Genomic DNA, 72,089 nt, shown 5'->3' on the forward strand with positions numbered 1-72,089 from the left:
GAGTTTAAATACATACTGTACTAAGAGAAAAGAACCTAGGGTCCCCGTCTACATCAGTATACATATATGATAGATTGGCTACATTATGTTCACCTCAAATCAACCTGAGTGTCATTTCTCTTTAGTTCTGATCTCACTGCTGAGCTGCACAACAAACCAAGGTCAGTAACCTTCTTCTGTCACACATGAAACTCTAGGCTCTTGGCTCTTGACAGATTCATTTGCATCTTTTCTCCCTCCCGCTCATCTTATCTTCCCTGTTTGCGCTACTCATGTCCTTGTCTTGTCTTGCCTACTCTAACCCTCAGAGAGTCTCTCTCTTGTTCTCTAAACCCTAAAAAATACAAATTATATCAACTGGTCTCTGAACGCAATTGACACCTTTTTTATGGACAAGAAGCCTGAGTTCGGGAGAGCCCAATTGTCCTGGTGGGATGTTTTCTGCCGGTTACACGATGGACGGGTGGCAGCACTGGCTCGTTTTGTGCCTGGTGGGACTGTCAGTTTAGGACATAGAAGACGTATACCTATTCTGAACTGTGATAACAGGGTTCTTGCTGATTGGAGCTGGCTCGGCCCTGGCTTACTGATATTAAAGAAAGCTCTTATAGCTGTTCAAAACTCCACAAGGCTAGCTGCTATGATTGAAGTGATGGGAAGGGCCATGAGCACGTAGACGGTGCTTATTGAACATAAAATGTAAAAGATCTTGGAGAAGCTCACGACTGTCATGAGTGTGTGCAGGCAGGCAGGAAAGGGACCCAATATGCAGACTCATGGAGGCAGAACTTAAACTCGAGGTCCACTGCTTTATTGCAGGCATAAGTCAAAAACAGAACAAAACTAGGAGGGCTCGAAACTGAACTAGAACTAAAAGACACAGGCAAGTCTGAGGGCATGGAAGTTAACGACGTGACAATGAACAGAGGCAAGCACAGACAATAAATACAGAAGGTCAACAGGGGAAAGAGGGAACAGCTGGGAGACACGGCTGAGGATAATTACACATGACGAGAAAGGGAGGATGCAAAACTGAGTACACTGACTATTAATACTATCAGAGTAAAACAGGAAGTGCACAGAGGAGCTGGGTGGGGAAACACGGCACAAGAACTCACACAACAATATACACACATGGCAATCACGGAGCCACAGCTTAAGAACTAGGACTCAATAAAAGCTAGGAATACTTAATATTACAGAAACCAAAACCAAGAGACCCACAATGACACATGAAACCAAGGAATGACACGACTCTTCAACTGGAAATTTACAGACCTGGTGACCAGTGACGGACATTAGATCAGCTGTAAAAATGTAATGCAGTTTGTTTGCACTAAACCCAAACAACCATAATTTCTCTCATGTCGCTGCCAGAAGGCTATCTGTGACAACAAATTCTTCTCCTTAATAACGGGACTGTGTTTAGACTCTGCGCCACATGTTTCAAGGCCACCTGCATCAGCTGGAGGACTCTTTACTTTTGCTTAACCAGTTGAAAGGACACTTTCTCAGTTGAACACAGGATACACACACAGACCGATATATACTCACCCGCCCTCCCCCCTCCAAATGCCTCTGACACTTACCCTCTCTCGACGGTGGGTTGACTGGACAAGTGCAGGTCTGCTGCAGGACCGGATGCTGCTGTCTACACCGGCTCACTCTCATCCCATTTACCCACCCCTACTGTTTGTCATGTGATTCTATGGTGTTAAGATGTGAAGATTCATTTGCTTTTCTGTGTCCAGGTGGGTTTTTTTCTGTTCTCAAATAGTTTTCCTCTAGAAGCTCATTATGGGTGGAGTTTTTTATTCTCATTGTCTTCCATCAGGGTGTACTTTCACTGTTTTCTTTTTGGCTCGTCCACGTCTGCAGCCTGACCTCAAATATAAAACTGATTCAATTAAGCATTAATCACAGAATTATAGAAGTTTTAAGAAAAATATTTGATATAAAAAATCAAATATTTTTCATTTTAACCCTCACAGCTCGTCTGACTGTGAGTCCCAGCAACTCTCAGTTCTTTAAGGAGACTTTGTGTCTCTGAGCTGTGAGGAGGACGACAGCTCTGCTGGATGGACTCTGAGGAGAAACACAAGCAAACAACAGAGGACTCAGTGTGGAGATGGGTGGGGGACGTCAGTTAACTCTTCCTGTGACATCGGTTACCTCGTTGAACGAGACAGTGGAGTTTACTGGTGTGAGTCCAATCAGAGTACCATCAGTAACATGGTTAACCTGACAGTCACTGGTAAGCTGAGTGTGTGGAGTTAGTGTTGATGAAGCTGTGTGTAAATGGATGAAATGCTGTAGTTTGTCTCTGTGTTGAGGTGGATCAGTGATCCTGCAGAGTCCTGTCCTCCCTGTGATGGAGGGAGATGACGTCACTCTGCTCTGTAAAACAAAGACCACTCCCTCCAACCTCCCAGCTGCTTTCTATAAAGATGGCTCCCTCATCAGGAAGCAGCCTACAGGTCACATGACCATCCAGCATGTTTCCAGGTCTGATGAAGGCCTCTACAAGTGTGACATCAGCGGTCATGGAGATTCTCCATCCAGCTGGATCACTGTCACAGGTGACACACTCACCTGTCTGTGTTTCTGCAGCTTTCAACATTCACAATGTGACGACAACTTAATGACTGTGTTTGCTTTATTTTAGGGGAACACACCACCACACCTCCACCTACATCCACTCCGCCACCTACATCTACACCACCTACATCCACCTCTCCTCCCGCTTTCACCTCCATCACTCTTCTTCTTCTTCTCTCTGTGTTGTCATGTGTTGGGTCAGTCTGTGTTGTGGTTCTACTGGTGTTACTGGTTCTGCTGGTGAGACAATGTGTTAACAGGAAACCTGAAGGTGAGACTGACTCAGACTTTTTGATTTTAGATTTGAAGTTCATGTTAATCTACATGTTAAAGTGTTTAAATTCATCATCATTTGATGGTTTTGCATTGATGTTTGATCCCCATGGAAGTAACTCAACATGGTACAAATCTACAAATATTTCTTTGTATATCGTGTTTTTAAAATTAAAATCCCAACTACAACTTTAGACAATTTAAGTAAAATATGTTGGTGTTGAATTTGGATCATTTCACCAGATCAAGATGAACCTGTAGATGATGACATCACATATGGTGACATCCAAATATCAATCAAACGAACCAGAGGTAATGCTGGGTGTTTTTGTAACAAGATTCTTTAATGGTTGTACACATGTTGTTGTTGTTTTTAATGAAATGCTTTATCTCATACTTCAGAAAAGTTTGATCTTTTGATTCTGTGCACAGACATTTTATGGCTTATTAAAAATAAAGTTAATTGAGGACACTGTGGAGCATGTAAGGGATGATCAGAAGTGTAAAAATGTAGATGGAATGCTCCCATTTTCTTTCAAGAGTTCTGGAGAAATTGATCTATATACAGTTGCAGGCCCACTTTGATTTTGATCTAAGAGGCTGAGCCCCCTCTTCCCAATTCGAGCTGTTATTTATTTACGCTCCAGAGAGAACCATGCGGTCCAGTTCCAAACTTATGTTATCTATTCCACAGTCTAAACTTAAAACTCACAGCAACAGAGCCTTCTGTGTGGCAGGTCCAACACTCTGTAATAGTCTGCCTCTAAATATTAGATCTGCACATTTGTTGGAACATTTAAAATCTTTACTAAAGACTCATTTTTATGGACTGGCTTTCAGCACAAGGTAACCCACACACTGTCGTTTTAGTTCTTTCTATTGTCTTATTGTTTTATTGTCTTCTTTTTTATATTTAATTGCAACATTGTTGTACATTTTACTTTTTTAGTTGCATTTTAGTTTGCAAAGCACTTTGTGCAGCATGAGCTTTTGGAAATGTGCTATATAAATAAACTTGACCTTGACTTTGATTTAAGGTTATATGCTAATAGTTACGTTAGATACAAAGCCCCAAGTAGAGACAGTAAAAATTCTAAAGCTGTAGCTAAAATGACCACCAATCACATAGCCTCTGATCAGGATTTGATGGTCATCTGTGTAAAATGCAGACCTGAAGTTTAGTCATACAAACTTTGATATACATTAGACTCAATCTATAATATGTACAGGCAGGGATTTACGTCTTTTGACCGTTGATCCTCATCACTGAGTTTGCCTGAACAACAAAGTGTGCATAAACAACTTGCATATTCAAAACTGTGAAACCATTTTCCTTGATAAAACCCCTGTCCTCAAATATAGATTCAATAATATGATTATTGGTTAAAGACTTGCCTTCATAAACTCATTGTTTTAATATGATCATTTAATATAAAACAAATTCCACAAATATTATGACCAAACAACTTCAGAGATCTCATTGATAAGACTGACCACACTTTAAGACTGGGATGGTAGAGCAGGATGCCCACTAATCAGAAGGTTGGTTGGAAGGACTGGATCCCCAGTCTGGATGCCAAATATCCTTGGCCAAGATAATAACCCAGAGTTGCTCTCTGATGGATCCAATGGAGTATGAATGTGCATGAATGTTAGATTGAAGCACACAAATAGAAACATCCTAGAGAAAAAAGTGTTTGTGTGAATGGGTGAAGGAAGTTGTGTCATCATCACAATAACCGTTGCCCCTCCCCTTTTTCTCCAAGCAAGCATCATCAGAGTCCACTGTCCACTTTAATGGGATCCCAACATTTGCGCTTCCTCTTGGAGGGAGTACAAATATGAAACATCTGCAATTTTCTTTGGGCCACGCTGGACCTTAACAAATAACATAGACTCATCCAGAGGTCTGCACCAGTGTATTCATGTTTTTGTGAGTGGCCGCTATATAAACAAATATGAATTCAATTAAATTCAGTTATACTGCTCTCTGGCTTCAGTGCACACAGTTTGTTATCAGGGTGAAAGTGTTGTTAATATGAAGGACATAAAAAGAGTTCTAACACCACAGCAGCTACTTCCTGTAGTTGAGTTTGAAGCTGATGACACTTCTCTGTTCTGGTGTGGGCAATGACACTGTTTATATTTTGAGAACTTGCGCTGTGGTCAAGTCTCAGTCTGCACTGAAAAAGGTGCCAGCTCTCTGGTTGGTCATCATCAGCTAGTCATTTGTTGTTTCTCAGCAGAAGCATTGAGAAATGAAAAAAGAAAGACCATAAAAAGCTACAGCTATTTACAAAAGGTACATACATAGGTCAATCTTCACACAGTCTTTTTAGCTGTGGTCTAACTGGTCTATACTGTGTCTAAAGCTTGGTACCCCAGTTTTGACTGAACTAGGTATTTGGTTCTATGAAAAGTAACTACGAAAAAAGTTCTAATGTTTGCAGAGGTCAAATACCAACATTAATATTAGGCACACTTGCTTACCAGTTAAATTAAAACAGGTCTAAAGAGCTGACCGAACTCTTTAACACAATAACTGAACACTTTCTGAAATTTAAATCATATTAAAATATAGAGGAAATCAGCCTGTTAAATAATATATACAAACAAATAAAAAGTCCTTTAAAATCATTAAATGTATTAATTAATGACACATAAATCAAAGTTATATTTTCACCAGTTTTTCATTAACTCAGACAGCCATGTCCTAAAGAGACTGATTTTACACCAGTGCACAGGCTACAAGGTTAATTAAATCAAATGTGTCATGATATCTATGTGACTTAAGACTTAAAAGCTACTATTTTTAATATGTCACACAAACGTCACACTAAATAAACTCACATGTGAGCCCACTTTCACTCTCACACTTGCTCAAAATGTTGTGGGCCAGTTTGTTGCTCACTCTGACATGGCTGTGAAGCCCCTCGCTTCACACAGGTGCTGCACCACTGCTCACAGTTACTTCTTCACTGTTTCACGTGGGAGCTTGAGCTGTTCATGGTGTGAGGTCGTCTACACCAGTTTATCACAGGACATTTAGAAATCTTTAATCAAAGTCACCAAGAGCTTTAAGGTTTGTAATCATGTTTCCTGTTGTTTGAACTGTGTGTGTTTGTGTTCAGACTTTAAACCACAGCCAGAGACCATCTACTCTTCACTGAAGTAGTCCACCAGTCCAACCACTGACGTCCAGCTGCTGGTCTCTAACTGGTCCCCCCAGCACCTGAGACAAGAGGACATCCACAAGTTAACTTTTCACTGATTTAGATTAAAATGATTCAAAACTTCAAAAACGATATGAGGATATTTTTAACTGAAAATTTAAATGTGTATTTTGCTGAAGTGACAAAGAATATAAATATGTTAATGTGTTTCATGGCCAGAGTAGCTTCACTGTTTATATTTAAGTATGTCTCAAGCACCTTGTTCTTGTTCCTTCAGCTACTACTTAATTTCTGTGCATGGATAATAAATCTTTGCTCTCACTTATTTTCCTCATGTGGTTCAAAAGGAAATTAGTCATATAAAGTCTGCTTCCATCTACTGGTAAAACTGAGCAATACAATAGAGCTCGAGCCAAATATCAAAATTATTGATGATGTTGGTAGAGCGAAAAACACATTTACATTCCAGCTCCAAGAAAATCAGAATATTTGCAGTCTGGCACAGCACTAAGCAAAGGAGCTGCTTTTCACGTGACAATACTTTGACATTGTGACATGTTTCAATTGACTCCTGAAGTCATTTGTGTTTAACTGCTTTTTATCAAAATAATGGTTCCCAGAGTGGCAGCAGGGGCGTCTAACAAAGTCATGAAGGCAGTAAGGGGCTTCCACCAAATTATACAGCATGTTGATAACTATATGTAGATTATCAGAACTCCATTGTAGTTTTAGGTCATGATTCTGTCTTGCGACTCAAAGACTAATTGTTTCTTATATGGTGTACTTTTTCTGAATACATTGAATTTTAGCTCTGCAAATAATAAATCACTCTCCAAATTACTCTCCACTGAAGAAAATAGACAGATGTTCTGTATTTCCTGTTCTTGCTCTGCTAAGAATGACCAGGACCAAGAAAGTCAAGCACATCAAAATAAAGTATTTCATGCATTTCAATTCTTACCTTTCAGTTTATTTGATTTATTTACACATTAAATTGGTATTTTTTTTAATCATTTAATATATAACAATAAGAGGAGTGATAAATAGATATTTCCAAATGATGCCTAGAGCACCTCGTGGTTTTGTTTGAGAGTGGATGCTCTGCTGTGGTGACAACAGAACAGAGCATTAAAAGGTCACTCTCAATTCAATAATCCATCTACCATCAACCAGGAAGGAGCTCCACCTGTCTCTACATGTTTTCTCTGTGTCTGTTTCTGCTGCTTCTTTGTCCCTCACTGTAAACAGATGTACTGAGAGACTCCTGCACTGATGTTTCATAGGAAAGTCCAAACAGCCTCGCTGGGTCTCCATAAAGAACAAAGATTTGCTCTCTGTGGCTCCAACTGTCAGAAAGCCAAAAGGCAGGTACGAGTAATGGGACCAAAAGCACACTAAAGAGAAGGGCGACTTCATAAGAATTCAGTTTTATTTCACGTCTTAACCATCAATGTGTGACAGGAGTGAGAGTGTCATGCGTGAGGTCCATTGCAATCAGAGGGAGAGGAGGGTTATTGCTGGGCAGAAAATGCTGGCAGAAAGTTGTAGGTTGACAAAATGTATGCTTACTTGAAAAGCAGGAAGTCAAGCCCTTCGAGAGGAGCCAACCAAGTGAATGTCCAGGTGAGTGGCGAAGGTAAGTGAGGAAAAATATCTGACTTTTTTGCTCTTTGGTTAGTGATATGGAGGTAGGCGGTGTGCAGGAGGGCAGTAAGGACAGAAGTAAAGTTTTACCTACTGCCGGTGTAATGAAGGGAATCATCGAGCTAAAAAGACTGACAGGTAAGGAGCAGCAGTTACTTAATGGCAAAGCAGAGCAGGTAATGGAGTTTATCACTACTGTGTTGGACTATTGTTGCACCACAAACTTGTAAAGAAACTCCCTGGCTTGTTAAAGAGTCTGGGCCTGAGCCCATTCAGCTTGTGATATTCCAGCTGTTGATCAGCACCATGGACAGCACTCACACACATTGATATTCAAGCTTATGTTTTAAACTCACACCATCTTCTATAACCAGACCAGCAGTGGTTAAAATAGATTCTGATTTGCTAAATTAACATAAAGAGAGCTGCAAGTAACTTTTAAAGATGTGATATGATTGACCAAGAGTATTTTAGAACTCGAATAGTTCCATAAAGGTATTGCATTTGCCATCTACAATATAGCAAAAAATGGATAAGTGGAAAAAAATGGATGAATGGAATTTCTTCCTGGAATCACTTTATGTTTAAAAATGCCTCTAGCATCCAGTGCACTGCTAAGGACTTTGTTCATATGCTATTAGAGCAGATGCATGAAGCACATGTCTAAATATAACCATTTCAATCACAAGTGACTGAAAGTCAGAGATCTGTCTGTCACTTCCAACAGTTTTAGGTGAACTGTGTGTTTCGTCAAACATGGTGTAATTATTCTCTGGTGAAAAGTGCACTACTTTTTTGAAATCACATGGAAACAACACCTGCCTAAACATTTGCCAACACATAGTTTCCATGTTATGACCATAGAAATGGGAGCAGGGAGGAGCACAAAACAGGATTTCCTGAATTTCAGAAGAACACATAAGTTTGAAAATCCAAAAAGTTCTTTAACACTCACACTCTCCACAACTTATTTAATTACCATCTCAAAAATATGTGTAAATGAAGAGAATCTTTATCCACAGTGACACTGAGGTGCGATCGTGGCTCAAGAGTTGGCAGTTCATCTTGTAATTGGAAGGTTGCTGGTTCAAGCCCCGGCTCGGACAGACCCGGTCGTTGTGTCCTTGGGCACGATACTTCACCTTCACCGCCCGGTGGTGCCAGTGTCCGGCAGCCTCGCCTCTGTCAGTAGACCCCAGGGTGGCTGTGGCTGCATTTTCAGTAGATACAGACATATTTATTATGTTAATGTCTTTTAATCAAACTATGACAGCATCATTGATGATCTTTTTGTATCCATGTTAGTATTTAAAGTCCAACATCTCCCTCTAGTGGTCATATATAAACCATGTGTGAGGATGGTGTTAATGTACAATGTGAATCATAGTGTTCCAGTCAGTCATCAGTGTGTCTCTGCACAGCTGTAATTAAAATGTGTTCAGAGGGCCTCAGTGTCTGAATGGTTCCAGTTCAGCTCCATAACAGCAGCGTCCCTGGTTTGATTCCTGTGTTTCAGCTCATATCTGCCTCTCTCACTGAGGGGGACATGTCAGGAATGCAGAGCAAAATTAGGATAGGTCAGGTTAATGACACAATATACACAGAGGGATAACGAGGATATGAGTCACAGGAGGAGGGCACAGCTGGGAGTTTTCAAACATAAGACAAGAGGAAGCAAAACAGACTGCACTGACAAAGGACAGGGACTATCAAAATAAAACAGGAAATATGACAGACTAAACCTACACTAAACATGAGGGGCACATGAACAAAGCCAAAGACCTATAAATCACAGAACAAAGGACTAGGGCTAGACACAAAACAGAAACCACTGCTATTAACTGCTCTTCTATTTTAGCAATCAAACCACAAAGAAATAAAAAAATAAAGATACAAAACTCAAAACGCTGGGTCACCGACCCAGGACCGAAACAGGACGTCGACTACATCGTGGGGCGATCGTGGCTCAAGAGTTGGGAGTTCGTCTTGTAATCGGAAGGTTGCCGGTTCGAGCCCCAACTCCCACAGTCTCGGTCATTGTGTCCTTGGGCAAGACCCTTCACCCGTTGCCTACTGGTGGTGGTCAGAGGGGCCGGTGGCACAAGTGTCCGGCAGTCTCGCCTCTGTCAGTACGCCCGAGGGCAGCTGTGGCTACAATGTAGCTTGGCATTACCAGTGTGTGAATGTGTGTGTGAATGACTGAATGTAGTGTAAAGCACTTTGGGGTCCTTGGGGACTAAGTATAGCGATGTACAAATACAGGCCATTTACATGGAAATAGATTTGTTCATGAACTAAACTACAGCTCAATGAGACCAGAGGAAATTTGAGTTTCAGGGGTGGATAGATATTCAGGTACATAAGATGTAATGAGAATATATTTCCACAATTTTAGGTTTTTACTGGTCTGTTTCTTTGAAATAATTCAAAGTTCAGTAGGCAAAAAAAAAAAAAAAAAAAAAAAGAAATTCAGGACATGCAGTGTGTCGGTAAGTGACAGGCAGCTAACCTTTTCTCCAAGCAAATCGAAAAAGTCAGTCTCCCACTCACTGCCTTTGAACCAATAGAAAAGCTGGTGCTCAGAGGAAGAGGGCGGGCTTTACTTGGTGTCAGTGAGAGAAATGAAAAAAAGCTGAAATGAGTGAGAAGGACGATGAAGGAAACATCTGTGCTGTGTCTGCTCTGTAAGTAGAATCTCTGTGTTTGTTTGAATTCTTGTACTTTGACTGTCTGCTCTCCTGATAACTGATGATGGAGGAGAAGACATGAAAAACAAATCAGGCTGAATTCAAGTTCAAAACACCACGAGGACCAACTGCAGGTCTGAACTGACTCTTTATCTTTGCTCAGGAGTCGAGGAAACACAGCAGGCAGTGAAAAGATCAAATCATTCACTCATTATATCAACACAGCTGCACAGTGGACACATGACTTTACTGTGGTAGTTAAATGTAGTGATCACTGTGTCTATACTCGATCTTTAGTCACTGCACATAATGATTACTTTAAATGATTTTTGGATAAAAACTGAGGTAGAGGATCATGAAAAGTCAAAACTAGGTGAATACCTTTATGGTAGCAACAAATTTCAACAAGGGATTATGAAAATGGATAGATTTTCAGTGTTTTGTAGTCCAAACTTCATTTAAACATGTTGCATCAAACTAGAAAATGTGCAGATGTATCACAGAGAGACAAGTTTGTGTGTTTGTCAGCTGTTTGTGTGGAGTTGTTCTTCATGTTCACCTCAAATCAACCTGAGTGTCATTTCTCTTTAGTTCTGATCTCACTGCTGAGCTGCACAACAAACCAAGGTCAGTAACCTTCTTCTGTCACAGTTTAAACCTGAGAAATGCTCACTGATATGACCTGATTGGGTTCATGTTTCACAATGGATCTCACATATAAAACAGATGTAATGAAATATTAAGATAAGATAAGATAAGATAAGATAAGACAAAACTTTATTAATCCCTCGGGTGGGTTCCTCTGGGAAATTCGGTTTCCAAAAGCACAGCACCGACAGAAATTACAGAGCGTGAGCAGAATATTATGTATACACACATATAAATACAGAGACATATATAAATAAAATATACGAAGGGGATAAATAGAATAAATAGGAATAAAAAATAAAAATACAAGTGAATTGCACATTTCCAGTATTGAAGTGTATTGCACCGTTGACTATTAACAAAGTATTGCACAAAGGTATTGCACAGTGAAGTGAAGAGGCACTACAGCTTAGTTGTTCCCCCCTCCTTTTTCCCCCTGTTTCCCCTCCAGAGAGGAGTTAAACAGTCTGATGGCGTGTGGGACAAAGGACTTTTTAAGTCTGTTGGTTTTTGTCTTTGGGAGAAGCAACCTGTCACTGAACAAAGTATGAAGATATTATGTGAGGATGATCAGAAGTGTATTTATTAAGTCAAGTTTTGTTATAACAGGGACCTGAACAGAATATTAATGTGATGCAAGAGTTTAACTTTTACAGTTCTTTGTTATATGTTAAAGCTTCAATGGCACATTTTTTGTTTTTGTTTTTTTGTTTCCTTTGTCTGAATTTGAATAAGTTGATCATCATAATTCAGTTATTGAAGTCTGTAAAGACTCACTCTGTGCTTACTGAGTGATGTTCTTTGCATGCTGACCTCTGTGTTTGTTTCTGTGGTTAACAGAAGCTAACACCTCTGCAGTTGTACAGTTTCCTTTTCATGGTTTTAAAAAAGTCACCTGCAGCTGTTGGTCGATGAGGTGTTAGAAAAAAAATGAATCCTTACGTAAAGTAAACTTTAAAAACTACTTTTATTCATAGTTTGCTTTAAGTTTTAGTTTTACTTAAGATTTAAATGATTTTACTGCTTTATATTCATGTCACACCAACGTTTTTTTGTGTTTTATTGTGCAGAGAGTGATGCAGCAGTAATCTACTCAGCAGTGAGAACGGAAGACGTCAGCTATAGTCGAACCATCAAAGATAAGAAAACCAGATCACAGATGAGAGGTACATTTTTTTGTCTCCTGTCTGTGGTGATGTGAGTTTGTCTGTCTGATCCAGCAGAAACGATAGGGGAAGCTTTTTGAAAAAACTGACAGATTTACTGAGTAAAGAAAATAAATAGCAGAAGTGGATGAGCATCTAATGCTCAAGTCTCTTAGAGAAGTCTTAGAAAATCTTAGACTTCAATTTACTAATATTTGTCAGGATGCCATAACTAACAAAAACAACCTCAAACAAACTGGATTTAGAGAGATTTTTAACATGCCGAACAACTTAAGAGGCCTTATTAGATATTATATTATCATAATTGATAAGTGTACCTCCCACCTACATCACCCAGGTTTATTTTTGCGTCCATGAATGTTGATCAAACAGAGACTGCCTGTGGTGAGACTACATTTGACACTGTTCAGACTTTTCGTGCCTCCCATGATTTGCAAGCAAACAGTATGAACTCTTACAGATCACAAAAATTCCACTGTTCCTCCAACATGATCCCAAAGTTTGTGCTCCTCTTGGAGGACACACCTAAAGTTTTCTTTGGTTCATACCAGACCTTAATTAATAACATAGACTCAGCCACAATTTTAGCTTATATAGGCAAGAAGTCAGGTTTGTTACAACTTTTGTTAGATATCACACAACCAACAAATGATTACCTTCATAAAAGGTAGATTCAGAGTCTAAACAAAGATACTGAGATTAATGGGATTTAAAATAAGATAAGATAAGAAAGATAAGATAAAACTTTATTAATCCCTCGGGAGGGTTCTTCTGGGAAATTCGGTTTCCAAATAGCACAGCACCAACAGAAGTTACAAAATGTGAGCAGAATACCATATATACACACATATAAATACAGAGACATATATAAATAAGAGAATAAAAAAGGGATAAATAAAATAAATAGGAATCAGAATACAAGGGAATTGCACATTTCCAGTATTGAAGTCTATTGCACCTCTGTTTATTAACAAAAAGTATTGCACAGTGAAAAGGCACTACAGCTACTTGTTCCCCCTCCTCTGTCCCCGTTTCCCCTCCAGAGAGGAGTTAAACAGTTTGATGGCGTGTGGGACAAAGGACTTTTTAAGTCTGCTGGTTCTTGACTTTGGCAGAAGCAACCTGTCACTGAACAGACTCCTCTGGTTGTTTATGGCCGTGTGCAGAGGATGCAGAGGCTGCCCAGCATGGTCCATAATGTCCATATTGCACCTTAATTTGTTTTTATATAAGTGTGTGGAATCAGTCTTCAGTTGAATGTTTTTTTAATAGGCAAAAAATACTTAAATAAGTAAACGGCAAGTCGAATTTTTGTCTTTTTTTTCTATTTTTACTGATCCGAAAATTGATCCGATCCGTGACTTAAAACCGTGACCCGATCCAAACCGTGAGATTTTTGATCCATTGCACCACTACTAAATTGCCATCTTGCTTTGGTGCACACATGTTATTAGCAGGGTGAATGTTAAGATGAAGTGTATAAAGAGACAACTGTTATACGATTAATCTTTGCAACTACTTAAAAATGTTCTGCATGTAAAACCACAGCAGCTCCTTCCTGTAGTCTGAAGCTGATGACACTTCTCTGTTCTGGTTTGGCCAAGCACAGAGTTCATATCGTGAGAACTTGCTCTGTGGTTCCTTGTGTCAGTTTGCACTGAAATAGGTGTCAGATCTGTGGTTGTGCACTTCAACCAGTTACAGTAGTTGTTGTTTCTCAGTAGCAGTGTTGGGAGAAAAGAGTGAAAAGCAAAAACTATTTATAAAAGTTATGAGTTAATCTTTGGAAAACCAACATAATAATGTATTTTTATCTGTGGTCTAACTGCTCTATACTGTCTCCATAACCTGGTACCCCAGTTTTGACCAAACTACGTGGGGTGTTGGATTCAATGTAAAGTAGATCCACAAATGTTCTGTTGTTTGCAGTTATCTTATAACAATTTTGATATGACCACTCTGGCTGAATGTAAATTGTGTTTCGAGGCTTGCTTTTTTAAGGACAAGTGATGTCACTGTTGATGTCACTCATCACAGATGAAGGTGAAGTGTCACTGTTTCAGAAACTGATTCAGACGTTGGTAAGAAGATGTATAACACACAACAGTGTGGAGCCTGCTGAAGGAGACAATAAATAAAGACTATCTTATCAAGTATTCATGGTGTCTCAATCTGGCCATCACTACTGTCAACTAGGGATGGGTATTCATAAGATTTTCACGATTCCGATTCCATTTTCAATTCTGTCTAACGATTCGATTCTTTATCGATTCTTTTTAAAAAAGCAGAACACTAAGGTTGATTAGCTTAGAACTTTGTTTTATATCTTCTCTTTCAACAAGATAGAAATTTAGGAGTAACATGGCCTTACAAACCCAACTGTGAGATCTTAAGAGATCCACAGCCTACGGCTCTTCAAAGTGGTGTCACAGGGTCCCCAGGAAAAAAACTTGTAAATGTAAAATAATAAAATAAATATTCTTCTGTAGCAATAACAACGTATAACATAAATTATTCTGTAGCAATTACACAAGAATATCCAGTAATGCCCCTGCCTACAATTAAACACATTCACTTACCGAAAATCGGGGGCATCTGCTGTGGCAAATGCCTTTTACCACAAACTTAGTCACTGCTCTGTGACATTCATCTATCCTGGCCTGAAAGGAGACGCTACCGGTAGACTGCAGCGAGAACTGCCAGCATCTGAGCCAGCCAGACTCTGTCTGTCTCATCATGGTCACCTAAATGCACAGTAATGGCAGGTTTTGTAATAAAGCAGATCGCGCTAACATAATATGCACTGTTAGTTGATTATTTACCTGCCGCATTAACTGGAGAGGACGTGCAAACGTTACCGCTGCTGCTGGGTTGAGATTCACGAGTCCGGAGCGGAATTAAAAACACGACATTCATTTAAGGTTAACGCGTGTTTTGTGAGCAAATGCTTTTGCATATTCGTAGTGTTTCCTCCTTTAAATGAAATATCTACTTTGCAAGTATTGCAAGTTGCCCTGTTGTCATCCGTTCTCGTAAAGTATAACCAAACTTTTAAGCGTTTGAGCCGCTTAGGCGCCGTGTTTCCTGCCAGGTAAATGACGCTCCACAATGTGGTGACGTCATTCGATGCGACTGGAATCAATAAGGGAATCGTTTGTAAAAATGGCAAACGATTCCAAGGAATTGAAACAGTGGGAACCAGTTCTCAACCGGTGTTTCTAATCTGAGAGGCTACTGTGGGGTTGGACCACAGCAGGCTTCTTGCCGAAGCTTTGTTAGCTATTTAACAAGATTCATGATTCAAGATACCAGTAGACATCCAACAGCTTACTCCAGTCCGCCTATTAAACAATTAAATTTAGTTTTCCCACTTTTTATTTACTTTAACACTAAAGTTTTAGCCAGAGTTCATCTTCTGTTTATTTAATCTCCATACAGTATAACCGTCATGAATACATTATTTTACTGTTGTTGTTGTGAAGAAATTTTCTTTTTCTTTTTCTACAGAGATTTATTCAGCTGCAGTCTACTCAGCAGTGAGAACAACAGGCATCAGTTATGAACAATTATGCTGTCACACCAAAGAGGAAAAGAGGTGCAGTTGCTTTCCATATAAATACAGCCAAGAAATGTATTTTGTTTACCAGTGTTGGAAAGGCCGTTTATATATCAAACCTTTCACATAATGAGATCAGTGGGTGAACAGTAATTCCTATGTGTCATGAACTTGCTGTGTGCAGGCAGGTGAGGACCCAAACGCAAAACTCACAGAAACAGAACTGAACTCAAAAATCACCGATTTACTGCAGGCTTAACAATGATACAGAACTATACTGGGAATGGTAAACTGAGGAAACACAGGGAAAATCACACAGCTTCAGGGATGAGACATCAACAACACAACACTAAGCATAGAGAACACATTAAACACTTAAATACAATAGGCAGTAACGAGGAAATGAGACACTCAAGGGGAGCATGGCTGGGAGCAATCAAACCTGATGAGACCGAGGGAAGCAAAACAGAATACATTAACCTAAGACACTGACCTTCAAAGTAAAACAGGAAATGCATCAACAGACACAGACTCAGGGGAAACAGAGACACAGAAGAGAAGGAGCTCAAAATATAACCAGAACCTAACCCCAAAGAACATGACAACAAGAATTAATCTAAAACAAAAGATAATAATAATCAAAACCACTGAGTCACACAAACTATAGCACTCAGGGTGAAAGGTGGGCTTCACACTTTTACACATCACCAGTTTTTCACATGTATTTTGAAAAGGCGGTAAAACTTTCATAAAGTCACCAAGCAAAAAAACAAAGAAGTGAACTAAACCAGCAAATATTTGACTTTTTAAATGCAATTTAGTGAAAATGATTAGCTGATAGTTTCAGCTCTGTGGGCTCAATGTTTGAGTTTGTTAATTTAACTTTAAATTACAGTGTGAGCTGTGTGGAGCCTTTGTGATTTGTATCTGAGCTGGTTCCCGGTAAACTCTGAACTGGGACTGTGTGTGATGCAGAGAGGTGGAGATTGGAGGTCTTGATTGAACTACAAAGCTTGTAATCATGTTTCCTGTTGTTTGAACTGTGTGTGTTTGTGTTCAGACTTTAAACCAGAGCCAGACGTCGTCTACTCTTCACTGAAGTAGTCCACCAGTCCAACCACTGACGTCCAGCTGCTGGTTTCTAACTGGTCCCCCCAGCACATCAGACCAGAGGACATCCACATGTTGATCTTTTCTATTTTCAGTTTTCTTATCTAGATAATTATGATATTTTCAAATTCAAATTTCCTGTAAAATCATCAACAATAATAAACATATGTTAATGTGTTTTTCGCCTACAGTAAGTTTCAATGTTATTTTTGATTTAAAATATAACTCAGACACCTCGTTCTTATTCCCCCAGCAGCTATCAAGTTTATCTACATTAAAAAGCTTTTATTCTGTGTTATACATGTGGTTCTGTGGTTTCCCCAAGATGTCAGGTGGAAAATGTGACTTCTTCCGGTTTGGTTGTGGCCAACAGAAAAACACATCTTTTCTTTGTAGAAAAGAAAGAACAAGCACTTAAAGCACAGCAGCAGAAAAAATGCAGTGGCTGGAAAATGTTGTGAATTACACAGAAACCAACCAGCAGCAGATGATGTGGCAAATTGATTAATTAACTCTTCATTTTAAGAAAAAACAAATAACCCAATTCTTTAGCAGCAGCTTCTTAAATAGTTCTTTATGTTTATTATTATTATTGATTACAAACACTACATTTTTAACTCTTGTTTGTTTTTTGAACAAAACATTATTATTGTTCCTCCAGCTGAGATACATTCACAGTGTAACACTCAGAGCTTTAATATGAACGCAGAGAGCTGAACTACACTGATGAACATTTGACTCAGACTGAACTGACTCATCTCCTGAACCAGTTCAGAGACCCTCCTGTTGTTACACCTCAGTGAAGCGTCAAAAGAAAGTGGTTCACATGAAGTCTGCTGCCATCTACTGGTATAACAGGGTGTTACAACAGAGCTGGAGCTCAATCCTAATGCTGTATTGGTATTAAATAAATACAAGTGTGATAGGATTGATGCTTTGATTCTATCCCCCAAGTTCAGCGTGTAGCCCACTGAAATCTGTTAAATAAATTCATTTTTTAATTAAAAAACAAAACAAAAAGCACTATAGAAAATGTATGTTATTTATATCTTTTCAAATAACAGAAGTTAAACCAAAGCACTTTAGAGTCAGGAACTGTTATAGTCTAGGTCTCTAAAAAAAGTTTTAAAAAACTTAAAAACCTAAAATATGTGTTAATTAATTATTGCGGTTAACCCTCTCAGGCTCAAATTAAACTTTTTGTTGCTAATGCACAACCAAGTCCTGCAGTGGCACTTCTGAGTAAAAAGAACTCATAAAATATGTATGTGGGGTAATCAGGTTGTTGGTTTTTAACTGTTGCAAATCGGCAATCGGCCTGCCTCGAGAGGGTTAAATTCACAGTGATTTAGTGGTCAATACATGTTTTTTGAATTTACAAATAGATGATGATTCATCTCATAAATCGTGATTTATTTCCCCAACATAAGTTGCCTTTACAGATGCTGATTGGTTCCCCATTAAAAACTGGCTGTTTTAAAAACCCTGGTGCCAGCAGTTGTTCTCATGGCAGCAACTGGCAGCAGCAGACCTGTCCTTGGCCTCTAAACCCTCAGTAATCAATTTTGTGTGTCTTTTGAGAATAAATTGGTTTTGCATGTAGTGCTGAAAATACTCTTTAGTTTGGTTTTGTTTCACACAGAGCTAGGTTGCACTTCTTTGGAATAGCTTTATTATTTTGGTCTTTGTTCACTCCAGAGTTAATGCTTTCAGTTTTGGTGTTATTGGTAGCATGAAACTCACCTTATGTTATATTAGCTTTTGGGTCTAGCTTTGGGGACTGGGGCAGTGACACCTTTTTTAACCCTTATGTTGGTCCTCCTAGACAGAGACTTAAGATTTAACGTTCAGAAATCTATCAGATGACCACAGAAGTAATTTGGGTTTAAGTGCCTTTCATCAAAACAATGGTTCTTGGTGTGGTAGCTGGGCTGGTGCAGCAAAGCAGTGAATGTGGTAAGCTGCCGTCCTTCAAATTCTGTTCTGTCTGCTTTTGCACTTTTTTTTTTTTTTGCTAATCTTGCAATTTTGGCGTCTACGCCATCAGCGCTCATGTCTAATCCACACTTCCCCAAAGCTGCCAGCTGTGGTGAGTGACAGAGACTTTGTTTGTGCTCTTTCGGAGACAGGGAAAAATATGGACAGACACTGCTAGCCCCAGTTCCAAAGGTCCATGGCACAAATGACAAGGTCAAGAAGTTAAAGTAAATATATTTCCCAGCATGTCTTTCATGCCTTTTTAGAAAAAGGTGCCTATTTTTCAATTAGTGGATTTGCAAAATACTCAGTAAATATTATTATTGGGAATCTGCCCAAATCTACTAGGAAAGTCTTTAATGTGTCCACAGTCACACCACCTCCTTCCCTTCCTCTTACCTCTCTCACCTGTCCTATGTGCCCATTGAATCTGGAAGCCAGAGTGACGAGTGAGTCTGTAAAGTTCAATCATGTCTCTGTGAAGCACATGAGGCCACGCTGACAGTAATCCCCCTGCAGCAGACAGCACCATCAGCTCTACCACCAGATCTAACATTTCCCATAATAACAGACGGTGATCACTGAGTGATGAAACATCCTACTGATCATTTTACTTTTTTTCCAGATGAACAGTTTCTGTGATGTTCTTAATAAGGTAAATATATTATTAATGTGTCAAGATCACTATGTATATTTCACTGTATTTGGTGCTACAAGGGTGGAGAAAGTCGTTTAAGCAGTGTGAGTCTGGATGCCCCAGTGGGTCATGAAGGTACTACAGGTGGGCCACAGTAAAAACTGAAATTCAGGTTGAAATAAGTCACAGGTGTGTTAAATTACACATTCATCTGAATGTATTTATTTATATAAAAAAGTGAATTAAAAATAAAAGGTGGAGAGCTTGTGACATCACTGACTACTCTGACCTATATTTGCTGCTCTGTAAGAACAGATCTCTATTGTCACTGTTACAAGAACAATGAAACACACTGAAGTTTGTGGTCAGTGGCAGGTGGGTCACACATTGACTTTAACAGTTTGCGTATGATTAATTAGATTGAGGATTTAGCTTTGGGTGGAGTGTGTGGGATTTTCTGTTTTTTGAGTGGGAGGAACATTATTCTTGTTTTTTGGGAATTGGTGACTTAAAATATTTTCAGTTTTAGTATTTAGACTTGAACTGCAGAATAATGCAGCAAATGTTTACACAGTTACTTACATATTATTATGTAGGTGCAGCTGTCTGCTCAGCTTTGCACTTTTTGATGGACTCAAAGAAATCTGAAGTTTTCTTTTGCCCTTTACAACAAATCTCACACGTAGGAAATCAAAGCTCTTTGTTGGTTTTAAGTAATTAGAATATATCAAAGCTCAAATGTTTTATGGTTATGTATTTGTTCATTTTAAAGAAATACAGATTTGCTAAAATCCCCTGAAACACTGTTCCTGTTTTATTTCCAGTCACTAATTCCAAAGTGTTTACTGTCGATCTGGTACACACAATATCAAGAATCTTTGAAACCACTTCACAAACAGAGAGATGATAACAAAGCGACAGAAACATTTTTAAAAATAGCTCCATGTTTAGGTAGAGCTTGTTTTAGAGATGATAAATGTACGTAAACTGTACACACTAGCAGGAAATCAACTCACACAGAGTCCATCTGTACCAATAATACTCGCTAAACCAGTTTGACAGGATACTGATGAACACACAAACACACACACACACACACACACACATGCAAACACACACATACTCATTGCTGCTGATGATCGGATGATTGTGATCAGTAAATTATTGATCTAACTGTCAGATCATTCTGAGGTGACGACTTCATGAAGGATTTTCACGTCTTTCTGAGACTCACTTCTCCACAAACTCAAAGCTGACTTTAAAGATTCCTCCAGATGTTTTCAGAGTAAACACTATCAGATCCATGTGTTATTGTTTTATTGTTTTCAGGAAGAATAGATCTTTGCTGTAACTTGCTTGAGCAGTTATCCCACGTAGTCAGCATTCAGTTTACTGAGAAAGCACTTTGCAGCCACTACTTGTTTCTGTTTCTGTATTCACAGATGTCCACAGACTTGGCAAAGTTTTGTCTGTAGACACTGACAGCTGGAGTGGGCAGTGTAAAACTGATTAATTTTGTTTTTAAATTAATTGTAACTTTTTTTCTGATTTAAATCTGTTTTTCAACCCTGAAGATGTTTCCTGACATGATTGTGGTTATGAGCTGATGACGTTATGCTGAGAAAAACTACCAGATGGAGACAAGAACAGAATAAAGTAAGTGGCTTTGATCACAGTTCCCCTTGTGGGACTAATAAAGGTATATCTTATCTTATCTTATCTTTTGTTTTGTTTTCTTACATTTATGAACAATTTTTTCTCCATCTATTGTTGTTGTTACCTTCGCCAAGGAGGTTATGTGTTTAGTAACACTAGCATGTCTAGTAGGGAGTAATATCTGGGATTCTATATATCATGTTACTTTGGACCTCTGAGCTTTTCCTAAAATTTATTTTATCTTTTAAACTTTGAATAAATTGTTTGCATTCACATTCAGGAAATTATCCTGGCTCATAGTATTATAAGATAACATTAGTTCGACATATGCTGTAATATAATATTATATATAATATGCTTAACTTGCTCGTCTCCAGTTCTATACACATCAATACCTATTATCCATTACCTACTTCTAAATACTGTTTGTCTCATCAAAGTAAACATCTGTCATGCCGCTCTTATCTGATTCTTGTTGCACTACAAATTTCTGTACATTTAACCAGAACAAAGAAAACTAAAGGAATATATAAAAATATATAATTTTGCTCCCATAAAAGTAAATACTGCCCAGACAGAAACCTTAATTCTCATATGAGGTTTTTGAGTTTTGTACAATTAAATATACATTGTGTATATTTTATGTGAGCCTAAGCATGTTAACATGGGGTTTTATTGTTATTCATTAGAACAAGTTGATGTAAATTCACAGAGTGCAGTGGAAGTTGTCTCCACATCTACCTATGTCAGTGAAACAAGTCCACTTCCTGTTATGGTCACACCTTAGTTTGCATTTTTGAAATTTGTTAATCAAATATCTGAGCGTACAGTGGTTTCTCTGTGGCAAGGTCACAGATCTGGGTGTGTCTGTTTAAAACAGCAGTTTACTGGTCAGTTCAGTCAGTTTGGTACAGAGGACACTTGTTACAGATCACCTTTACAGTTTTATTTGGAAACATTTACTTTTGTAAACCATATCTGTCAGAGATGGGGTGAGGAGTTGAGCCATCCGGGAGAGGCTCAGAATAGAGATGCTGCTCCTCCATATCAAAAAGAGCCAGTTGAGGTGGTTTGGGCATCTGACTAGGATTCCTCTTGGACACGTCCTGGGTGAGATGTTCTTTGGATATCTCACTGGAATGAGGCCACGCAGCAGACCCAGGACACGCTGGAGAGATTATATCTTTTGTCAGCAGGGAGAGGGAGAACTGGGCTTCTCTGCTTAGGCTGCTGCCCCCAGGTCCCATATAAACAGAAGAAAATGGATCGATTGATTAATGTGAATCCTTTTTTTTTTTCATCCTGATGATCAGACTAGTGTTGGAGGGTTTCAGAGATCCTTCAGAGGAACAGTAAGTGTTTAAAATGACATATTTCAGTCTTAGGTAATCTGACAGGTTGACTAAAGTCTGTGAGCTTCAGTGGATTAACAGACTGTTAATGTTAATCCATCTGGACCAGGATTAAAGCTTCACTTTACTGGTTACGGATGAATGTCATGTGGAGTGTAAAACATTTGATTTACTGTTGACTGAAAAAAAATATATATTAAATGGATTCAATATGCTTTATCATCTGAAGAACCAAAAACTATCAGACTCTGACACAGTATAAAGAGGAAGATCACATCAATCTGATTACAGTCATGTGATTTAGGAGAAGTGCTTGCAGGAGTCACATAATATGTCTGCCTCTCTTACTTCCTGTGGTTGGTTGTCCTGCTTGTGTTTCCTCACTAAATGTCCTCTATGTGGTAATGTATATATTTTACTCCATAGTGTATAGTACACAAACATCTTTTCAATCTGAGAATTTTTTTAGTAGTTCAGCTAGAATCATTCAATGTAGTGTTTCAGTCCAACCTCATGGTAGCAGTGTTACCTCAATATAATACTGTGGCGAGCTCAGACAAGGAGGAGACAGAGGTATCGTTTGGTCTTGCTTCCCGCAGAGATAGCCAGGGAGCATAGCCATTTATTAGCATTCAACAGGAAAACACCGCCACTAACCCAAGTGCTCGGCGTATCCTTCTTGGCCCACCATATCCCAGAATTCATAGCGCGGCCCAGCCAAACTCTAGTTCCCGGCAATGGCGGCCGGTACTACGTTTTAAAATTACTCTTATTAATTTTTCTGGGTCACAAAATAAACTTTTAACATATTTTCAGGCGAGAAAGTAGCTGTGTAAACATCAAATATCTGCTCGGTTTATCAAGATATCGCATATTTGGAAAGGTGCTTCGACGTTTTCGGAGACGCCTGCTACCCACCAGCTCGATAGCGAGCCGGGAGCTCGAGAGTCACTGAAGCCGCGGACTTTCGCTACTCGGGTTAAACGTAGTATATAAGTACCTGAGACAACCTAAAAATGTTATTGTTGGGCTTTTTCAGTGTTTTGTTTGTTCGTGAGTAAATCGGTTTGGCTGAGATTAAAGTTATTAGATTAGATTAGATAAAATAAAACTTTATTAATCCCCCGAGTGGGTTCCTCCTTGGTTTTTATACAGCTGACAAAACGTCAAACAGAAAACTGATTAAACAGAAGTGTGAGACGGTCGAGAATTTTCGCCAGTGTCCTGTTATATTTTACATAGCAAGGAGCAGACGGCCGAGTTTATTAAACTCCACTGAGACAGCGGTGATGTTAATCAGAAGGCTAGACCGTCCAATTTCACAGCTGTTTACTTCCGGCCTACCCGACCGTCTGAGGACCCGGCCCACGTAGACCGCGAAGGCCGGGTCCTCCGAAGGATGCAGCCGACGTTTTGGGACACAGTAGTGTTAACTGCCAGCAAAAAGACAGGAAGTTAACATTTAATGGTTCCTCTTGGTCACACATTACTCCACTTCTCTTCTGCTCAGTTTCATCACATTTGTCCTTTCTTTATTCTTTTTTTCTGTCACTGCACAAGAAGAGAAAACATAAACACCAAAAATGAAACAATAAATGAAACTAGAATTAAACAATCTTTGTTTTTTCTCTTAAGATATTTCTTTTAAATTTTTTTAAAAAAAGTAAAGATTGAAAATTAGCTAACTTTCTTATAAACTCACATAAAAATAAACCCTCAAGAGAGAGAAAAAAACCCAAAGTTCAATAAATTTAAGATTTTACTATTTGGATCTATTAGTCAGTCAGCCAGTCTATGCTAACCAGAGCTATGTTAGCTCTAATAACAAGCATTGAACAGACAGATGATTCAACATAAAATAAAAAAAGAAGCTCCATGTTCAAGTAGCCCTTAATTTTAGAGTTTATCAAACTTTACACAAAGCAGGAAATCTCATTCACACATTTTTCTCACTGCTGAACCAGTTTAATATGGATAATGTACAACACACACACACACACACACACACACACGCTGAGGATTCAGTCATTAATTAGATCATTAAGTTACTAGTTTCAATTTTTATTTTATTTTGAAGTGAGGACCAATAAACACATTTTGTCACTTAAGTGTAGTTCTTTAAAACAAAGGGAGCTGAGGAATCCCAAAGCAATTAATTTACAATGAGAAACTAGAACTTCAGGTTCCGCGACCCCAATAACACACTAGGGGGAGCGCTTTGATCAACATTTAAAGACACACTAACAAGGTGCCACCACAAAAACAACTTTAAGTCAAAACAACACAGAAAAATTGGCAAGATCAACCTAAAGGAGCAACATAACCATAACATGTACAGTAAAGACACTTTCCTTAGAATCAAAATGAAACAAAGTTTTCTTCCCACCTAGGTGGTTAGCTGTGCCAAGCAACCCACTTGTCCACAACAAAGTAATTTCAGCCTCAGAGATCTTGAAAGTTGTGCTCAGAGTCTGGAGATGGAGCTTGCCCTCACTCCAACTCAGATGGCATCGAGGGCTGTTAGGATGCAAGATGATTAGAGCACATCCACATCTCCCTATTCCATTTGACCAGCTGCACTCTGTAAACCACGTCTGACAGTCTGCACAGTGCATTGTTCAACCCACTGACTCATCAGTTTGGGAGAAAGGCCATTCTTGTTCTCTGGCCAATAGACTCACACCTGCTGTCTAGATGCATGGCCTCTTCTCCAGGAGCGTGTCTCATAACTCAATTCAGCCAGGAGCCTGGATCAAAGACGGCCTGTCTGTCATCTCATGTAACTCCCATAACTGTTCTCAGAGATTATGGAGGTAGTCCATTCTGTGTTCACTGGACAACTCTGTCTCAGGGAGAAGCCCAAATACCAGGTCTATTGGGCTACAGAGGTCATATCCAAACCTTCCAAACAGTGCACTCAGGCACTTATTCCATTAGTACCGACTCCGATTGGCTCGATACGACCCGATGTGGTATGGTTTACCTCAACTCGATGGTGGCACTCAATTTTTCCAGCAAAATCGAGTGCCACCATATTATAGCAACATGGACAAAATGCTATCACATCACTTGAATGCTACACAAATGGCACAAGAAAGGTGGACATTGATACGATGTTAAACCTATTGCATGGTCTGTGACTCAGGGAACACAGTGTCACTTATGTGCAGCTATTTCCCACCTTGCTCTTCATGGTGAAAAGGGCATAGCTTTTCCATTGGTCAGTGGTAAGGGGGAATAGGCCAAGTATGCCCACCCAAGTCATTCCACCTGATCCTGTTCCAAGGAGGCATAGGAGCATTGTGACGGTCCCTTGTGGTACGTATCCCCAGTGTCACTGTTACTTGCCAGAGGTAATGGCACTTCAGGCACTCTTGTGGCACAATGTGGCAGTTTCATGACAACTTGTCAGGAAGATTCTGACAGTGGGTTTATGGAAAAGTTTTACTGTCCCTCATAGTTGCCATAGGTGAGGGTGTGCTGCTCTCTGAAACTGCTGTCACCAGGGGTGAGCTGGTTCCCTGTGACCAAGGAGAGTGGTGAATTCTCAACCAATTCTGTCTATCTCCAACCAATAGGTGGGGTTGTGTCAGGTCCCCTGGACGACCTGTTCTTGGCGGTAGGTCTGTACTCTTGTTTATTCAAATGCCATTAATGGCTTGTCGATGGGTGTTAAGTTCCTCGATTTCTCTCAGATCTTTTTCTTTTAAAATGGATACCAACTCCATATCCCACTGATGACACCAATGTAGTGAGCTTAGAAGTCACACTGTATAGAATCTACAATGAAACACTAGAGCTTCAGTTAGTGCTTGTTTCCTCCACAACAACAATTATAAGTGAAGAAACGCAGCAACATTGGTAGAAGAAAAGTAAAAGAGCTGCATAACACACAGTATACACGAGTTCCTTGAAATCAAGATAAATATTTACATTTAACATTAAACTGAAAATTAAATTGAAATGTGAATAATCCAGAATAATCCAAAAACAAAATGAAGAAATCCAGAAAACCTGCAACTGAGGAAGGGTGAACAGAATCCAAAATACTGAAAACCCTGCAAGCCTGAGTATCAGCCCCAGTGATGGCCAGCTACTGAGGTGGCTAGCCAGGAGTATAGATGGAGAAACTATGAGGGCTGGCCATCTGATCAGCAGCAGAAACAGATCGTCTACAGACCGGCTTTGGTGGTGATGATAGGGTAGTTCAGGAGGCTTAGTCAGAGGCCAGCAAGGAGGCCAATACAGTAAGGACTCTGACGGAAACCCTTTGTTGGCCTGGCTGCGAGACCAAAGTGGTCCTTAAAACCCTTCAGTGATTTTACTTATATTGTTTGAGGATGCAGGCCCCTCCAGAGACTCAACAGAGACTCAACAGGTGACCACCAACAGGTGACCACCATGGCTCTCTGTCTTCACCAGTGAAGACAGAGAGCATGGAAATATCGCTAAGATGTAGCTGTGGGAAACAATGTCACAGATCTAGCATTTCCATAAAAAAACAGCTCTCCAGAAAATATTTGCAGACACGTAATAAATCCCAAAAGGTTGTCAATTTTATTTAGATCAAGGCAGGATGCTCCAAAAGAGTGATTTTATTCACCTAGAAGAAATCCCTTGTCCTGCGGGCATTGTGTACTGTAGCGTTGTCCTGTAAAACAAACAAACAAACAAACAAAAAAACAGTTGTTACAACACAGACGAGGGCCCTCAGTCATGAGAGATGCTCTCTGCAACATCTGGACATAGCCAGCAGCCGTTTGACACCTCGCACCTCCTGAAGCTTCATTGTTCCACTGAAGGAAAAAGGACCCCAGACCATTATGGTTTCTCTTCCATTGTGGCAGGTACTGTCATGCCAGTAACATTGGAAACCATCAGAACCATCAAGATTACATTTTTTCTCATGAGAGAATAAAACTCTCGTCCACTTTTCAGTGTTCCATGTTTGGTGCTCTCTTGCTAAACCCAAACGGTCAGTTCTGTGGTGTTCAAAGAGACGAGGCCTTTGAAGATGTTTTGGTTTTGAAGCTCTTCAGTCTCAGATGCTGTCTGAGGGTTATGAGGCTGCAGTCGGCACCAGTAACGGACTTCATTTTGGTTGAGGATTGTCCAGTGTCATGACAGACAGCCAACTGGATCCTCCGGCTCAATTCTGGTGAAGTTTGGGGGGTGTCTTCCACTTGACTTTTTTGTTCCATAACCCTCAGGATCAATCAAGAAATTCCAAATGACTTACTTACTGCGTCCCACCTCATTAGTGATGGCACGCTGTGAGATCACATTGGTGGTCTCAGGATCTCATTTCTGCTTTTCGCAGATGACGTGGTCCTGCTGGCTTCGTCAAGTGATGGCCTCCAGCTCGCCTTGAAACGGTTCGCAGCCGAGTGTGAAGCGGTGGGAATGAGAATCAGCACCTCCAAATCTGAGGCCATTGTCCTCAGCCGGAAAAGGGCAGAGTGCCCACTCCAGGTCAGGGACCAGGCCCTGCCGCAAGTGGAGGAGTTTAAGTATCTTGGGGTCTTGTTCACGATCGATTGGAGAAGGGAGACCAACAGACGGATTGGTGCAGTGGCTGCAGTGATGCGGACGCTGTACTGGTCTGTTGTGGTGAAGAGAGCTGAGCGTAAAAGCGAAGCTCTCAATTTAAATGGCCTGTATTTAGCGGTCGATCTACGCCCTTATCCTCACCTATGATCACGAGCTGTGGGTAGTGACCGAAAGAACGAGATCGCGAATACAAGCGGCAGAAATGAGCTTCCTCTAAAGGGTGGCTGACCTCTCCCTTAGAGATAGGTGAGAAGTTCAGCCATTCGCGAGGGACTCAAAGTAGAGCCGCTGCTCTTCCGCATCGAAAGGAGCCAGTTGTGGTGGGTGCTTCCTGGTAGAGGTTTTCCAGGCATGTCCCACCAGGAGGACGCCCCAGGGCAGACACGCTGGAGAGATTATATCTTTCGGCTGGCCTGGGAATGCCTTGGTGTTCCCCCAGATAAGCTGGAGGAGGTGGCTGGGGAGAGGGAGGTCTGGGCTTCTCTGCTTGGGGTGCTGCCCCCGCGACCCGGAGGAAAATGGATGGATGGATGGACATTATAAATAACATTTAGAATATTGGAAAGGGATTCGTAGTGGTGCTCTTTATAATTTCACAATATAGGGAAGTAAGATAAAAACAAGGTTAAGATAAAAATAAAAATAATTACTAAAATTTTGACATTTTACAAATAACAAATTGCATCGTAAATAAACAGTGCAGATTTTATTTAAGAAATTGAGTTATTTTCACAGTTTCATGGTTGATGGAGTCTTTAAAAGTTTTGTTCACATTTAGTGGAATCTAATGCTTTAGAAAATAAAGACTTCAGTTTTGTAAAGCAATTCGCATTTGTGTACATTTCTTGATATTGTTACAGAAGCAACGCCCCAAAGCTAAACCTATCAAGTGCAGAATTGTTTTGTTTGTTTGATGGAATCAAAAGTTTTGTAGAAATCTGAACAAATCAAATGAGAAGTAAATAATCAATAAGGTCTAATACTATTCTTATATGATCAGAGATATACCAGTTCCTCTGTTTGTGTCTCATCAGTGACGAAAGCTAAAGCTACCTTAATTGTATAAGCAAATATTTGGTAGAAACTTTCTAGTCCTTATTAAGACGTTAGACAGGACGCCAATCAGGAAAGTGTTTGAGGGCTTCATTTTTATATATTTACATTGTTGTACAGTGGAACAATTTTAAAGTCCTTTGGTCTCTAGCATGGAGCTGATTGTTTATGGATGAGAGCGGTTACGGAGATCATTCAAGAAACACTCAGAGCTGTTTCAGTTTTCCCCACTTTTCTTATGACTCACGTTTTAATCGTATAGCTCAGCGAACCTGACGTCACTCAAATGCGACTACCTTAAGAGAACTGAATGCAAGTGTGAAGTTGAAACGATCGGTTGAAGCTCAAATATTCTTTGTCTTGCTTAAACTTTAAATTGAATCTCCCGTAGTTACTTTTTAAAAGTCGTAGTCTGTTATCCGATGAAAATACCATCAGACTAGGACATTTAGAACAAACTTGTTGTCAGATCATCAGAAAGAAGAACACGGAAATGTCTGCTGTAACTGCGTCACTCGGCTCCACTTTGCTGTTTTTTGGCATCTTCGTGTTTGTCTCGGCAGGTGAGGTTAATAAACCAAAATTTTCCACTCTGAGATAAAACGGCAAAAATGGTATCTTTGTCGTTTACGTGGTGCTGATACTTAACAAATTTTTTTTTCATGTCGATTCCATTTGTTTGTGTCCGTGAATGCATCACGAGGCTGGGTGGAGTCTGTACTTGTTTTATCGTAGAGTTAGCATGTTTGCTATCTGTACCACTGTGGGGACTGTCCTTCTGCCTAAAGTAAGATCTGTTGTTGAAATAGTGGCAGTGCAAAGATTCTGTGCTTTAATCGGTCTGTGGCGTCTGTTGCTCGTGTTGTTGGTGGTCTGTCAGCCCACCGGGGAGCAGAGCGAAGTGCTAACATACCAAAAGCTCCCGAGTGTTAAAAACAAAGACAAGTATCACTACAGTCACTGTCTGTGCTTTTCGTGCTTTAGTTTATGATCTTTGAGGTTTTTTAGGTTCTCTTGTTCTTTGTAAACTCTGCTATCACTTTCTGTTCCTTTTCACCTGCCAACCAATGAACATTCAGAAAGGGCCAACGTCATCTGGCTTCTAATGACGTACAGTCAGGATCTTGTAGAACCGCACCTGAGTACATCTGGGGCGGGTGACCCTCCTCAACCAAAAAGTGAATGGACAGATTTGTGGGACAATAAAACCAGCTTAGTGTGTGAAGACTTGTTGGAACACTGCAGGATAGAACCGACTTAAATCCTCTGTCAAAATGACCGCAGGAATTTGGCTGACATATGATGAAGCAATTATCATTTCCATCATACTTGTTAGATGAGAGAAGGCAAGGAGTGGCAGAAAAGGGTGCTGGGTAGGAGTGCTGTACATATGATGGTGCAGGAGAATGAACAGGTGGATGTGACAGTGGAGTAAACTGTCAAAATCTGAAGAGTTCACTTTAAGTCTTGGCTTCTTGGCTTTTCACTTTGTCTCCTTATCAGCGATTTTGAAGCGATATTGTTTGAGTGGCGACACTTATCCACATACATTCTATAGATTGGCATTTTGAGGCGTCATAGCAGTAGCTGGAGGCTGCGGTGAAGCAGGAGGAACAGGCTGCACTAATAAAAGAGGAGTAAAGACCACAGGAATTGTAGCTGCAGAGGGCTTTGAAGGCACAGCTTCAGATGCAGTTAATATAGTTGATACAGAAGAGTCCTCCTGTTCTTGTTGTGCTGCATGCAAAGCCTGATGATAAGATGTAGGTGAATCCCTTGTAGCTGTTGTTGGACTGGGAACCAGAACAAGGTAACTGCACGCTAGTTGAGGAAGACTACTGTAATGTGGCTAAAATGCAGCTTTGTGGCATGAAGGGTAGGACAAGTGAGCACTCTGTGGATATGAATTCAATTTGACCTAGTCCATTTCCACTTAAATTAGATCAGCTTTCAAGCTCTTTCATCTTCTGGTTTCTTGTCTACCAACATGCATCCAGCCACTCCCATCTATCATCTGGACAACAGGATATCTAGCGGTTTTACCCAGGCTATAGGTGTCACTACGTTAATTAGTCTCAGTGGAGATGTTTGCCTTATTGTGCTGATTACAAGACAATGACAAGGGAGGTTAGGTGAGTTTAAGGCTATGTCCACACGTACACGGGTATTTTTGAAAACGCAGATTTTTCCATGCGTTTGCACCTTTCATCCACACGTAAACTGTGTTTTCGGTCACTGAAAGCAGAGATTGTTAGAAACTCCTGCCAGGGTGGAGATTTTCAAAAACTCAGTTTTTGCGTTTATGTGTGGACAAGGAAAACGGAGAAAGCGTCAAAGGTGTGCGGCTTTTTTGACATCACAAGGGCGGACTTACAGAAAATACTGTTACTGTTAATTTTACTCTCTGCAGTGTTTAAATGCTTACATATACACACACAGTTACTGTCCCTCCACACATAGGACTCAGGTCTGCTTCTATGCACCATCTTTGTTTACTCTTTCCCACCCAGGCTTCTAGACTTCTGATTGGCCAACATTTCTACGCGGTTAGGAATATATCGCCAACTGTTGCTTTGGCATGTTCCTGGCAGCGTTTTCCTTCATCAAAGAAAAAAACAAGAGGAAAATCTCCGTTTTCAAAAATACCCGTGCCACACTAGCCTGGATAGATTTGAAAAAGGCGTTTTTGACAGAAAACGCTCCGCGTCCGAGTTTCCAGTCGTTTTCACAGAGTGTGCGTTCACATTGAAACGGCCAAAAATGCTTACCTTCCAGCACTGCACATGCGTGCCGTTTATTTACTTTCCGGCTCTTTGAAACGTTGCGGCAAGATGTTGAAGAAAAGCACACAGTCTTTTTCAAATGGACTAACAATGAGGTGGAGTTGTTGCTGAGAGTAACGCAAAATTACAAAATTGCAAAAGCGAGTGAGAATTAAAGAATTTGAAGAAAAGCTATCTGGCGCATGTACAAACTGATATTAATCTTTAATAGGGCTGTCAACATTCAGAGCAAACAAAACAACTGCTGTATAATGCCCTCCGCTATCTTAGTTTAATTGGTCACATGACTGCATCATATGACTAATATGCGTCATCGTTTTAGAAAGTCTCCGTTTTTAGTGTCCACACTGCGAAGTGAAAGCACAGCTTTCAAATGTATGCGTTTTCGAGAGCATTCTGAAAATGCTGTGTTTTACATCAACGAAAACGCCATCTCAGTGTGGACGGGAGGCCAAAACAGAAAGAAAATGATGCGTTTTCAAACAAAAAGGCAGCGACGTAGCCTAAGTCCTCCAAGTGTCTGGAGATGTGTTACATCATAAATCTCTCTGGGTGTAGTCAAAGCACCTCCGGCTTTAAGGACCATTTCTGAAAACTGCATTGAAACGCTGGTGTTTACAAGTCTTCTGTGAGAAACACTGCAGCTACCTAAGAATTTGGGTAATTGTCTTTAAAAAGTCCCATAGACACCTTAAACACTGTTTTAATCCAGTCTTAATCCAGTCATGACTAAACACAATATGTTGTAGCTTGTGAGTTATGGAACGCCAGGACTGCCATAATGAATTACTTAAATACACCATTAAAGTAATTAATTAAATGTGGCAATAATTAATTAAAATTGGAATTAATTAATTAAATAAATAGTTATGACACATGTAATTAATTATTTAATGATATATTTATTTATTTCATTTTGGCAGTCCTGGCGCCTGGCTCTCATCATGAATTAATTTTATCTGTCAGCCTCACCCATCAAACTCAGGGGGCGGGGTTAACGCTGCCCATGCAGCTTCTCTAACATTTGATTGGTTGCCGTGCAAAGTAAGTCAAAACAGGTCGATAATCGATTGCTTCTGTAGACTTGAGGCAGCCAGGTATCCCAGAATGCATTTCAAATCACAGGCAGCAATGGTGGTGGTGTAGTTTAAAAATACCCCGTTTTTCTGTCACCAGCTACACTTTTAACAGTGTTTTAGCCGCGAATGTCGCGCCGTAATCTTCACGTCTGGTCAGGTTGTCAACATAGAACATGTTTGCAAAAGTGCTCAGATGTTTTCAGAGATTTCACTGCTCTGCTAACAGTCAGCATGCAGAGTGCACCGAGGGGGTTACATCAACCGGTTTGTTTACATATTCCACTCTCGGTGTTCCACATGTTGCATTAGCAGATTCTCATTTACACCAAACGATCGTCTCTTTCCGCCTGGTCTTGTGTGTCTGTGCTTCGGTAACATAAAGAATGAGCTGACATTTTTCTCAGGACACCAGCGATCAGCTCAACAGACCCTCAGTTTACCTGCATGCGTCCTCCTCACCTGTCAGCTGTTTAACACCTGCTGCTAATTCAAGAAACACGCCCACGTTACCTGGTGATAGTCACAGTTTAACTGGGCAGCCGGTGCTCGATATAACGCAATGTCAGCGCATTTTTCTGCATAAGATAAGTAAATATAGTATTTCTCCCGAGCACAGAGTTGCTGTTTCCTTACAGAGCACTTTATAGGCGAAGCCACTTTATCAGCGGCTGATGTCCAAACACCGCACACAGCTTTGAAACCTCACCTGAGTTTTAGCTCTCAGTGGTTAAACGCTGGACTTAATTCACTCAGGTTTTGTCTGTCGGGTCACGTTTACTTCGCTGTTTTATTTACAACTGAGCAAATCAGTTTGGCTGACGTTAAAGTTACGTTTCATAACTGCAGAGTTTTACAGACGTTTAATGGTTCACTGGCACATGTGTTAGACTGAACTATTCGCTTTTCTTTATCTGGTGTGTTTCGGATTTAACAGTGAATTTTGAGATTAAACTTACTTTTAAAATGTGTTTATACAAAGAGGAAAGAGAAGGCGCATTTCCACCGAGAGGAGCAGAGTTTCCAAATACATGTTCATAATGCAGACTGCAACCTGGACAGAAATATTATATCATCTGTTTTTTAAAAGTTATTCAACTGTATTCTAAGCACCAGCTATCTGTTAGAATTTTTAGAGTTTACTTAACTAAAAATAAATGAGGTTAACATATAATTTGTGTGATTTCTCTCTCTCTCTCTCTTTTTATTCATTTATTTATTTTTTTGCTTTTTCTGTCATGTTATGTTTAACTGTCAGGTTTGTTACAAACTATGAAACACATCGTGCAGACTTCTGGATGTTAAAAGAAAACTAATACTGCTCATGAATGAGACTAAAGGCAGGAAGGTGTCCTTTAAAACTAAACATGTTAGTAGGACCTCCCTATTTATATGAAATAGCACGTGTATTTCAGTAATAGCCTACTGATTTCAGTGCAGTGGTGAACAGTCACACAGCTCACGTGGGTGTTATCTGTGATACTCCTTAACTATAATTTATCCAAGTTAACTTCAGTTAACTCGGAGCGGCTGGACAACAATTTTACATGTATGATCTTAAAACTTTACGTGCTGGCCTCATATCAAATGTGAACGCAGACTGAGTCTGTGTTTGATGTTTGCTTTATATCGAACCTTCCTCTCAAACATTTAAACAGCAGCGAGTCTGCAGCTGAGGGAATACAAACTCAAACTGTCGGAACAGGTTTGCTGGTTTCTTGCGTGGATTCATTTGGTAATTTATTAAATGTATAACTGTTATTCTAATCTGCTGCTGAGTCTTACACTGATGAAAATGCAGAAAACACAGATCACGAACACCTGTTCAACCAATCACGTTCAGCTTTGATCTGCGACAAACTGACGGTTCATCTCTGTTACAGTGTTGCGTTAGACTGCTATATTTTTGTGTTCTTTATGCTGTAGATTTCCACGTCTCTGGAATAGTTGGCAGTAATAAGGATGCTTTTCTGTAAAATCATATTGATATGACCCGTGACATATTCGTAGATGACAGATAGTCAGCTGGGAAACTCTGGGTTAACTCAGAGAGCTGAAGATATCGTGGAGAGATGCATGATAAATATTCACAATAAAAATATTAGCCGAACATCATGAAGTCTGTATGTGTTTCATAGTGTCGAACAACCTTTGTACAGTTAAAGCCAGCAGTTACTACATGACGGAAACACCAACGTTATCTCTCTTATGCGTTTATACGCAGGTCACGCAGATTACTGAACAAAAACCCAAAGGTCAGCTGTTAATCGAGTTTATTTGCTCTCTCTCCTCCTTAAACATGTTTTTAATGTTAGTTATACTTCAGAATTGGCGACTGAAACACGTAGGACACATAAGAACATCAGGAAATAAAACCCCGATAAATATAACCTCCGTAAAAGAAGTCCGTGTCAGCGGGGATTATTACAGCTGTGTGCGGGGCCTGCGCTTTGTCGGCGGTAACAACAGCTCGATTGCTTTATGAGGCGAGCGGGTCTATCCCACGCTTTGCCGCGAGACTGGGCAGACATCTCCGAAATCATCAAGCACTTTTGCAAAGAGGCTGTATTTTGACAAACCGACCACACATATGAAGATTAAACCACTACATTCTCGGCTAAAAAATATTAAAACTGTATTTGGTGACAAACAAACAGGGTTTTCAAAGTTCAGTTCTGCCGGTTGTTGTGGGCTATAAACAATGGCCACCAGGCCAAAGCAATGGCTTTGAGTCGATCAGCGTTAACCCGCCCCTGAGTTTGATGGGTGAGGCTGACAGATAAAATTATTTCATGGTGAGAGCCAGGCGCCAGGACTGCCAAAATGAAATAAATAAATATATCATTAAATAATTAATTAAATGTGTCAATAATTAATTAAAATGTGAAATACATAAATAATTAATTAAATGTGTCAATAATTAATTAATTAAATGTGTCAATAATTAATTAATTAAATGTGTCAATAATTAATTAATTACATGTGTCAATAATTAATTAATTACATGTGTCATAACTATTTATTTAATTAATTAATTCCAATTTTAATTAATTATTGACACATTTAATTAATTATTTAATGGTGTATTTAAGTAATTCATTATGGCAGTCCTGGCGTTCCATAGTGAGTGTGGGTTCCTGGAAAAAATAAATATTGATTATTGAATGAAATATTATTGGATGGATAATAATGTGACCTTCTGCTGGGGTAGTATATGCTGCACAAGCAATATTTCACAATCTGTCCACAAGAGGGCGCTGTAGACCATACATTTGCCTCCATTTTGTGTGGTTTGCAAGTTTTCCAATAGTAGCGCACAACTCTGGCAAAACTACCAACAGCTACAGAGTAGAACAGGCATTTAACTTATTGTTTTTACAGCTTGATGCTACTAAAATAAACCACAAAAGCAATCTTACTGACATAATATCAGGAGTTCTATGAATAATCAATTAAAGAGATATTTAATCTTAACATTTGCAACCAGTTATAACCAGCATCTTGATACTTAAACTGGCAAACATATAACATTTACAGATTTATTAACATGCAACTCAATCACAAAAACCTTTGTTACAACAATGACACTGTGGCCGTGTCAGAGTGCTGCTGACCACCAGTATAAAGTTCCATTGGGCATGCTTGGCATTGTGTTTAGACATCCCAAGGCTAAGTCAGAGCAGGGACATTTACACAGTGTGTGTCAGTGTGATGTGTTGCAGTGTCAGGAGTCAGTATACAGCTACAAAGCTTTTTGTTCAGCGTATATAAACAGCTGTAGCTCCATAAAGGCAGCATGCAGAGACTCACAGTGTCTTATAATGAGAGGCTGCTTTCTCTCACACATTATGTTCACTTATTATCAGCACATGTGTTTCTATTGCTCTGTGATTTGTGAAACATCTGCGGTTTTGATCTGGTTTGTTAAGTAACAGGGTTTGTCAATCATTTTTAGCTTAAAATGATTGACAAACCCTCAATCATTTTAAGCTAAAATTTTTTGTGTTAATTTGCTGCTCTGACACTTGGCCCCTGTCAGTGCACATGAGACGGATGTAAAAAGGTCTGCAGAATCTGTAGAGAACATTATTTATAGTTCAGCATGGCTGGTTTGGTGTTGTGTGAGTGATGGTCATGGAGATCATATCCACTGACGGATGCACAGACCTCTGCAGGTTATTCAGCAGCACCCTGACTGGCGTTAGGTATCAAGAGGAATTCTTGGACTCACTGTAGACCCTACACTGGTGCAGTGGGTCCCTGGGTTTGTCCTGGTGCACAACAATGCCTCATGTGGTGAGAGTATGCAGGCAGCTGCTGGAGGAGGATGAAAGAATTTATACTGGCCCCACGCCTTCCTGCTTAATCCAGCAGAACAGCTCTGGGACATTATCTTTCACTCCATCTGACTTTGCAGGAGCTCAGTGTTGGATATGGTAAATCGAGTGTTTCTTGTTTAGTGCCTTTCTACTCTGAGGACTCAAGCCATTTTACACAACATGCCTCATTCATCCATTCACATTTGCATGCCCACTAGAGCAGCCAGGGATCGAACCAACAACCTTCCAATTAGATGACAAGCTTCATCCCCTGACCTATAACAACCCATATGGAAAGAATTTCACCAGGACACAATCATTAGAAGCATGCCCCGATGTTGTCAGAGATCGATACAAACATGTGGAGGTCATACAAACTACTGAGCACCATTTTGAGTTCATACAATTAATTTTGGGGGTTTTCTTTTTTAACTTCTTCCCTGTGTAGGTTAATAACTCTCCATCATTTTGTTCTTAACACTTTACCCAAAGCATATCAGTGTAGATGTCAGCTTTGTTTTTTCCTCACTGAGATCTGATGTGTTTTAAAATATTTCCTTTAATATCTTTGAGCAGTATATTTGAAAAACAGCTGCTGTTATACACAATGAGCTCTTTGGTTATTGTAAAAAGTGGAACAAACAGCACTGCTTTAACCCTCTGAGGTTTCTGCTGAAGGTGATAAGTAACTGCTATGGATATAGGAGATTCTGGATTTTAGAAAAATGCTCCAAACTATAAAAATGAGAGAAAAAACACAAAAACCAAACCGGAAAATACACTTTAGTGTCAGCAGGAATAGAATTAAAGTTAGATCTGCTGAGGGTGGGTGTGCAGTGACACTAAATGTGCTAGCAGCATTTTTTGCTTTAATGAGAACAAACAGTTTTTTCCTCCTCTTAGGTTTCAGTTACTGTAGCTCTGCAGCACCTTTATCTTCTCCTGTAAGTGATAACAGCTCTCATTTAGTTCAGTGTCACTGGCGCACACAGCGTTCTCAGTCTAAACGATGTGTAATATTTAAACAATTCATTAGCCAAAAACTAAAAACACATAATGAACAAAATCTTTAAAGTAATAATGAAGTCATCAGTAATTAAGAATGAGCAAGTGATTAAGTAAAATCTAAACATAGAAACAAAAAGAGTTCCTGCAACAGGCTGCACTAAGCAAATAAATAAGTTAAAATTGGCTGTTTGGTTAATTACTTTGACCTTTAACCTCTGTGCTCTGTGTTGTTTCTTCTTTCAGACCAGAAAATCATCACAGCTGACTCTGGACAGGACGTCACTCTGACATGTCGAGCTCCAAACAACAACATCATCTTAGGTGTAGAGTGGAGCAGAGCTGACCTGAGAGATGAATATGTACTATTTTACAGAAGTAAGAAATTTGATCCAGAAAACCAGCATCCATCTTTTAAGAACCGGGTGGATCTGCAGGACAGACAGATGAAGGATGGAGACGCGTCTTTGATTCTGAAGAATGTGACGACTAATGATAATGGAACATACGAGTGTCGTGTCAAGACAGGAACAAACCGTAGAAAGAGAGCAATTTTAAGTGGAAACCCCATCAGCATCATCACCCTGAGTGTTGTTGATCCTCCAGGTGAGTGAGTAGAGTTGAGTGTGTGTGTGATCAGAGGTGAAGCTGCTTCCTGGTTGTTGATGTTTGTTTCTAAAGATGTTGATGAGACTTTGTAGAAAGCAGCTGGTCTGAGTGATGTGATCAGAGTGCAGTAGATAATGTCTGACAGCAGTTTGAAGAGGAAATGGATTCTGTTCTGTTCTTCACTCATCACCTACCTGACAGCTGACACCTCACACCTGTTTCTCACCTGCAGGTCAGACAGGAGGAGACACAGAGGATGGAGGAGACAAAGATGGAAGGAGGAAGGAAGGCGAGCAGAATCTGAATGGATCTGTTTGGCTGATTGTCGGTCTCTCAGTTCTCACCGGGCTTCTTGTTGCTGCTGCTGTTGTTTTTGTGATCTACAGAAAACATAAACAACAACAGAATCAGGATTCATACCAGCCTCCAGCTGAACAGCAAACTGTTTGAAAGATTCTTGCATGGTGACACTGGGAAAGAAACCCAAAAAGCAGGAGACGATCTGACTGAAGAAACTAAAACAATAGCGTTCAAGTATGAAACAAGAAGAGCTGCATATTTTCAAAGAATTTTCACAGAATGAACGATGGTTTGATAAGTAAGACACAGAGGATGGAGGGAAAAAGGATGGACCTGTTGGACTGATCGCTGGTCTGGTAGTTCCTGCTGTGCTTCTTGCTGCTGCTGTTGGTTTTTTGATATACAGAAAATATAAGTAACCGAAACAGAGTCAGCATTCATACCAGCCTTCTGATGATCTACAGCATGGAAATGGCTCAGCGATTCACACAGTCAGATAAGGCTGCATTCCTAAAACAAACAGAAGGATAATGTGTGACTGAAGAAACTAAAACAATAACATCCAAGTAGAAAACCAGAAGAGTCACACGTTTCTGAAGAGATTTCCTAGGATGGATGATAGTTTGATAAATAAGTTGTGCTTGGGCTGAAATAACAGAGGGGTGAACATGAGTTCGTTCAATATTTTCTGTTTTCTACTGTTTGTTTCCCCCAGTATTCATTTATTCAGTGTCTTGTATGTTACAGAATCAGAATCATTGTGTTTCATCGTCAGGTTCAGCTGTTTGTAAGATCAACCCGATCCTCATGTATTGATCACTGTTACAGTATACTTATACTTACTTTCTGATGGGGCTGGTTACATATTTTCTTTTATGTATTTTTTATACTTCATGTGTGTTCATTACTAATGCACCTGCAGCAGATAGACAAATAAAATCATTTATTTTTTTCTTTTTAGTGCAACATAAAACATTTAGTGGAAAGCTGTATTGATGTGCTCTGAATAAAATTAAATGATGTTACTCCTGAACTAGAATGTGACTTCAATGGAGAACAGAGGAAAGGGTATGAAGGAGTTTTAGGGCCACAATAAGAAAAAATAAAAGACTGTGAATTTTAACTTTTTTCTTGAAATTGACAAACTTCCACAGATGCTACAACCTCTTCAAAATGCACTGTTCCGATGACTTAGTGAAACAAATGAATCAGTCATCTTGTGATACAACATACATCCTCTTAATCACACGAGGGTGTAACCTTCCCCACGCTTTTATCTGTCCACTGCCAGTCATTTCAGTTTGTACAAATGGCCATCTGGCCACATATATCTTTCAACATCATCTTTTCAAAGTCTCTATACTGATCACCACACTGTGTTTATGCAAAAGAGAGACCATTTCCTTTATTTTGAGTAAAACTGATTCTGAAATGCGATTTCACTAACTCAGAGGGTATGGCAATCGTAGCAGTTTGTCTTGAAACAACATCTGTAATATTCACATTTTGACTTTAATCTTAAAATGATCAATAATATTTTCTTAATGTGGCCCTAATACTCTCTCATAGGTGGGGCCAAAGAAAGCACTCCAACTACACAAAATGGCTTTCACTTTTATATTTGTTGTACATATTCAGAGTAGTTCCTGTTAACCAAAGAGTGGATTTGTCAGTCTCTGACCTCATAATCAAATCACTGATTGTCACTGATCACGTGGTGGGGAAGGTGTCAGGAGCCTCCAAAACTCAATGATAGAACAGTTTGTACCTCTAAGTTTGTTGTTTTTAGAGCCAGAAGTGGCTAAATTTTGAAGTGTGGGTTAAGTGCTCATTCATCCGCTAGTATTGCTAGCTCTGTTCATCACTCTGAAATTATTTAACTTCATCATTTAACTATCTTCAAAAATTCAACATCTTCGGTTTATATGTTAGTTACACATCAAGTTCGAATCGCTAAATTTCTGAATTTTATGTTGTTTTTACACATGTTCAGCGCCAGCTTTGTTAGCAAGCTGCACATGAAATGTTCGGGTACATCATACAGACATACTTCCTGTCATTTCAGAGTTTGTACAGACTCAGCTTTTCTTTACATCTCCTTTTGTTCTCTTAAAAAGCACACATCCTTAATCATAGATCCTTGTGCAGCTTCCTCTCTCTTCCAGATAGGAACTGAGACAAACTTCAAAATGTAGCTCTCATTTCCAGGACATACAGTGGCTTGCAAAAGTATTCGGCCCCCTTGAACTTTCCCACATTTTGTCACATTACAGCCACAAATATGAATCAATTTTATTGGATTTCCACGTGAAAGACCAATACAAAGTGGTGTACACCTGAGAAGTGGAACAAAAATCATACATGATTCCAAATATTTTTTACAAATAAATAACTGTAAAGTGGGGTGTGCGTAATTATTCAGCCCCTTTGGTCTAAGTGCAGTCAGTTGTCCATAGACATTGCCTGATGAGTGCTAATGACTAAATAGAGTGCACCTGTGTGTAATCTAATGTCAGTACAAATACAGCTGCTCTGTGACGGCCTCAGAGGTTGTCTAAGAGAATATTGGGAGCAACAACACCATGAAGTCCAAAGAACACACCAGACAGTAGTGATGGCCAAATGAAGCTTTCTGAAGCACTGAAGCTTGTTTTGAAAAAGGGTTCATTACTCGAAGCTTTTCAACACAGTCCTCTCTGGTGACATCTGGTGGCCAAAAATATGAAGAGCAGCTTGAATCCACAAAATAAAACTGACTGCTTCATAATGATTGCTCACTCTACAGAGCGGTGTCCTGTCTGATATTGGGCCACCGTTGTGTTGCTTTAAACGTGTATTTTTGGGGGTGACAAAAATGTTGTTTATTTCTTTAATAAATCATTTTGACCAGTAAACTTCCCTTGTTTAAACATGTTCCATGGTGTGATCTTTCTTTGCTTGTGACTTCTTGATGTTGCTAAATACAATAATTGAAAAATACCACGTTACATATAACATACATATAATTACATATATTTATGCAGTTAATCGCTAGACGGGTATTTTTATGAATAAAATTACATTAGGGAAATTTTCCTATACATATTGTTGACCTGGGGGTAGACTTGATTGTGAATTGGAAAAGGAAAATGCTTATGAACTTGCAAATTAAAAATATGATGCATTTAAGGTAACCCTTTTTTCATTTGTATTTAAGAAGAAAATTTGTTCCACTGTGCGATGTCCGAACCTGTTCCTTTTTGTGGAAATAATTTCTCCTGCCTTAAGGACAATCCCTTCACTTGGCACAGAAGATGCTGGAGTGCAGAGAAACTGGTAGAGATGCAGTTAAAAAGTCTAACTGGGCCCCACAAACTATCAGCTAAAGAGAATAAATAAATTAAATTGCTGCACATTTTGCAGACTAGCAGTTTAAGATTATTTAAAACATAAAATATATCTTTTTATAACATTAAATGTAAAGAGTCAAATAGAAGTCTTTCTAAAATTATTTAATGACATTTATATTATGAAAAGCAGATTTTTGACATTTTAAGTTTGTCCCATTGTTAGATAAAATAAACACGCACAAAACAAAAGCAAACAACAAGAACACTAATCTGGAAAACCCACCCGATTGACCAAAATCAACTCAAAATACTCCCACACAACAGAAACTCCTCTATTCCTCGCTGGCTCAAAATCTCTCAGTAGAAATATCAGTGGTTCGCTATCTGTCACCATCAAAACACTCTACAAATCCCGCGAATGATTTGCTTCCTTATCAACTATTGAATCAGATACCGAAGCAGTTCGGACGTCACGTGACATTGGCTAAACGAACCAAGCTTCGACACAGTGGTTCTGAAGCAGTGTGTTGATTTTTTTGACACACGCACTGGTGTTCTGAAAAAATGTCCTACCTTGTCAAAACATCCTACCGTAGCGTAAATTTATGGTCTTGTCTATCAATCCGTTCTACCTTATCAGAATATGCTACCTTACGTGGTTAATGGCTCCGTCGTATAGGTAGCATGTTCAGATGGCCAAATCACGCTATTAAAACATGCTTCCTGCTTTGATTTATTTAGGTAGCATGTTCAGATGGCCAAATCACACTATTAAAGCATGCTTCCTGCTTGGATTTATTTAGGTAGCATGTTCAGATGGCCAAATCACACTATTAAAGCATGCTTCCTGCTTGGATTCATTTAGGTAGCATGTTCAGATGGCCAAATCACACCATTAAAGCATGCTTCCTGCTTGGATTTATTTAGGTAGCATGTTCAGATGGCCAAATCACACTATTAAAGCATGCTTCCTGCTTGGATTTATTTAGGTAGCATGTTCAGATAGCCAACTCACACTATTAAAACATGATTCCAGCATAAAATCATCTAATGTTGACATAGAATACAAAGACACATGAAGGGGAAAAGGCAGCTGTTTTTATTTGAAGTTGTTATGTGTTTTCCTTAGATTTTTGGCATTTATATTCCTGGTAGCACTTATATTTTGCACATTTAAAATGTGCCCATCTTTGGCAAGATTCACACTGCACCTGGAAAGGAAAAATAAAACAATCATATTCTGTTTGGTGAATACTATTAGTCAACATTTTAATCGTTATTTAATCGTTATTTAATCATTTTTAATCGTTAGCGTTAGCTTCGAGTGGGACATCACTACCAGACATGTTAAAGTTATTGAGAAATGTAAAGCAGGCTTAGTAATGAGTAGATGAGGCCTTGTGACGCGTTCCAGCACATTCCCTAAACGGTATTGATACTGTGTCGACACAGTGTTGCTGTTTTGCTCCATACTGACACCTGCTATATATCTACACATATATATATGTATGTATATATACATATATACATATATATACATATATAGCTGGTTAGCGTAGTGGTTAGACTACACGCCTTTGGCTAGGCTAGACCCCTATGCTAAGCAAGCCTACCGCAGACATGAGCGAGACAGATAAATATGAAGGCATGGCAGCTCGGACGTCGCCCGGATCAACAAGGTCCGCGTCAGGTGTTGGGCACCCTGACAAGAACTGGGCTACTGGAACAAGAAGGCATCGGTGGACAAGAATGCTACTACGCAAGTAACCCTGGCGGAAGGGGTTACATGAATAGCATGAGGGACCTATGGATTCTTCGATACCCAACATGTTCCAACATTCGAAAGAAGGGACCGCTCTCACAGCTAGAGATTGACGAGGTACAACATAAATGACCCGAGATTGGGTACCAAGCCCCCAGTGTGATAGAAGAAGGCTCAACCTGAAAGATAGGATCATGGCCAAGCTTGAAACCTGGACCTCCCGGTTACCAAGATTACGTGAAGTACCCTCAGAAGGTCTGCTAGATGATGTTAATGCAGCACTACGGATGATACCTACAGCCACGATTACTACAGCAGTGCACCAACCTGTGCACTGCCTGGATTGATTACAAGAAGGCCTATGACTCAATGCCCCACACCTTGATCCTGGAATGCCTAGGACTATATAAGATCAACAGGACCCTGAGAGCCTTCATCAGGAATTCAATGGGAATGTGGCAGACAACACTGGAGGCCAACCTCAAGCCCATAGCACAAGTCAACATCAAGTGCGGGATCTACCAAGGAGATGCTCTGTCCCCACTGCTGTTCTGCATAGGCCTGAACCCCCTCAGTGAGATAATTGACAAGACTGGCTACGTATATCGACTACGCAATGGAGCAGTTGTCAGCCACCTCCTGTACATGGATGACATCAAGCTGTATGCCAAGAGTAAACGAGACATCGATTCACTGATCCACACCACCAGGATATACAGCAATGACATCGGAATTTCGTTCGGGCTGGAGAAGTGTAGTTGGATGGTAACCAAGAGAGGGAAGGTAGTCAGAACTGAGGGGATCAAACTACCAGAAGGCAACATTTCAGACATAGAGGACAGTTACAAGTACCTGGGGATCCCGCAGGCGAATGGGAACCATGAAGAGGCAGCTAGGAAAGCTGCAACTACCAAGTACCTGCAGAGGGTCAGGCAAGTCCTGAGGAGTCAGCTGAACGGTAAGAACAAGATCCGAGCCATCAACACCTACGCCCTGCCCGTGATCAGGTACCCTGCTGGGGTAATAAGTTGGCCAAAGGAGGAGATAGAAGCCACTGACATAAAGACAAGAAAGCTCCTTACCATGCATGGAGGGTTTCACCCCAAGTCCAGCACCCTGAGGCTGTACGCTAAGCGGAATGAAGGGGGCCGGGGACTGGTGAGTGTCAACACCACAGTCCAGGATGAGACAACGAACGTCCAAGAATACATCACGAAGATGGCCCCAACTGACCGAGTGCTCAGTGAATACCTCAGGCAGCAGAAACCCAAGAAAGAGGAGGGAGACGAGGAACCATCATGGAAGGACAGGCCCCTGCACGGTATGTACCACCGGCAGATAGAGGAGGTGGCTGATGTCCAAAAATCCTACCAGTGGCTGGACAAAGCTGGACTGAAAGACAGCACAGAGACACTAATCATGGCAGCACAAGAACAAGCTCTGAGCACAAGATCCATAGAGGCTGGGGTCTATCACACCAGGCAAGACCCGAAGTGCAGGCTGTGTAAAGATGCCCCTGAGACAATCCAGCACATAAGAGCAGGGTGCAAAACGCTAGCAGGCAGGGCATACATGGAACGCCATAACCAAGTGGCCGGTATGGTGTACAGAAACATCTGTCCGAGTATAACCTGGAAGTTCCGAGGTCAAAACGGGAGATGCCCCCAAGGGTGGTGGAGAATGACCGAGCTAAGATCCTGTGGGACTTCCAGATACAGATGGACAAAATGGTGGTGGCTAACCAACCGGACATAGTGGTGGTAGACAAACAGAAGAAGACGGCTGTAGTGATCGATGTAGCGGTTCCGAATGACAGCAATACCAGGAAGAAGGAACACGAGAAGCTGGAGAAATACCAAGGGCTCAGAGAAGAGCTCGAGAGGATGTGGAGGGTGAAGGTAACGGTGGTGGCCATGGTAATCGGAGTACTAGGTGCGGTGACTCCAAAGCTAGGCGAGGCACACACACACACACACACACACTAACCACTCACTCTATTTGAACCAATAGAAAGCTGGCGCTCAGAGGAAGAGGGCGGGCTTTACTTGGTGTCAGTGACAGAAATGAAAAAAAGCTCAAATGAGTGAGAAGGACGATGAAGGAAACATCTGTGCTGTGTCTGCTCTGTAAGTAGAATCTCTGTGTTTGTTTGAATTCTTGTACTTTGACTGTCTGCTCTCCTGATAACTGATGATGGAGGAGAAGACATGAAAAACAAATCAGGCTGAATTCAAGTTCAAAACACCACGAGGACCAACTGCATGTCTGAACTTACTCTTTATCTTTGCGCAGGAGTCGAGGAAACACAGCAGGCAGTGAAAAGCTCAAATCATTCACTCATCATATCAACACAGCTGCACAGTGGACACATGACTTTACAAGGTTATTGAAACGTAATGGTTATTTTGTGTCTTGTATTCGCAAGGTTGCCAATTCGAGCCCAGACTCCAACAATCTCAGTCGTTGTGTCCTTGGGCAAGACATTTCACCTGTCACCTACTGGTGGTGGTTACCAGTAGGCGACCACCACCAGTAGTCACCTACTGGTGAAATGCCAGCACAGGTATCCAGTATCCGTAGTTTCAGGTGCTGCACATCTCGTATCTTCACACCATAGACAATTGTCTTCAGATGACCCCAAAAATAAAAGTCTAAGGGGTGAGATCGGGAGACCTTGGGGGCCATTCAACTGGCCCACGACGATCAATCCACTTTCCAGGAAACTGTTCATCTAGGAATGCTCGGACCTGATGCCTGTGCTGGAATTTCTCCTGCGGTGTTGCTATCAGTTTTTGAAGTGTGGGAGAAGAGGGGTTGCATTGACACTCCAACACAATGGGCAGCACATTGAACACACTTTATAAGTGGTCAGAAACTTGTAAATAACTCATGAAAGAATAAAGTTACGTTGAAACCAAGCACACCATTGTTTTTCTTGTGACATTACCAATAAGGTTGATGTGTCACATGGCCCTCTTCCTATTGAAAAAAAACAAAAGTTGTATCCAAGATGGCCGACTTCTAAATGGCCACCATGGTCACCACCCATCTTGAGGAGTTTCCCCCTCACATATACTAAAGTGCCACAAACAGGACTTTAATATCACCAACCATTCCCATGTTATTACGGTGTATCCATATAAATGGCCCACCCTGTAAATTTGTTGATGAACCAAACTACAGCTCAATGAGACCAGAGGAAATTTGAGTTTCAGGGACAGGGTGGATAGATATTCAGTTACATAACAAGTAATGAGAATATATTTCCACAATTTTAGGATTTCACTGGTCTGTTTCCTAGGCAAAAAAGAGAAACATTGAAAAAAAAAAAAAAGATCAGGACATGCAGTGTGTCAGTAAGTGCCAAGTAGCTAACCTTTTCTCCAAGCAAATCGAAAAAGTCAGTCTCCCACTCACTGCATTTGAACCAATAGAAAGCTGGTGCTCAGAGGAAGAGGGCGGGCTTTACTTCGTGTCAGTGAGAGAAATGAAAAAAAGCTCAAATGAGTGAGAAGGACGATGAAGGAAACATCTGTGCTGTGTCTGCTCTGTAAGTAGAATCTCTGTGTTTGTTTGAATTCTTGTATTTTGACTGTCTGCTCTCCTGATAACTGATGATGGAGGAGAAGACATGAAAAACAAATCAGGCTGAATTCAAGTTCAAAACACCACGAGGACCAACTGCAGGTCTGAACTGACTCTTTATCTTTGCTCAGGAGTCGAGGAAACACAGCAGGCAGTGAAAAGCTCAAATTATTCACTCAGTATATCAACACAGCTGCACAGTGGACACATGACTTTATGAGGTTATTTAAAAGTAGTGGTTACTGTGTGTATACACAAAGCTTAGTCACGGTGCATAATAATTACTGAGTGTTGATTTTACATAAAAACTGGGGTAGAGGAGAATCAAAAAGACAAAAAAGTCTCAATACTTTTATGTCAGTAACAAAGTTACTTTTAGATGTTTTGATATTTGGTAATGAACAGAGTATACATTATATCTAATAATACAAGTGTCACAGACCAGCAGTAGTTAGTGTCTCTGTATGTTTTCCCCCACAGTCCAAGGACATGTTTAGTTAACTGGTGATTCTAAGAAACATTGAAAAAAATGTTTCTCAGGTGATTAACTGGTGATTCTGAACTGGTGTGAATGTTAGTCTGTCTATGTTGCTCTGTAATTACCTGTAGTCATGTTAAAACGGCTGAGATAGATTTCCAAATTTTTAAAAATTAGTTAAGAAAATGGATGGATTGATTCTACCAGATGTCTTTTAGCTTCAGGCACTTTTTGTTTAGTCTTTTGTCAGGGAGAGAGGAATGTGTGTGTTTGTCAGCTGTTTTTGTGGAGTTTTTCTTTATGTTCACCTCAAATCAACCTGAGTGTCATTTCTCTTTAGTTCTGATCTCACTGCTGAGCTGCACAACAAACCAAGGTCAGTAACCTTCTTCTGTCACAGCTTAAACCTGAGAAATGCTCACTGATATGACCTGATTGGGTTCATGTTGCAGAATTAATATCAGATGTAAAACTGATGAAATGATGGATTATTTTCACAATTGTAACGTTTTTGACAACAGGAAACAGACCAACAGTTTTTCATTTTAACCCTCACAGCTCGTCTGACTGTGAGTCCCAGCAGCTCTCAGTTTTTTAAGGAAGTCTTTGTGTCTCTGAGCTGTGAGGAGGACGACAGCTCTGCTGGATGGACTCTGAGGAGAAACACAAGCAAACGACAGAGGACTCAGTGTGGAGTTGATTGGGGAGAAGGTGCTGATTCTTCCTGTAACATCAGTTTAGCAGCACCTCATGACAGTGGAGTTTACTGGTGTGAGTCCAGAGAGGGTCCCATCAGTAACATGGTTAACCTGACAGTCACTGGTAAGCTGAGTGTGTGGAGTTAGTGTTGATGAAGCTGTGTGTAAATGGATGAAATGCTGTAGTTTGTCTCTGTGTTGAGGTGGATCAGTGATCCTGCAGAGTCCTGTCCTCCCTGTGATGGAGGGAGATGACGTCACTCTGCTCTGTAAAACAAAGACCACTCCCTCCAACCTCACGGCTGCTTTTTTCAAAGATGGTGTCTTTATTGGGAATGAGTCTACAGGTCACATGACTATCCAGCATGTTTCCAGGTCTGATGAAGGCCTCTACAAGTGTGACATCAGCGGTCATGGAGAGTCTCCATCCAGCTGGATCACTGTCACAGGTGACACACTCACCTGTCTGTGTTTCTGCAGCTTTCAACATTCACAATGTGACGACAACTTAATGACTGTGTTTGCTTTATTTTAGGGGAACACACCACCACACCTCCACCTACATCCACACCTCCAACTACATCCACATCTCCTTCTGTACCCTTTGTGTTGTCATGTGTTGGATCAGTCTGTGTTCTGGTTCTACTGGTGTTACTGGTTCTGCTGGTGAGACGATGTGTTCACAGGAAACCTGAAGGTGAGACTCAGACTTTTCAATTATATGTGGTTATGTAAATCCATGTGTCATACTATTTATGTTTATTATGATTTGATGATTTTTTTTATTTTAATTTCACATTACAAATGTAAAACCGTTTATTTTTTGTTTTTATTTGGACTCTTCACTGTAAAATGTTGTGATCGTAAATATTTTCTTAATTTTAATAATTTCACTAGATCGAGTTGAAGTTGTGGAAGATGACATCACAGATGACATCTTGTACAGTGATGTCAAAATATCAAGTCATCAACATCCAAAAAAACAAAACAACGGTAATTTGAGGTCTTTTGTTGGTTGCAAGATTTATTTGTGTTTGTCCAACTCCAATTTTATAAAATACTTTTATAAAATACTATTCATAGAGATTTTATGTCTCATGAAAAAATTTCCACGAGGATATTATGAAGCAGGTGAGGGACGATTAGAAGTGTACAACTGTGAATTGTAATCGAAAAATAAACATTCTATTAAATTGATACTTGATACTTAAATTGATAGTTTAACCATGTAGTAATTTCGCCAGATGTCATATTTGTATGTTACGGCTTTAACAACAACTTTTTTTTTTCTTTTGCTTTGATTCCTTTCTCCACATTTAATAACTTAGTCATTTTAAGTCTGTAAAATTTCACTCTGTGCTTATTGAGCATTGCTCTTTACATGCTGTCCTCTGTGTGTGTTGTCTGTGGTTAACAGGAGCTAACACCTCTGCAGTCGTTCAGTTTCCTGTTTATGATTGTTTTTAAAGTCACCTGCAGGTGTTTCTCAATCAGGCGTTAGAAATAAATAATTCATACTCACATTAAGTAAACTTACTATAGTTTTATTCATAATATCTTTTTTATAATTAGCTTAACTTAGTTTAACATATGTAGTTTTACTCAAAGTTTAAATGACTTTACTGCTTCATATTTATGTTACACCAACATTTTGTGTGTTTTATTGTACAGAGATTGATGCAGCAGTAATCTACTCAGCAGTGAGAACAGAAGACATCAGTTATGGTCGAATCATAATCAAAGACAAGAAAACCAGATCACAGATGAGAGGTACAGCTGCTCTTCTTTGTCTCCTGTCTGCGGTGATATGAGTTTGTTTGCGTGACAGCATTTTAAATAACCTGCGGGTGATTCAGGAGAGATTTACTGAGTGGAGAAATTATAGAATTACAGATGTTGGTACATGAACAAGCAGACTTCAGACTTCAGTTTTCTGATATTTCTCAGTTTGACATAACAGTGCAAACAAAAATCAAACAGGATTTAGAGAGATGTGTAACATGTTATTAAAGGAGAATGGGTGACTGAAGATTGTAAGCTTATGGGAACATTAGATACAAAGCCCCAAGTAGATACTGTAAAAAGCTGTCGCTAAAATTACCTAAATCACTTTTTAGTCAGGATTTGGTGGTCAGCTGTGTAACATGCAGACCTGAGATTTAGTAATGCTAACACTGATATATGTTAGACCGAATCTATAATATACAATCAGAGATTTTTGTCTTTGCAACATAAACTAATAATATTCAATAAATACGGATCATCATCACTGAGTTTTCCTGAACAACAAAGCGTACATAAACAACCTGCATATTCAAAACTGTTAAACCTGCCCAAAGCTCCTAGACTGTTTACTGGTTAATTGTTTGTGCAGGTCTCATCACCTTGACCTTTATTTTTTCTACTATTGTCTTTTCTTTTTTTTTAAACCCAGAATCCCTGTCCTCATATTTTGATAAAATAATATAGTAGTAGGTTAAGGACTTTCCTTCATGCACAGGTTACTTTAATAAGATATTTTAATGTAAAAGAAATTCCACAAATATTTAGACATAACAACTTATCTTATTCTTAACACTGACTATCGTGACAATTAATTAGTCTCTGAGCATAAACACACAAACACAGTTCAGGGCTCTGACTCATCTTTGAAACAGTTCAATCATTTTGACTCCACCTTTGTCACAAACCAGTCAGCGAGCTACTGAAAACACACATGCACACCTGGTACAACAGATGTTGTTTTCCATGATGTTTCTTTAGACTGAGACAGTTTGTGGTGAGACTACATCTCACACAGTCCACTCAGCAGATCGCCGCCCTCCCTGAGTCTGGCTCTGCTGGAGGTTTCTTCCTGACAAAAGAGAGTTTGTCCTTCCCACTGTCACCAAGTGTTTGTCAAATTGAGTCATTTGATTTCTTTGTTTTTTCTATGTATTATTGTAGGGTCCTTATTTTAGAATATAAAGCTCAATGAGGCAACTTGTTGTGATTTGGCGCAATATAAATAAAAGTAAACAGAATTGAATTCAGTTACACTGCTATCTTAATGGTGCACACCATCTCTTAGAAGAGTGAATGTTAATATGAAGCATATAAAGAGACAACTGTACTACGATGAATCTTTTTAACTACTTAAAAAGTTCTGCATGTAAAACCACAGCAGCTCCTTCCTGTAGTCTGAAGCTGATGACTCTTCTCTGTTCTGGTTTGGCCAAGCACAGAGTTCATATCGTGAGAACTTGCCCTGTGGTTCCTTGTGTCAGTTTGCACTGAAAAAGGTGCCAGCTCTGTGGTTGTGCACCTTCAACTAGTTACAGCAGCTGTTGTTTCTCAGCAGAAGTGTTGAGAAATGCAAAGACCATGAAAAGCTTCAGCTATTTGCAAAAGTTACATACATGTGTTAATCCTCACACAGTCTTTTTAGCTGCGGTCTAGCTGCTCTGTCTAAAGCTTTGTACCCCAGTTTTGATCAAACTAGGTGGGGTGTTGGGTTTGATGTAAAGTAGATGCCAAAAAAGTTCTAATGTTTGCAGAGATCAAATACTAACTTTAATATTAGGCACACTTTTAAAGACTGACCCAGACAACTCAGGAACTAAACATTTCCTGAAATTTCACTCATATTAAAATATAGAAAAAAAACATAATGTTTAATAATATACACACAAAAATAAAAAGCCTTTCTAATCAATATTACATAAATCAAAGTTATATTTTCACCAGTTGTTCATTAACTCCGACAGCCATGTCCTAAAGGGACTGATTTCAGACCAGTGTACAGGCTACAATGTTAATTAAATCAAATATCTATGTGACTTAAGACTTAAATCTAGTATTTTAAATATATGACGCAAACGTCACACTAAATAAACTCACATGTGAGCCCACTTTCACCCTCACAGTGGCTCAAAATGTTGTGAGCCTGTTTTTTGCTCACTGTGCACCTCGCTTCACACAGATGCTGCACTGCTCACTGTTACTTCTTCACTGTTTCACATGCGAGCTGGAGCTTATCTAGGTGTTCATGGTGAGAGGTTGGCTACACCAGTTTATCACAGACATTTAGAAATGTGATTAAATCTTTCACCAAGTCACCAAGAACCATGAAGTTTATAATCATGTTTCCTGTTGTTTGAATTGTGTGTTTGTGTTCAGACTTTAAACCAGAGCCAGACGCCATCTACTCTTTACTGAAGTAGTCCACCAGTCCAACCACTGATGTCCAGCTGCTGGTCTCTAACTGGTCCCCAGCACCTCAGACCAGAGGACATCCATATATTAATTTTCAATGGATTTAGATTAAAATGATTGAAAAATTCAAAAACTATATGAGGATTTTATCTAAGTAAGTTTTAAATGTATTTTTCTGTAATGACAAACAATATAAATATGTTAATGTGTTTCATGGACACAGTAGGTTCACTTTTTATATTTAAAGTATGATTCAAGCTCCTTGTTCTTGTTCCCTCAGCAACTATTTCATTTCTCTGCATGAATAATAAACCTTTGCTCTCACTTATTTTCCTCGTGTGGTTCTGTGGGTTTCACCGAGATGTCAGATGGAAAATCTGACTTGGTCGTGGCTAACCGACACACATATCTTTTCATTGCAGAAAAGAAAACAAGCATTAAACCACAGCAGCAGAAACAATTCAACGGCTTTAAATAATGCAGCAAAGCTTCATCTCAGACAGAGATTTTACTTTGATGTTTTACAGTAAGTCACACTGAAACCAGCAGGCAGCTGCTGACATGGCATTTTTTAAAATTAATTATTTAAACTGGTCAAATAAAAACAGAACATCTTGAAAAGTCTTTGATAATAATTAATATAAAATAATTTTAATTTGTTAACCTTACTGAGTGTTCATTTATTGTTACTCCACCTGGGAAACATTCACAGTGTAACACTCAGAGCTTTAACATAAACCCAGAGAGCTGAAGTATTTAGAGATGAACTACAATCTGATGAACATGTGACTCAGACTGGATAAGCTCATCTCTTGAACCAGGATGAGACCCTGTTACACCTCAGTGAGTGTTACAGCAGAAATGATTGATGCTGTTATTGATATTTGATTGATACTAGTGTGATAGCATAGTTCTAGTCCATAAGTTCAGTATATAGCACACTTAGAAGTGTTAAGTAAATATGTTTTAATGAAAAAGCATATATACCTCAAACATGCATGAGGAAAAATGTCTGAACTTTTTTGTGTGTCCACCCTCGTCTGTACTGTAGACGTCACCACATACACATTCCAGCTCTCCAAAGCATTTACTTGATATCAGAATATCTGCAGTCTGGCAAAACACTAAGCAAAGCAGCTGCTTTTCACGTGGCAACACTTTTTACAGTGTCACATATTTCAGTTGACTGTTGAAATATTTAGTGTTTAACTGCCTCTTACCAAAATAATCGTTCCTGATGTGGCAGCAGGGGCATCTAACAAAGTAAGGAAGGTGGTAAGGGGCTTTCTCCTAATTATAAAGCATGTCTATAGGTATGTGTAGATTATAGGAGCTCCACTATAGTTTTAGGTCATGAGTCTTATTCGCAACTCAAAGACTAACTGTTTTTTATATAGTAAACGTTTTCCCTATAAACTCATTTTTAGTTTTGCAAATAATAAATTGCTCTACACTGAGTAAAATAGACACATTTTCCTGAACTTGCTCAGCTGAGGAGAACCAGGAGAGTCATGCACATTGAAATAAAGTATTTCATGTATTTCAATTGTAAATTTGTCTTAGATTTAATTACACATTAATTTGGTAATTAATTATTTCATCATTTAATACAGTCCCGATAAAAATTTTAGGATCACTTGAAAATCACAGAAAATCCTATTTTGCATGGTTGGATCTTAACAAGGTTCCAAATAGAGCTTCAACATCCACCAAGAAGAAATGGCAGTGAGACAAAACCTTTTTTGAGCATGCAGTTTATTGAAAACAACGCGTAACTGAAAGTGGACCCTTTCACCACTTTTCTGTGGAGAGAACAAAACTGAGCATAAAAGCGATCTTCTCAATTCACCATCTCATCTACCATCAACCAAGAAGTAGCTTCATCTGTCTGTACACATTCTCTCTGTGTCAGTAGAGAAGTCCGAACTTTAGTTATTGTAATGTAATTGTAATGAAGGGAATCATGGGGCTGAAAATACTGACAGGGAAGGAGCAGCAGTTACTTATCAGCTTGTGATATTCCAGCTGTTGATCAGCACCATGGACAGCACTCACACAGATATTCAAGCTTATGTTTTATACTCACACCATCTTCTTCAACCAGAACAGCACTGGCCTAAAATAGATTGTGAGTTGCCAAAATAACATAAAGAGAGCTGCAAGTAACTTTTAAATATGTAATATGATTAGCAAAGAGTACATGAGGCACATGTCTAAACATGACCATCTCTATTACATGTGACAGAAAGTCAAAGACATTTTTGTCACTTCCAACATTTTTAGGTGAACTGTGTGTTTCATCAATCATGATGCAATTATTCTGTTATAAATTTCATTACTCAACCAAGACATTTTTTTACACTCACAGTCTCCACAACCTATTTAATTACCATCCAAAACACATATTTAAATGAAGGGAATCTTTATCAACAGTGACATCAAACACAACTTTTTCATTCAATACAGTATGTTTATACTTAATAAAAAAGTTATTATCTTAATGTCTTTTAATCAAACTATGACAGCATCACTGATGATCTTCTTGTATCCATGTTAGTGTTTAAAGTCCAACATCTCCCTCTAGTGGCCGTATATAAACCATGTGTGAGGATGGTGTTAATGTAAAATGTGAATATGTCACCAAGTTCCTCAAACTCAAATGTGGTGAAGACTTCAATGGCTTGAGGACCAGGTACCGTGAGCAGCAATGCAATTTTCCTGGCATCGGGTTTGGAGTCCAGTCCCATGGCAGCCATATACAGCTCAAACTGCTGCTTAAAACACCGCCAGTTGCTGTCCACATTCCCCACCAGTTTCATTCCTTCCAGTGGCTTCAAACTTTCCATCTCAAACAGAACTTTGAACTGCTATCGCTTCCACTCTTTCACTTTTACTCCTGGTACCATGTGTTGTCTTCATAGTGCTTGTTCAAAATAACACAACATCCACTTATGCGAGCTACTGCCCCAAATATTTTATTAACACTAGTGATGCGCGAATCATGAACGAATCGTTCAATACTCGAGAATCACTTTACTGACTCGTGAATCATGATTCACAAGCGCAACTGACTCACTGACTCATCCCTGTTGCTGTTAGCAAACTAATTTCATTAGTAGAAATATATCTAGCTTATAATTCAAATTGTGAAGAAAAACACAACATCCAGTATCTTAACAAAACATTTCTGCTCTGAACTGGAAGAAAAACCCTGAGTAGAAGCTCACATCAAGACAATAGCTCCTCGGTTCACAGTAGCATCGCTCTGCTAACATGCTAACAGCACATTTGAGCTACTCACCCCCTCCCTCCTGTGCTGAATCGTAGCGTAAGCAAATCACTCAGGACTCACTAACCCCCTCCCTCCTGTGCTGAATCATAGAGCGAGCGAATCACTCATGACTCGCTCACCCCCTCCCTCCTGTGCTGAATCATAGAGCGAGCGAATCACTCATGACTCGCTAACCCCCTCCCTCCTGGGTCGCAGCTACTTCTTCTTCTTCTTGGTTGGCAACCAATGTTAAGGCGCACTACCGCCCCCTGGCTCACAGCGCCAGTGGACATTTAGATGAGAAAATATATATTTGACACATGTAAGGAAAATACTAATAAAATAAAAATAAACAAAAGAAATGTTCCCTTTAGAAATTCTTTTGCTCTTTTTTGCTATATAAAATAGTTGTTTTCTTTAAGAATCACTCATCTTAGCAGTAGGATTTACATTAAAAGAGAAACAAATTAAGTTTGAGTGAAAATGTACATTTTTTGCAGTCTCTGGTCAACTGACTCAGTGACTCAAATGACTCAAAAAACCCGATTCACTTTGGTGAGTGACTCATTAAAACTCGATTCAGTAAAAAGAATCAAATTTACCATCACTAATTAACACCATTCTTATGTCACACCACAGACCAGTCTTCTTTTATGTGCTCCCCTGGAGGCATTCATGAGCTTTCTTAAATACAGTGTCCCCTGCTGGTAAACCTTATCATTATATTAACATCTAAATATCAACACAGTGACCATCTAACATGACTTGTTAGTTTGCATTTAAAGTCCAACATCTCCCTCTAGTGCCCATATATAAGCCATGTGTGAGGATGGTGTTAATGTAAAATGTGAATCATAGTGTTCCAGTCAGTCATCAGTGTGTTTCTGCACAGCTGTAATTAAAATGTGTTCAGAGGGCCTCAGTGTCTGAATGGTTCCAGTTCAGCTCCATAACAGCAGCGTTCCTGGTTTGATTCCTGTGTTTCAGCTCATATCTGCCTCGCTCACTGAGGGGGACGTCCACACACACACACACACACACACACTAACCACTCACTCTATTTGAACCAATAGAAAGCTGGTGCTCAGAGGAAGAGGGTGGGCTTTACTTGGTGTCAGTGACAGAATTGAAAAAAAGCTCAAATGAGTGAGAAGGACGATGAAGGAAACATCTGTGCTGTGTCTGCTCTGTAAGTAGAATCTCTGTGTTTGTTTGAATTCTTGTACTTTGACTGTCTGCTCTCCTGATAACTGATGATGGAGGAGAAGACATGAAAAACAAATCAGGAATCATATCAAACCATACAGGAAAGATTGGTTACACAAAGTCACAGGTTAACACTAAGAAAACGTTCACGAGCGCTAGAGTAGATCACTAAGGTGTTGTTGGAAAGGCTGTCAGCTGTGTGGGGGAGCCCCCTTGTGGCGAGAGAGCACAGTTGCACTACTGGGGCACATGTTCCAGGGATCAGAGTTTGAGCTAACATACAGCAAGAGCACCCATATTTTGCTCCATTGCGGTTTATTTCACACCTCAAACATTTAGTAAACAATTAAGCAAATACAAGTAATCTGCAATAAATTACAGGTAGTAATAAAATATACTACTAACTCTTTTACGCTACGTCCACACCTACACGGGTATTTTTCGTCCACACGTAAACGGCGTTGCGAGTCACCGAAAACGGAGATTATTTAAAACTCCTTTTTTTGCGTTTACGTGTGGACGAGGATTACAGAGTTCGTCACGCAACGTCAAAGGTATGTGCCTCTTTTCACGTCACGCTGTGCGCCACGTTATTGTTTACATGAGATGAATTGCAGAATGGCAGATAGAGACAAAATACTGTTAATCTGAGTATCTTCAGGTTTTACACGCTTACATACACACACGCAGTTACTGTCCCTGCATTTAGAAAGGCAGAGGCGTCACGGTGTAATTATTTTACGTGTAGTTGTTTTTTCCTGTGTAATAATATTCAACATTGCTATCAATACATTTTTCAAAAAATGTCTCTCTGTGCAAAATGGGTTTAAACACATAAACAGCTGTGGGATACTGTTTGTCCGTGATTTGAACCGGGGAACAAATTACGGCAGGATCAGCCTGATATTATTTGTATCCCGCTGTAACTTTACTGCATAAAGAGCTAACATGTCCAAAATGTCAGGAGTAGTTAGTTATTACAAGAAGTGTTTGTGAACTAAAAATCAAGAACGTGGGATCCTGTTTGGCCGTGATTTGGAGAGCCCAGCGCTGCTCCCGACGCAGGGAAACTAATTTTGCAGGGGAGACCTACCTTGGCACTTGTGCAGGTGAAGCCAAAGGGAAGATATGCTTCACCATATTTTCTAGTCTTTGGCTTGGAAGGAAGTTGGTTTGGAAACATATTTGCCGATGCTTCATCTCCTGCTTTTGCGTTTGTGTGGGAGCCCGTCAAAACCTGTCCACAGTGTCCAAGCGCTCTTTTTTTTTTTTTTCTTTTCATACCGCGCCCCCCCCTGCAATGGCTCTGCGCCCCCCCTAGGGGGCGGGCCCCACACTTTGGGAACCTCTGAGCTAAGGAATCACAGTAAAGACGGTATAACCTTTATCTGTACGTCCTGTGTGTTCTGACCGACACCCCAAGGTGAACACCACTGCTATTCAGCCAACGCATATACAATCCTGTGTTAAACCCAAATTAACATTGGTCCTTCAAGCCGGAGGTGCTTTCCTTGGATCCTAAAGATGCAGCCTAGTTTCTTCTCCAGTGAAGATGTCTCAGAATCAACTCGCCCAAGGCGCCAAGTACAACCTCCTCCCTAACTTGCAGACTATAAGGTGAACTTGGTATGAATGGCAGACCTCAGCCTTATGGCCAACCATGTGAACCAGACAGAGGTAGTTACCTGTCACAGCAATGGGACCAAAGACCACCCCCAATGCAGGTACCCCCTCTGTCTTCCTCCCAACGTATGCAGCCCATCAGTGTTCCCACAGTTAGTTCCCATACACTTAAAATAGATGCACAAATGAGTCCATGGCCGCAGTATGACAATAGGCAGGACATCCGTGTTCAACAAAAATACCAAAGGCCATACTTTTGCCCACCAACAGCTCAGAGTACTCCACCAAAGGATACTACAATGATTGATACATTGGATAGGATGATGGGTGAACTACAGCTGTTAAAGGAGCGGACACTGACAGCTAGTTGGCCAACCCCGCCATTCCCCAACAGTGCGCCTTCCTTTCAGTTTCAACATCCACCTATCATTCAGCCACATCTGAAGCCTTCTTTGCAGGAGCAGTTTGCTGCTAGGGCTTATCCCAGTTCCCAGAGTGAAGCCCACACCAACATCTGAAGCCAGCAGCCTGTTGCAGAGGTACCAAGACCTATCACACCAGCATTGCAATATAAACCTCATCCATCCCCAGCCTACCAGCCACCATATGTAATGGCACAAGAGAAAACATACAGGGGTCCAACTCCAAGTATTCATGATCTCATTAAGAAGGACCCAAGCGAGTTTGCCCGGTTAAAGATCGCACTTGATAATCTGCTGCCACCAGATGGGACAGAGTTTTTCGAGTTTCAGATACTGATGGATCATTTGAAACTAGATGAAGCCTGCCTCATAGCTGATCCATACCTCAATTCTCCATCCCCCTATACTGACACCATGGCAGCCCTATCAGAGAAGTTTGGTCAGCCCACTAGTTAGCCCTCAGGAAGATTGCCGGTGTTATGGATGCACCGGACATTCTTCGTGTGGATGTGGAGGCTTTTGAAAGAATCGCACTGCAGATCCGGGCTCTCATTGGTATGCTGAAGACCCTTGGTCCGGATGGCGAAGTGGAACTGAAATGTGGCTCTCACAAATTAACATATGTCTCCTACAATCATCCAGCGATGAGAGGTGTCCCGTAATACATACAGACATAAAAAATAATGAGAGCAAACATCACACAAAATTGAAAAATATGTAAGAAAGAAAGGAAGGGAAGAACAGATATAAAGGCTCAGTAATGCTCAATGTTATTGGATATACTGAAAATTAGAAGTACATGTAAGTCATTGTTTGTTAAATCAGATGTTTAATTCAATTTTATAAATATTGTGTCAAATTGCAACATTTGCCCTGAGACACTTAATACTGTAAGGTAAAAACTCTACAATAATACAGATAGAAAACAGAGAAAACCCCAATATTCATATGAGCTCCTGCGAGCAAGGACTTTGGCGAAAGTGAGAAGGAGGACATTCCTTTTAACAGGAAGTAACCTCCAGCAGAAATAGGTTAAGGTGGTGGTGACCATCTGACATGACTTGTTAGTTTGCATTCAAAGTCCAACATCTCCCTCTAGTGGTCATATATAAACCATGTGTGAGGATGGTGTTAATGTAAAATGTGAATCATAGTGTTCCAGTCAGTCATCAGTGTGTCTCTGCACAGCTGTAATTAAAATGTGTTCAGAGGGCCTCAGTGTCTGAATGGTTCCAGTTCAGCTCCATAACAGCAGCGTCCCTGGTTTGATTCCTGTGTTTCAGCTCATATCTGCCTCTCTCACTGAGGGGGACTTCCACACACACACACACACACACACACACACACACACACACACACACTGACCACCTCTGTGTTTGAACCAATAGAAAGCTTGTACTCAGAGGAAGAGGGCGGGCTTTACTTGGTGTCAGTGACAGAAATGAAAAAAAGCTCAAATGAGTGAGAAGGACGATGAAGGAAACATCTGTGCTGTGTCTGCTCTGTAAGTAGAATCTCTGTGTTTGTTTGAATTCTTGTACTTTGACTGTCTGCTCTCCTGATAACTGATGATGGAGGAGAAGACATGAAAAACAAATCAGGCTGAATTCAAGTTCAAAACACCACGAGGACCAACTGCAGGTCTGAACTGACTCTTTATCTTTGCTCAGGAGTCGAGGAAACACAGCAGGCAGTGAAAAGCTCAAACAAAAAAAACCCACAGAAAATGGGAAACTGCTGGAAATATCCAGTTCATAACACATTAATCCTACGAAATTAAAGAGAGTTAATAACATGCTTTGTTGTGTGATGACATTTTAAGTTCATGGTTAAAATATCAAGCATATAAGAGTGTATTTATTTAATTTTATTATTTATTTTGTTAAAAAAAAAAAAAGGTGCTAAAAATAAACATGTTACTTGCAGTTTTGTCCCAGTAGAAGTGAACTAGACACAAGTTTAGAAGTTTTTGTCTCAGAGCAGTCAAAGGGAGACAAACAGACGAGCTTACGCAAAAGAGAGTGGAATCCTGTAGCTGAACCATTAGACACTGCAAAGCAGCGAATGTCGACCTGAACGCTGCTGCACTGAAGTTTGCTGCTTGTTGATAAAGTGAGTGGCTATTTTGCAGGGCGAGCAGACTTTGAACAGCTAGTACCTAAACTAGCTTCAAGATAGTTGCTCTCTCAGGACATTTTCTTGGCCTGAATGGCCCGGGCACTACCCATGTATTCTGCAGTTGTTCCTGAGAGTTTCTGCTCTGCTTCGGAGTTGAGGCCAGGTTACTAGAGTCCCCTCTATTGGACACCAGACTTTCCAAAGTACCACCCTGTTTTATTTTGTTTACTCCAGATGGAGCAAAGCAACCATAATGTTTTGGGTCATAATGATCTCCAGCTCCTTTTCTTTTATATTGTTTTCTCAGCTTAAAATAAGCAGGAAAATTTCAGTTGGTTGACAAGAGAGAAGTGGACTTTAATTTTGTATATTACCTGTGACGTGAGGGTTCACTATGTGGTTTGGAATCACTCTGAATGATTAGAAACAGCAAGATGGAGACGGATAACTTTTTTATAAGCCTCATTACTCTCAGCACACAGCAACAACAACCCAACACTTCCTGTTTACCACCCTCATGAATACTTGACTGGCCCACTCAGAAGCTATACTCGGATCAATGCAGGGAAAACAACTAGGTAGATATAACACATACTTACTACTGCTTTGAACATGCATATGTAAACATTCAGATGTGTTAACATGTAAATATCAAAGCATGTAACCACTAAAGGGGTACATAACCTGCTCTATAAACCTTGTAAACACCATTTTGTGTATCAAGTTGAACCATGGTGACCATGGTGGCCATTTAGAAGTCGGCCATCTTGGATACAACTTTAGTTTTTTCAATAGGAAGAGGGCCATGTGACACATCAGACTTATTGGTAATGTCACAAGAAAAACAATGGTGTGCTTGGTTTCAACGTAACTTTATTCTGTCATGAGTTCTTTACAAGTTTCTGACCACTTATATTCTATATACCATATTCAATGTGCTGCCCATTGTGTTGGATTGTCAATGCAACCCTCTTCTCCCACTCTTCACACACTGATAGCAACACCGCAGGAGAAATGCCAGCACAGGCATCCAGTATCCGTAGTTTCAGGTGCTGCACATCTCGTATCTTCACACCATAGACAATTGCCTTCAGATGACCCCAAAGATAAAAGTCTCAGGGGGTCAGATCGGGAGACCTTAGGGGCCATTCAACTGGCCCACGACAACCAATCTACTTTCCAGGAAACTGTTCATCTAGGAATGCTCGGACCTGGCACCCATAATGGTGGTGCACCATCTTGCTGGAAAAACTCTGGGAACGTGCCAGCTTCAGTGCATAAAGAGGGAAACACACCATCAAGTAGCAATTTCAAATATCCAGTGGCCTTGAGGTTTCCATTGATGAAGAATGGACCCTCTATCGTTGTACCCCATATACCACACCAAACCATCACTTTTGTTGTTCCAACAGTCTTGGAGGGATCCATCCAATGTGGGTCAGTGTCAGACCAATAGCGCTGGTTTTGTTTGTTAACTTCACCATTCACATAAAAGTTTGCTTCATCACTGAACAAAATCTTCTGCGTGAACTGAGGGTCCTGTTCCAATTTTGGTTTTGCCCATTCTGCAAATTCTGTGCGCCGATCTGGGTCATCCTCGTTGAGATGCTGCAGTAGCTGGAGTTTGTAAGGGTGCCATTTGTGAGTAGCTAATATCCAGTGTTGGGACTAACGCGTTATTAAGTAACGCGTTACAGTAACTACGTTATTTTTGTGGTAACGAGCACGGTAACTAGTTATTATGCCAAAACCAGGGCAGCGTTACTCGTTACTGGGATTTAGATAGGCTCGTTACTCGTTGCCGTGTGGTGGATATCGCGGAGCTTCCACAGATTCAATAACATTAGCAAGTGGTGGAGGCCAGCAGGTGGATGAAGGAAAAGGAGGCAAGAGGAGAGACCCAAGCGGCCGCCGGTCCGCGTGTCAGGTGAACTGAACTTCAGGTAAGAAGTTATGACCTGCAGTCTATGTGAGTCAGATATAAACCAAGTTTAGGTGGAGTTTATTTTCGGTATGCTGACATTTTCGTACTGCGTGCTAGCTAGCATGACGGAGTTTCTACTGTATACAGCTGGGTGGGTGCTATGTTACTGATGTTGAACTTTATTTTGTTCATAAGGTTAATTATTAGAGTTGCCAACCGTGCCGTAAAAAACAGAATCGTCTCGTATTCAGAGAAAATATTACGCGTTTCGTACTGAGGTGAAAAGGAACACAGTTTGTCCCGGACTTCAGCTACAATGAAAAAGACACAAAGCTGAAGCTGCACAGCTGCCTCTTCTTCTCTCATTCTCTCCTCTCCCGTTTCTACTTCAATCACAAAACTGATCAGTGATCAGCTGATCGGCTTTTCTCTCTTGTTTGTTTATCGCCCACTTTGCGCCAGAAAGAGGAAACCAGCGGATGTCGCGTTAAACAACAGCAGCACGTTTAAGCTTGATCAGCTGTTGTTAGAATTTATTTAATATTAATTTCTTGTATCAGCTGATGTTTGCTGGAGCCACAGCTGTAAAGCTGCTGGTCATGATATCGGTTTGGTTATCTGGTGAGAGGGAAACATGCAGATGAAACCAGGAGATGTCCTTACTGAATCATCAGAGCTGAACAGGTGATGGAGAAACAGGTTTACCTTTTAGGTGACATGGATGAGTTGAAGGGAAGTTATGAACTGTTTCTGAGAGACGAATAACACCAGGATCCTTTTTTATGTAGCTGACAGCTGGTAACTGTGCAGGGGCGGGTCTAGCAAAGTGTTGCCAGGGGGCCAGGTAGGGCATTAACAGGGAAAGGGGGGGACAAGGAAATACTTTTCTTTATTATTCTCATTTAAAATGTCTCGCTTTTAAAAAAAATAATTATCTGAGTCTTACAATTGATAGATTGATACATATATACCATCAGAACAGTGTACATCACTGTCACAACAGTGTTTATTTTCATTCAAAGGCTTTATGATTTTTCCTATAATGGTGGGCGGTCTCTAGTCAAAATGCCGGGACGATTTTTTTTGTCCCAGTCCAGCTCTGTATGCAGCTCATCTGCAGTCTGGTGTTACCTACATCTTCCTATTCAGAAGGCAGAATTTCCAAGTTCTGAGTACAATCAAAAGCACCACGACTGTAGTTTTTGTGTTGGATGTAAAAAGCAGGCTAGAATCATGGCGGCGGTCAACGACGGTCCAGGCGTGGGATTTCTCTCGTGGAAATGTGCACATTATTTTTTCCTTTCTATTGGTAGGTGGCACAGTGCACTTGTGGCAAGTAAGCAAGCTAGAAGACTGGCAATCTTGCTGGGTATCCAGTTACGGAAGCAACACATTAACAAGAGAATTCTGAGTAAAACCAAAGTTACTTTCCCTAGTAACTAGTTACTTTGAAAGTAACGAGTAACTTGAAGTAACTGAGTTACTTTTTTAGAGAAGTAACTAGTAATGTAACTAAGTTACTAATTTAAAGTAACTTACCCAACACTGCTAATATCCACCGAAGGGATGTTCGACTAATGCCACTCTCCAGTGACATGCAGTGAGTGCTACGCTGTGGGCTCTTGCTGAATGAAGCTAGGACAGCCACTGATGTTTCTTCATTAGTGACAGTTTTCTTGCGTCCACATTTTGGCAAATCTACGGAAGAGGATTAGGGCCACTGGAAAGAAAAAAAAGAATTCTGACTTTAATCTCAGAATTCTGACTTTATTCTCAGAATTCTGAGATTAAAGTCAGAATTCTTTTTTTTCTTTCCAGTGGCCCTAATCCTCTTCCGTACAAATCCAACACTGAACCAGTTTCATGAAACTTAGCAAGCAGTTTGCTAACTGTAGCATGGGAGATGGGTGGTTTCGTAGGGTGTCTTGCATTGAAATCTGCTGCAATGACCCGGTTACTGCGTTCACCAGATATCAACACGCTCCTCACGTGTTAACCTCTTCGACATGTCAATGGCTGTGAACAAAGAGAAACTTGTAAATAACTCATGAAAGAATAAAGTTACGTTGAAACCAAGCACACCATTGTATTTCTTGTGACATTACCAATAAGTTTGATGTGTCACATGGCCCTCTTCCTATTGAAAAAACAAAAGTTGTATCCAAGATGGCCGACTTCTAAATGGCCACCATGGTCACCACCCATCTTGAGGAGTTTGCCCCCTCACATATACTAATGTGCCACAAACAGGACTTTAATAACACCAACCATTCCCATTTTATTACGGTGTATCCATATAAATGGCCCAACCTGTATAGTGTTTCTATAAATTCAAGTAACCAGAACTCCAAAGCAGAATAGAAGATGTCAGGAACAGCTGCAGAATATATGGGTTGTGCCCGGGGCACTCTGGCCCAGGAGCTATAAGTAGTTCATATATTGGTCTCACTATTGACCCTAGGGAATTTTGATTTTCTGGGGGTAATTTAAGTTACACAATCTTGAGTTTAAATACATACTGTATTAAGAGAAAAGAACCTAGGGTCCCCGTCTACATCAGTATACATATATGATAGATTGGCTACATTATGTTCACCTCAAATCAGCCTGAGTGTCATTTCTCTTTAGCTCTGATCTCACTGCTGAGCTGCACAACAAACCAAGGTCAGTAACCTTCTTCTGTCACACATGAAACTAGGCTCTTGGCTCTTGACAGATTCAGTCGCATCTTTTCTCCCTCCCGCTCATCTTATCTTCCCTGTTTGCGCTACTCATGTCCTTGTCTTGTCTTGTCTACTCTAACCCTCAGAGAGTCTCTCTCTTGTTCTCTAAACCCTAAAAAATATGGATTATATCAACTGGTCTCTGAACGCAATTGACACCCTTTTATGGACGAGAAGCCTAAGTTCAGGAGAGCCCAATTGTCCTGGAGGGATGTTTTCTGCCGGATACACGATGGACGGGTGGCAGAACTGGCGCATTGTGTGCCTGGTGGGACTGTCAATTTAGAACATAGAAGATGCATACCTATTTTGAACCGTGATAACAGGGTTCTTGCTGATTGGAGCTGGCTCGGCCTTGGCTTACTGATATTAAAGAAAGCTCTTATGGCTCGTCAAAACCCCACAAGGCTAGCTGCTATGATTGAAATGATGGGAAGGGCGTGAGTACTCTGCTTATTGAACATAAAATGGAAAAGATCTTGGAGAAGCTCACAACTGCTGTGACTGTGTGCAGGCGGGCAGGAAAAGGACCCAACATGCAGACTCATGGAGGCAGAACTTAAACTCAAGGTCCACTGCTTTATTGCAGGCATAAGTCAAAAACAGAACAAAGCTAGGAGGGCTAGAACTAAAACACACAGGCAAGTCTGAGGGCATGGAAGTTAACGACGCGACAACGAACAGAGGCAAGCACAGACAATAAATACAGAAGGTCAACAGGGCAAAGAGGGAACAGCTGGGAGACACAGCTAAGGATAATTACACATGACGAGAAAGGGAGGATGCAAAACTGAGTACACTGACTATTAATATTATCACAGTAAAACAGGAAGTGCACAGAGGAGCTGGGTGGGGAAACACGGCACAAGAACTCACACAACAATATACACACATGGCAAACACAGAGCCAAAGCCTAATAACTAGGACTCAATGAAAGCTAGGAATACTTAATATTACAGAAACCAAAACCAAGAGACCCACAAGGAATAACACAACTCTTCAACTGGAAATTTACAGACCTGGTGAGCAGTGACGGACATTAGATCAGCTGTAAAAATGTAATGCAGTTTGTTTGCACTAAACCCAAACAACCATCTTTTCTCTCATGTCGCTGCCAGAAGGCTAGCTGTGACAACAAATTCTTCTCCTTAATATGGGACTGTGTTTAGACTCTCTGTGCCACATGTTTCATCTGGAGCTGGAGGACTGTTTACTTTTGCTTAACCAGTTGAAAGGACACTTTCTCAGTTGAACACAGGATACACACACACACACACACACACACACACACACACACACACACACACACACACACACACACACACAGATATACACTCACCCGCCCTCCGCCCTCCAAATGCCTCTGACACTTACCCTCTCTCGACGGTGGGTTGGCTGGACAAATGCAGGGATGCTGCAGGACCGGATGCTGCTGTCTACACCGGCTCATTCTCATCCCATTTACCCACCCCTACTGTTTGTCATGTGATTCTATGGTGTTAAGATGTGAAGATTCATTTGCTTTTCTGTGCCGAGATCTTTTTTTTTTTTCTGTTCTCAAATTGTTTTCCTCTAGGAGCTCAGTATGGGTGGAGTTCTTTTTTCTCATTGTCTTCCCTCAGGGTGTATTTTCAGTGTTTTCTTTTTGGCGTGTCCACGTCTGCAGCCTGACCTCAAATATAAAACTGATTCAATTAAGCATTAATCACAGAATTATAAAAGTTTTAACAAAAATATTTGATATAACAAATCAAATATTTTTCATTTTAACCCTCACAGCTCGTCTGACTGTGAGTCCCAGCAGCTCTCAGTTCTTTGAAGGAGACTTTGTGTCTCTGAGCTGTGAGGAGGACGACAGCTCTGCTGGATGGACTCTGAGGAGAAACACAAGCAAACCAAACATCACTCAGTGTGGAGATGGGTGGGGAACATCCGCTAATTTATCCTGTGACATCAGTTACATCGTTGAACGAGACAGTGGAGTTTACTGGTGTGAGTCCAGAGAGGGTCCCATCAGTAACATGGTTAACCTGACAGTCACTGGTAAGCTGAGTGTGTGGAGTTAGTGTTGATGAAGCTGTGTGTAAATGGATGAAATGCTGTAGTTTGTCTCTGTGTTGAGGTGGATCAGTGATCCTGCAGAGTCCTGTCCTCCCTGTGATGGAGGGAGATGACGTCACTCTGCTCTGTAAAACAAAGACCACTCCCTCCAACCTCACAGCTGCTTTCTATAAAGATGGCATCTTCAATGGGAATGAGTCTGCAGGTCACATGACCATCCAGCATGTTTCCAGGTCTGATGAAGGCCTCTACAAGTGTGACATCAGCGGTCATGGAGAGTCTCCATCCAGCTGGATCACTGTCACAGGTGACACACTCACCTGTCTGTGTTTCTGCAGCTTTCAACATTCACAATGTGACGACAACTTAATGACTGTGTTTGCTTTATTTTAGACAAACACACCACCACACCTCCACCTACATCCACACCTCCACCTATATCCACCTCTCCTCCAGCTTTCACCTCCATCACTCTTCTTCCATCACTCTCTCTTCCTCTTCTCTCTCTGTTGTCATGTGTTGGATCCTCCTGTGTTGTGGTTCTATTGGTGTTACTGGTTCTTCTGGTGAGACGATGTGTTCACAGGAAACCTGAAGGTGAGACTCAGACTTTTTGATTTTAGATTTGAAGTTTATGTTAATCTACATATTAAAGTGTTTACATTCATAATCATTTGATGGTTTTGCATTGATGTTTGATCCCCATGGAAGTAACTCAACATAGTACAAATCTACAAAAATTTCTTTGTATATCGTGGGTTTTTTTTTTGGTTTTTTTTAATTAAAATCCTAACTACAACTTTAGACTTTTTAAGTAAAACATGTTGGTGTTGAATTTGGATCATTTCACCAGATCAAGATGAACCTGTAGAAGATGACATCACGTATGGTGACATCCAAATATCAATCAAACGAACTCGAGGTAATTCTGCGTGTTTTTGTTACAAGATTCTTTAATGGTTGTACAGATGTTGTTGTTTTTTTTTATGAAATGCTTTATCTCATACTTCAGAAAAGTTTGAGCTTTTGATTCTGTGCACAGACATTTTATGGCTTATTAAAAATAAAGGTATTTGAGGACACTGTGGAGCATGTAAGGGATGATCAGAAGTGTAAAAATGTAGATGGTTGGATGGAACGCTCCCATTTTCTTTCAAGAGTTCTGGAGAAATTGATCTATATACAGTTGCAGGCTCCCCTTGATTTTGATCTAACAGGCTGAGCCCCCTTTTCCCAATTCAAGCTCCTATTTATTTATGCTCCAGAGAGAACCATGCGGTCCAGTTCCAAACTTATGTTATCTATTCCACGGTCTAAACTTAAAACTCACAATAACAGAGCCTTCTGTGTGGCAGGTCCCACACTCTGTAATAGTCTGCCTCTAAATATTAGATCTGCACATTCGTTGGAACATTTAAAATCTTTACTGAAGACACATTTTTATGGACTGGCTTTCAGCACAAGGTAACCCACACATTGTCGTTTTAGTTCTTTCTATTGTCTTATTGTTTTATTGTCTTCTTTTTTATATTTAATTGCAACATTGTTGTACATTTTACTTTTTTAGTTGCATTTTAGTTTGCAAAGCACTTTGTGCACCATGAGCTTTTGGAAATGTGCTATATAAATAAACTTGATCTTGACTTTGATTTAAGGTTATATGCTAATGGTTACGTTAGACACAAAGCCCCAAGTAGAGACAGTAAAAATTCTAAAGCTGTAACTAAAATGACCACCAATCACATAGCCTCTGATCAGGATTTGATGGTCATCTGTGTAAAATGCAGACCTGAAGTTTAGTCATACAAACTTTGATATACATTAGACTCAATCTATAATATGTACAGGCAGGGATTTACGTCTTTTGACCGTTGATCCTCATCACTGAGTTTGCCTGAACAACAAAGTGTGCGTAAACAACTAGCATATTCAAAACTGTGAAACCATTTTCCTTGATAAAACCCCTGTCCTCAAATATAGATTCAATAATATGATTATAGGTTAAAGACTTGCCTTCATAAACTCATTGTTTTAATATGATCATTTAATATAAAACAAATTCCACAAATATTATGACCAAACAACTTCAGAGATCTCATTGATAAGACTGATGACACTTTAAGACTGGGATGGTAGAGCAGGATGCCCACTAATCAGAAGGTTGGTTGGAAGGACTGGATCCCCAGTCTGGATGCCAAATAACCTTGGCCAAGATAATAACCCTAAGTTGCTCTCTGATGCATCCACTGGAGTATGAATGTGCATGAATGTTAGATAGAAGCACACAAATAGAAACATAGAGAAAAAGTGTTTGTGTGAGTGGGTGAATGAGGCAAGTTGTGTAAAGTGCTTTGAGTGCTCGGTGTAGAAAAGCTCTATATAAGAATCAGTCCATTTACCATTTATCATCATCACAATAACCGTTGCCCCTCCCCTTTTTCTCCAAGCAAGCATCATCAGAGTCCGCTGTCCACTTTAATGGGATCCCAACATTTGCGCTTCCTCTTGGAGGGAGTACAAATATGAAACATCTGCAATTTTCTTTGGGCCACGCTGGACCTTAACAAATAACATAGACTCATCCAGAGGTCTGCATCAGTGTATTCATGTTTTTGTAAGTGGCCGCTATATAAACAAATATGAATTCAATTAAATTCAGTTATATTGCTCTATGGCTTCAGTGCACACAGTTTGTTATCAGGGTGAAAGTGTTGTTAATATGAAGGACATAAAAAGAGTTCTAACACCACAGCAGCTACTTCCTGTAGTTTAGTTTGAAGCTGATGACACGTCTCTGTTCTGGTGTGGGCAATGACACTGTTTATATTTTGAGAACTTGCGCTGTGGTCAAGTCTCAGACTGCACTGAAAAAGGTGCCAGCTCTCTGGTTGGTCATCATCAGCTAGTCATTTGTTGTTTCTCAGCAGAAGCATTGAGAAATGAAAAAAGAAAGACCATAAAAAGCTTCAGCTATTTACAAAAGTTACATACATAGGTCAATCTGCACACAGTCTTTTTAGCTGTGGTCTAACTGGTCTATACTGTGTCTAAAGCTTGGTACTCCAGTTTTGACGGAACTAGGTGGGGTGTTTGGTTCTATGAAAAGTAACTACGAAAAAAGTTCTAATGTTTGCAGAGGTCAAATACCAACATTAATATTAGGCACACTTGCTTGGCAGTTAAATTAAAACAGGTCTAAAGAGCTGACCGAACTCTTTAACACAATAACTGAACTTTTCTGAAATTTAAATCATATTAAAATATAGAGGAAATCAGCCTGTTAAATAATATATACAAACAAATAAAAAGTCCTTTAAAATCATTAAATGTATTAATTAATGACACATAAATCAAAGTTATATTTTCACCAGTTTTTCATTAACTCAGACAGCCATGTCCTAAAGAGACTGATTTTACACCAGTGTACAGGCTACAAGGTTAATTAAATCAAATGTGTCATGATATCTATGTGACTTAAGACTTAAAAGCTACTATTTTTAATATGTCACACAAACGTCAAAC

General features: G+C 40.1%; 1 long non-coding RNA gene across 1 annotated transcript; it reads left to right on the top strand.

Moving 5' to 3' along the window:
• The first annotated feature begins 20,921 nt into the window (after positions 1–20,921).
• LOC120437545 lies at positions 20,922–40,197 on the top strand. Its single transcript, XR_005611218.1, has 3 exons — positions 20,922–21,125; positions 38,510–38,869; positions 39,105–40,197. It is a non-coding gene; the product is annotated as an uncharacterized LOC120437545 (long non-coding RNA).
• Positions 40,198–72,089: the final 31,892 nt, after the last annotated feature.

This window comes from Oreochromis aureus, linkage group 3 (genome assembly GCF_013358895.1).
Source record: "Oreochromis aureus strain Israel breed Guangdong linkage group 3, ZZ_aureus, whole genome shotgun sequence".
NCBI lineage: Eukaryota > Metazoa > Chordata > Actinopteri > Cichliformes > Cichlidae > Oreochromis > Oreochromis aureus.